The sequence below is a fragment of the Puma concolor genome, chromosome E2 (assembly GCF_028749965.1).
Source record: "Puma concolor isolate L17-30 chromosome E2, mPumCon1.1.hap2, whole genome shotgun sequence".
NCBI lineage: Eukaryota > Metazoa > Chordata > Mammalia > Carnivora > Felidae > Puma > Puma concolor.
Genome location: NC_141681.1, coordinates 47,937,286 through 47,990,111, shown reverse-complemented (window position 1 = coordinate 47,990,111; position 52,826 = coordinate 47,937,286). Strand labels below are relative to the sequence as shown.

General features: G+C 49.2%; 3 protein-coding genes and 1 pseudogene across 3 annotated transcripts in view; all 4 read left to right on the top strand.

Annotated features, from left to right (window-relative positions):
* Positions 1-18,408: 18,408 nt before the first annotated feature.
* On the top strand, positions 18,409-19,819 carry LOC147573597 (interferon lambda-4-like). Its single transcript, XM_086688643.1, has 5 exons — positions 18,409-18,576; positions 18,966-19,037; positions 19,113-19,256; positions 19,484-19,582; positions 19,721-19,819. The coding sequence occupies exons 1-5, from the start codon at positions 18,409-18,411 to the stop codon at positions 19,817-19,819; spliced, it is 582 nt and encodes a 193-aa protein (XP_086544769.1).
* A 2,151-nt stretch (positions 19,820-21,970) lies between these two features.
* LOC112851301 (interferon lambda-3-like) lies at positions 21,971-24,064 on the top strand. Its single transcript, XM_086688642.1, has 7 exons — positions 21,971-21,977; positions 22,383-22,559; positions 22,780-23,031; positions 23,166-23,248; positions 23,373-23,523; positions 23,602-23,678; positions 23,758-24,064. The coding sequence occupies exons 1-7, from the start codon at positions 21,971-21,973 to the stop codon at positions 23,851-23,853; spliced, it is 843 nt and encodes a 280-aa protein (XP_086544768.1). The 3' UTR covers positions 23,854-24,064.
* Positions 24,065-32,926: 8,862 nt separating this feature from the next.
* Positions 32,927-39,113, top strand: LOC112851300 (interferon lambda-3-like; annotated as a pseudogene).
* A 13,712-nt stretch (positions 39,114-52,825) lies between these two features.
* SYCN (syncollin) overlaps position 52,826 on the top strand; it is a 1,387-nt gene continuing 1,386 nt past the window's right edge. The window contains exon 1 of the mRNA XM_086689725.1: position 52,826. This exon is cut by the window's right edge and continues 409 nt beyond it. The gene's annotated coding sequence lies outside the window, so the exon portion shown is untranslated.

The following is a 52,826-nucleotide window of genomic DNA, read 5'->3' as shown; positions in this document are numbered from 1 at the left end:
GAGAGAATCCCAAGCAGGCTCTGAGCCACCATCACAGAGCCCAATTCGGGGCTTGAACCCATGAGCGGTGAGATCATGACCTGAGCCGAAATCAAGAGTCAGATGCTGAACCGACGGAGCCACCCAGGCACCCTGATCTAGTTAGACTTTAATGGATGAAAAGGGAAATCCAAAGCTCCACAAGGACAAGGTCTATCAACACTGTCTCCAGTGACTAACACATGCAAACTGCTAAATATTTACATAAAAGAACTGTGCTCTTCTAGAAGGCCCTTCTCTTTCCAGACAGAAAGTTTGCCTGTATCAGGTCACCAGGCTGCAAATAAGTGAAAACCCTGTTTCATGGGCTTAAGCATTAAGGACAATGTATTTTGTCACAATTAAGGAGCCTAAATGTAGGTGGCTGGGGGTGGGGGTGGGAGGTGGATAGTGCATTTTAGAAGGTCAAGGAAGTATGGAGGGAGGAGGTGGGGGGGATGGGTGACATAGATAAAGGGGATTAAGAGTACACTTATCTTGATGAACACTGAGAAATGTATAGCATTGTTGAATCACTACGTTGTACACTTGAAACTAATATAATGCTGTATGTTAATTATGCTTGAATTTAAAAATAATAAAAAATTTTAAAGTTTACTTATTTATTTGGGAGGGAAGGGGCAGAGAGAGAGGGAGAGAGAGAATGTGAAGCAGGCTCTGTGCTCTCATTGCAGAGCCTGATGCGGGGCTTGATCTCATGAACGATGAGATCATGACCTGAGATGAAACCAAGGGTTAGACACTCAACCAAATGAGACACCCAGATGCTCCCAAAATAAGAATAAATTAAAAAAAATTTTTTTTTAATGTTTATTTATTTTTGAGAGAGATGGAGACAGAGCATGAGCGGGGGAGGGACAGAGAAAGGTAGACAGAATCCGAAGCAGCTCCAGGCTCTGAGCTTCAGCACAGAGCCCAAAGTGGGGCTCAAACCCATGAACCGTGAGATCTTGACCTGAGCTGAAGTCGGATGCTCAACTGACTGAGCCACCTACGCGCCCCTAAATTTTTAAAAAAGAAGTATGTAGGGGCTCCTGGGTGGCTCAGTTGGGTAAGTGACTGACTCTTGGTTTTGGCTCAGGTCATGATCTCACAGTTTCATGAGTTCAAGCCCTGTGTTGGGCTCTGCACTGGCAGTGCAAAGCCTGCTTGGGATTCTCGCTCTCCCTCTCTCTCTCCTTCTCTCTCTGCCCCTCCCCAGCTTGCACTGTCTCTGTTTCTCTCAAAATAAATAAATAACTTAAAAAAAAGGAAGTATGGAGGACTTAGATTCTTTCCATCTTTCTGATCTGCTTTTTTTTTGAGGGAATTAGCTTGTTCTCAGACCCTCATGGTCTCAAGATGGCTGCTGAAGTTCCAGGCATCTTATAAAGACACAGAGACATTCAGGGTAAGAAGGGGAAGAAGGGATCTCCTTGTATTTCCTGGTAATTGCTGGGAAACCTGTCTTGGATGTGGTGGGTTGGTGCTGAACATCCATTTCAACTTCCCTCTTGTATGCCTTGATGCTTGCAGAGGCTAGAAAGTTTAAAAACTACATTTCCCAGATACCCCTGCAGCCAGCGTCTGCCTTCTTCCATTTGAGTTTGTCCAGTCAGATGCCCTCATACAAGATCTGAATGGTGGACATGAGCTAGAAACCACTCACCCGCTGACTCCACCATCATGAAAGGCTATGCCGTTCTGTGATTGTCTTTTTAAAAAAAATTTTTTTCAACGTTTTTATTTATTTTTGGGACAGAGAGAGACAGAGCATGAACGGGGGAGGGGCAGAGAGAGAGGGAGACACAGAATCGGAAACAGGCTCCAGGCTCTGAGCCATCAGCCCAGAGCCCAACGCGGGGTGGCTCGAACTCACGGAGCGCGAGATCGTGACCTGGCGAGAGATCGTGACCTGGCTGAAGTCGGACGCTTAACCGACTGCGCCACCCAGGCGCCCCTGTGATTGTCTTTCTAATCACAGGCATTTCCTGATGGCAGCTGATGATCTGTCCCACTGGGACAGATTTCTGGTTGTGCTGTCTTCCTGAACACACCAGTGGAAGCCAATTCCCAATGAAGCAGTCCAGGTCCTGATCATAGAAAAGAAGCAGGCCCTTGAGAAGCCCAATCTATGGTTTGGCTCTTGAAGGGGTACCAGAATGGTCCATACAGAATCTATTTGTTCAACCTTCCTGACATTTCTGTCAGCCATTTAACATCCTGTAATAAAACCCTTTTTGCAAAAATTAACGAGACTAGGTTCTAGTCTCTATAATGAATGCTGTGAATTTGCCATGGCTACCGTAACAAATTACCACAAACTTTGTGGTGTCAGACAGAAATTCAATCTCTCACAGTTCTGGAAACCAGAAGCTCGAAATCAGTATCACTGGGCCAAAATCAAGGTATCAGTAGGGCCATGCTCCCTCTGGAGGCTCTAGGGGAAAATCTTCCTTGCCTCTTCCAGCTTCTGGTGGCTGCCAGTCTCCTTGGCTTGTGGCCACATCCCTTGATTCCAACCTCTGCCTCTGTGGTCACATTGCCTCTTCCTCTTTTTTTTTTTTTTTTTAAGATTTTTTTTTTTATTTTTTTTTTCAACGTTTATTTTTGGGACAGAGAAAGACAGAGCATGAACGGGGGAGGGGCAGAGAGAGAGGGACACAGAATCGGAAACAGGCTCCAGGCTCTGAGCCATCAGCCCAGAGCCCGACGCGGGGCTCAAACTCACGGACCGCGAGATCGTGACCTGGCTGAAGTCGGACGCTTAACCGACTGCGCCACCCAGGCGCCCCTTTTTAAGATTTTTAAAAAACTAATCTCTACACCCAATATGGGGCTCAAACTCACAACCCTGAGACCAAGAGTCGCACGCCCCACCCACCGAGCCAGCCAGGCACCCTGCCTCCTCCCCTTTCGTGTGTGTAATCTCCCACTGTCTTGCTCTTCTAAGACACTTGCCATGGCATTTAGCGCCTCCCCCCCATCATCTGGGATAGTCTCACCTCACGTCTTCCTTAATTCAATCACATTTGCAGAGACCATTTTTCTCCCCAGATGAGGTCACATTTACAGGTTCCTGGGATTAGTTTTAGGGTGTGGATATCTTTTGGAGAACCATTTTTCAGCCTGCCACATGAAACAATACAAGCACCTGTCTCCCCTCAAGCCACATCGCCCCCATCATCTGCCGGAACGGGATCACCACGCAACACGTCCTCTCTCATCTAGATTCACTGTCTGCTCTGTTCTAGGTCTCGGAATCTGGATTACCTCAACTGTAACCTAGTCGCTTGCCTCCTGTCTTCCAGCCGGGTTTAGCCCATGGGAGGTGTCAGTAGAGAGTTGTGGGGGCTAGGGAGAGCAGTTGGGTGTTTACTCCCCTGTCCACATCCCTGCTGGGCTGTGTGCTGGCAGAAGTAGGTTTCCAGATTCTCTGTCAAGGGACTGATAATCACTCCCTCCCATGTCCTTTCTGATTTAGGAATGGTAATAGCTTCTGGCCATTGGCTGGGCCTGGGATATTTCTCTTTGTTGGTTTCCTTTAACCATGAACATCGCTGCTTAAATAAATGTCTCATTCAACCATGACACTGGTGTGCTGCAGAGAACCTGGTTGATATACATAGGCACATAGTCATGCCTATGCTAATCCCTAGAGGAATGGGAATCCCATGATTGGTTTTAGGTCAATCAAGATTCACCCAAGAATAACATGGGGGAGGAAATCTGCCAAAAAGACATGAGAAATTTGTGGGGGGCTGGGAACAGCTATGTCTCCTTTATCCATTTTACAGATAAGACCCTAGGATAATACTTCCTCTCTTGTTCGACAGTTTACATGTTAAAGCTTTTTAAAAAGTAACGTTAAATTGACTTGATGTTGAGTCCTTACTTTGTGCCGGGGACTATGCCTTAGCAGTTGATACGATTGGACGCTTTTGATTCCCACAACCACCTGTTGAGGAAAGATATCATAACTCTTTTATCAACTGGAAATGAAGAGTTGAAGTAATCTGCCCAAGATCACGCGGTAACTAAGTAGGCGGAGTTGAGCTTCTAGGATCTCTCTGACTTCGGAGTTCACGTTTTTAACCACTACAACCATTCTGTCTCCTTTATCATGCTGGAGATATTTCCACCTCTTGGGTCAGGTGCTAATTGCTTTGTATATATTATTTCAAATCCACAGAAGTTATGAATACATATCACCATCTTCCCTGCCCTGCTGAGGTCTAACTCACCATCATATCCCCCCTAGACTCCCTCAACCACTCTTAGGCAAGCCAGTCCCCTCTCCTTTGATGAGGCCAGAACTTTTAGAAACATACATTGGAGCAGTGGCTTCCTGGCTTAAAACGCTGCAAGGCCTCCCTCTGTATCCTCCCGGAAATCCAAGCACTTCAAAGACACCATAAGACCTGGCCCTTGTCCAACCTGTCTAACCTCACTCCCAGCCGCCCTTCTGTGGAGCTCTGGACTCCAGCACATTGGCCTCCTCTCTGCTGCTCAAACTTTTAGGATCAGCTCCTTCGGCAGTCTGAAGCTCCCTGAGAACATGGCTGTGGCTCTATATCCCCAATACCTAGTAAATAACTAGCAACCAACAAATACCATCCATATAGAACGAGTGGATGATGGAATGGATGGATGGATGACAAATGAACCTTTCAAAGGGAAATATCACCAGGTCATTTTCAGATGAGGATATCTAAAACCCCAGGGGCGCCTGGGTGGCTCAGTAGGTTAAGCGACGGACTTCGGCTCAGATCACGATCTCACGGTTGGTGGGTTCCAGCCCCGCATCCGGCTCTCTGCTGTCAGCACAGAGCCTGTTTTGGATTCTCTGTTCCCCCCACCCCCTCCTTCCACCCCACCTATCTCTGCCCCCCCCATTCTCTCTCTCTCTCCCTCAAAAATAAACATTAAAAAAAAAAAAACACCTAAAAGCCAGAAAAGGCTAGTATATTACTAAAAGTCATTGGGCAAATACGCGTCCCATCTGGGTATCAAATTCAGGTCTGAGTCCAAAGTCTGGTTTCCTCTGCTTCACACTATCTCCAAATGATTGCTTGCACTAGTAAGTGTAACACCATTTAATAAGTGAAAGTGAACAGCAGGAGAAACTGAATAACCACCACAGGCACACAGCGCTTACAAGCAGAAGGACACATGAATAGGAGGATCCAAAAATATCACAATACCTGGGAGCTCTGACATCTGCGATCCCCAAATCCCTCAAGAAATGAGACCAGCTCCGGTGGGGGAGATACAAGACACAGATTCATAGAATCTCAGAGGAGATGTTGAAGGTTCAAATCAGAGGCTCGGCCCTGTTCCGGTCAGAGTAACCCAGGCAATGACAAAAGTAAGTCTGCCTCTAGGTGCTTGGGGGGGGGGGGGGGGGGGAGACAGTGCCCAAAGTAGCCCAAGGTTTGAAGTTTCTTCTTCAACAAACTTGGAAGATTATAGAGCAATGCGTCCCACGGAAATATCGCTGCATCCCGGGGAACTCGTTCTGGCCTTGGGAACAGCACCCGCACCTCTGGCACCCAGTGCCGGTGGGTCGAGGTCCCGCCAACCGAGGCTGAGGATCTCCGGAGCTGGCTGAGAGACCCGCCTGCTGCAAAGGGCCCCCCAGAGGGCGGGGCCCGAAGCCTCCCGCCCGCAGAGCTTCGCGTCCCAGACCCCGCCGAGCCCAGGCAGGACCACAGACAAGGCCCCGAGTCTGCCACCAGCCTCAGGTCCCACGTGAGCAGGCGCAGGAGGTTGAAGATGACGCTGGCTTCGTGGCACCCAGGCGAGTCCTGGAACCCGGGAAGGAGGCGGAGGCGGGCTGAGCCAGGAGTCCGAGCTCCCATCCCGTCTCAGCCTCGCACGGCTCCCTCCCTGCAGACTCACCGCCTCCCCGCCGCTGCACTCGCAGCTCTGCGTGTTTGGGGACGCGTCCTCGGTGGCCTGAGGGACTTCCTCCAGGAGCCTGGCCGGACCAGCTCGAGCTGCAAGGGGAACAGGAGGGACGTGAAGACGGCGAAGAACCCAGTGTCCCTGGGACTCTGCCCGTGAGTGACTCTCCCACCGCAGACCAAAGCCCGGATAAAGGGACACCGAGACGACGCGAATCGTGTCTGGGCCGGCTTTTCGGTTCAGGGGACAGATTGGCCTCGCGGGGAGGCCCGGGGGCGCAGATCGAGCGGGAGGGGCCGGGGGCGCGGGCGGTACTCACGCAGGTCCCCACGTCCCGCCGCGCGGCCGCCAGCAGCTCCAGGGTCGCGCAGGTGCCCGGGAAATTCGGGGATCGGGCGCCCCCGACGGCTCGCCAACCTCACCCAGGGCCGCCGAGGATCCCTCCCTGCGCGAAAGGAGCAGTTGCGCGGCCTCCAGCTCAGGGTCTCCTCCTGTGGGACAAGGGTCGGGGTGAGGCTGAGCCTCCTCGCTGCGCTCCCCAAGCGCTGGGAAGGCGGGGATTCCTACACGTGGGACGCTCCCGGCCGGGGACGGTTGTGCGGATGGTGCACTGAACCCCGTAGCTCTCGGAAGGCCTGGACGGTGGGCCGAAGGCACCCCGCGGTCGCCTTGCGAAGCCCGGCGCCCCGACGTGGAACCGAGTCGGCCTGGAGGGGGCGCCCTTTGGGGCCTGGCACTGAGGCAGAGCGTGTGCTGACCGCACGGGCGCCCCGCAAGACGCCGCGGTCTGAATTCTGCCCCGAGATCCGAGGCGCGCCTGCTGGGCGCTGGGACGCAGGGGGCCCTCGGGGACGGGTGGAGAGGTCTGGGCGTCACTCACGTAGCGGTCCCTCAGCGCCTTGACCGCCGCCAGCGCCCTGGGCTCCAGCGAGCGGTAGTGTGACAGCAGGCAGCGCCGGGGTGTCGTCACGCCAGGGTCCGCCGCCTCGCCCGCCGTCACCAAGACCCACAGCCCCACGGCCACCGCGGCTGCGCCTCTCGGCCCCATCTCTGCTCCTGCGCAAGGCGAGGCGCCAAGAGTCCAAGCCCCTGCCTCTGCTTGGCGTCGCGCCGGGACCGATGCTCAGGGCGCGGGCCCGAGACACGCCGCGAGCCCGCAGCCCCCTGGTGCCCTCGGCCCGTCTCCGCTCGCCGCTCACCTGCACGCTGTCCTCGGTGCCCCCTCGTGCTGCTGCAGCGCCCGCCTTCCGCTGTCCCCAGGCTGGAGCCCACCTTCGACAGCGGCGCCTGCAGGGTCCATGCGGCTTTTATGTGCGGGGCTGGGAGACGGTGAGCAACCGGACTTCCCCGTCCGGAGCCGGCTAAGCTTTCCGAACGTCAGCGCTGGGGCGCCTGCCCGGGGCTGAGGACTTTACCCGCCTGCGGGCCGGTGCCAGCCGTGGCTCGGCCCCACGATCTGCCACCAGTTCTGGTCTCTGTCCCGCCTGAATCCTCTCCTCTTGTCATCAGCCTGGGTGTCCTTATCTCCATTCTAGTATACTAAGCGGCCTTTATATGGCGCTTACTGGGTACTAGACCCTGTTCTAAGTCATCGATATGCAGGTGTCACATTTAATGCTCCAATGGGTCTGCAAGGGCTGTCCTACTATTGCCTCCACTTTGTAGATGGGAAAACTGAGGCACAGTAAAGTGAAGGAACTTTCCCAAGATGCACGGTAAGTGGACAGAGGCTGGATTTGAACCTACCCAGAGTCCAGCCCCAGGGCTTTCTCTCTAAGCCATAATTGCTGCCACCCCCCACTCCACCCCCCCCCCCCCCCCGCCCCGCAGTATCTGATTCAGTCCCCTCCTTTCTCTCCATCTCTGTTCATCTCATTCCATTTCTCTTTACCCCGTCTGGAGAGGCCTCCCTTGTCTCTCCTTCCTGTCTGTGTCTCTGACTTCGTCTAACTCCATATGCCTCTGATTCCTTTTGCTGACAAACATCCAGCCTAGGATTTCGCTGTCTGTCTCAATCTCCTTATTTTAGTTTAAAATCTACTACTTTGTTTTCTGATAAAATTAGCAATGCAGATTCATGGGAGAAAGCTTGGAAAATACAGAAGTGCACAAAGGAGAAAAAAATTCCCGCCTCTAACTTCACTACCTACCTCTCCCCCTCAGCCGGGCTCTGGAACCGTGTTTCCAGTGGGTGAAAAGTGTATGCTTATTTGTTTGCGCATACGTTTTCGGATTCCCAAAGTAACACATTCAAAGATTCGATCACTACAAACACATACGACTTGGAGAGTTAAAGGAAGTCTTTAATCCCACTTCTTGGAGGTAATTCTTTTTATCAATTAGTAGCAATTCTGCGAAGGGCTCTCTCTCCTTCCTTTCCCCCCCTCGTTTTTTTTTTTTTTTTCTTCTTCTTTCTTTCTAGGAGTAATTTCTCCTAAATTGAAACCAGGCTGTGTACAGTTTGGTAGCCTGCTTTTTATGTCTTCCGAGTATCTGTCATTTGCATTTCTCTGCATCTTTAATTATACTGTATCAGGGCCCCAGCAGGAAACAGATGGCCCAATCAATTTAGGATAATTTGAGGTGGGCTTAATACCAGGAGTATCTACAAAGGGTTTGGGGAGTGAAAGTAAGGGGCTAAGGGTAGTGAACGGCTTTGGGGCCCTGGATGGGGGAGAGATCTGTTATCCTTAGCCCTGAAGGGACGGGGGACAGGAGGGAGTGGCTGCCTGGCCTGGGAAGGAGAATCTTGTTCACAGGATGGACAGATAGACAAATCGTAGTGGCCCTGCAGGGAGGAAGCCTGGGGATAAAATATACTCTCACCTCACAGAGGATGAATAGTCTCCTTTCCTCGCCGGCCTTACCGCGAGGCTTCCAATTGGCTGAACCCAACTGAGGCCAAAGGTCAGCCTCCTGGGGTCTGGCACAGGTTGGAAAGGTGGGAAGAGTGAGGCTGGAGTGGCAAAACATCCCACACAGACCACTATTCAGGCTTCCAGTCTAAGGGGATCATTTAATAACCGATCCCCTCTTGGTGGGCACTGATGTTATTTCCAGGTTTTGTTAAAGCCGTGGTTCTCAAGGCTGGTGGAGAAGGGAGGGAGCAATTTTTTCATTCTCTTCCCAGCTGAAGTTTTCGAGTTGACTAAAGATGAACTCATCAGTTTTTTTCTCTCATGGGTTGTGCTTGCCGAGTACCTAGAAAGTCATCACCAAATCCAAGGTCCCCTAGATTTTCTCCTGTGCGGTGTCCTGGGAGTTTCATAGTTTTACACTTTATTATTTAGCTCTATGACACATATTGAGTTAACTTTGTGAAACACATAAGGTCTGTGTGTAGATCCGTGTTTTTTTTTTGCACGCGACGTCCACTTGTTTCAATACCCCGTGTTGAAAAGACTCTCTTGTCTCCATTGATTTGCCTTTGAGTATTTCTCAAAGATCATCGCCTGTATTTGTGTGGGTCCATTCCTGGGCTCTCCACTCTGTTCCACTGATTTGCCCAGCCCTTCACCAACACCACACTGTCTTCATTACTGAAGCTCTATAGGGAGCCTTGAGGTCAGGGAGTGTCAGTCTTCCCACTCTGTTCTTTTCCTTTAACGTTGCGTTAGCTGTTCTGGGTCTTCTGAATCTCTGTATGGATTTTCAGTTTGTCAATATCCACAAATGACTTGCTGTGATTTTTGTTTGGATTGTGTTGAAGCTAGAGATTAATTTGGGAAGAGCTGACATCTTGGCAATATCGAGTCTTCTTATCCATGTACATGGAATATCTCTGTAGATCTCCTCCGATTTCTTTCATTAGAGTTCTGTGGTTTTCCTCACCTAGATTTTGTTCATATTTCACTAAGATTTGTAGCTAAGGGGTGCCTGGGTGACTCAATCAGTTAAGTGTCTGACTGTTGATCGTGGCTCAGGTCATGATCTCACGGTTTGTGAGATCGAGCCCCATGTCAGGCTCTATGCTGACAGCGTGGAGCCTGCTTGGGATTCTCTCTCTCTCCTTCTCTCTCTCTCTCTCTCTCTCTATGCCCCTCCTTCAAGTCCTCTCGCTCTTTGTCTCTTTCTCAAAAAATAAATAAACCTAACAAATTATTTAAAAAATAATATGAAAGGGCTGCATGCTTTATTCAAAAAGATTCGTAGCTAAGTATTTCATTTTTGGGGGGGTGGGTGTTAACATAAATGGTGTTTTAAATTTCAAATTCAAATTGTTCATTGCTTTTATACAAGAAAACCAGAGACTTTCGTATATTAATCTTGTGTCCTGCAACCTTGCTATAATCACGCCTTGGTTCACAAATGTGTTTTTAATGCATAACATTAAATACACAGGACTAGAATAAATAAGTAAATAAATAAGTACACAGGACTATGAAGAACACTATTATATTGAAACACAGTTACCAAAACTTAAAACAAGTTTGCAATAATACACATGCCTCTTTATTAATGCATTAAGTAATAAGATATTGCAATAGGTTTCAGGACTACTATACTTGGGAGGTAGTAATGAGAGGATGTGATAGTTAAGATATGTGCCCCGTCTGTAATGTGCCATGAAAATATTTGCAGTTTCTTTTAGCAACAAAGTCACAGGTTCTGCTAATCCAATTGTATTTTGTTGCTTACATTCCTTTTATTCCCCCCTCCTCCTTGTTCCTAATGGAAATAAATACTCTCAGAGGTTAGTGAAGATGAAAATGCATCTTTTTCTCATGCAAGTTCACTCTCCTTTGAGTCTTACTGTGGTGGGGGGGGAGGGGTCCATGAACTCCAGGGTAAGCGAGGCCTGCAGCAGTTAAATAGAATAGAGTAGATCAATATGTGTTGACGTGGAAGAATCTTCACCCTATATTATAGAGTGAAAAAAGTACACCACTGGGGTGCCTGGGTGGCTCAGTTGGCTGAGCGTCGAACTCTGTACTGGCTCAGGTCATGATCTCAGGGTTCATGAGATCAAGCCCTGCGTGGGGCTCTGCGCTGACAGCGAGGAACCTGCTTGGGATTCTCTCTCTGCCCTTGCCCCACTCACATGCGCACATGCTCACACTCTCTCTCTCAAAATAAATAAAAACTCGAAAGAGAGAGAGCGACAGAGAGAGAGGGAAGAGCTTTCCTAAGATCACACAGCCAAGTGGAAGCAGAGCTGAGATTTTAAAAAAAAGTACACTGCTGAACAATACACTACTGTGTTCAGAAGTACTTGCGGGTGCAAAAGTGGTTCAGTGGAGAAAAGTAGCCTTTCCCACCAACAGTGCTGGAGCAGTTGGACATCCATAAGCCAAAACGTGAACCTTGCTCTAAACTTCAGACCTAAAATAAAAAATTAACTCAAAATGAATCATGGACTTATATGTAAACTATGAAGCTATAAGACTTTTAGTGAAAAAAAAAATTTACAAAGAACATCTTTGGGATCCAGAGGTAGGCAAAGAGTTTTTAGACTTGACACAGACTCAGTCTGTAAGAGGAAAATTCATCAACTGCAGGTGATCGAAAACTTTTCCTCTGGGAAAGACCATGCTAAGAGCATGGAAAGATGAGCTAAAGACTGGAAGAAAATATTTGCAAACCACGTATTTGATCAAGGACTGGTATCTAGGATATACAAAGAACTCTCAAAACTCAGCAGTAAGAAATTAAACAGTCCAGGGGCACCTGGCTGGCTCAGTCAGTGGAGCACGCACCTCTTGATTTCCGGGTCGTGTGTTCGAGCCCCATGTTGGGTGTAGAGATTACTTAAATAAAGCTTAACAAAACGTAAACAGTCTACATGGGCAAAAGACACAAAGAGACATTTCACCAAAGAGGATACACAGATGGGAACTCAGCACTTGAAAAGACACACTATTAGCCATTAGAGAGATACGAATGAAAACCACAATGAGCACTCATTACACAGCTATCAGAATGGCTAAGCCAGAAAATAATGACAACATCAAATGCTGGTGAGGATGTAGGAGAGACTGATCACTCATTGTTGGCGGGAATGGAGAAATGGTACAGCCACTCTGGAAGAAAGGTTGGCAGTTTCTTAAAAAACCAGACATGCACCCACCACATGACCTAGCAATTGTATTCCTGGGCATTTATCCCAGAGAAATGAAGACTTATGTTCCTACAACATCTTGCATGTGAACGTTTATAGCAGTTTTATTTGTAACAGCCCCAAACTGGAAACAATCCAGATGTCCTTGAACAGTTAAACAGTTAAACAAACTATAGTACATGCGTACCATGGAATAACATTCAGGAATAAAAAGGAACAAACTCTTGATATGCAACTATCTGTGGAAAGCTCCAGAGAATTATGCCGAGTGCAAAAAGCCCATCCCCCCGAATTATATACGACATGACTCAATTTACATAACATTCTTAAAATGACAGAAATGTTGAAACGGGGAGCAGATAGGGGCGTCTGGGTGGCAGAGTCAGTTGAGCATCTGACTCTTGATTTCAGCTCAGGTCACGATCCCAGGGTGGTGGGATCGAGCCCGGCACTGGGCTTTGTGCTGAGTGTGGAGCCTTCTTTGGGGATTTTTGAGATTCTCTGCTCCTCTCCCTGCTTGTTCTCTCTCTGGAAGAAAGAAAGAAAGAAAGAAAGAAAGAAAGAAAGAAAGAAAGAAAGAAAGAAAGAAGTGGAGAGCAGACTAGTGTTTACAAGAGCTTCAGGAGTGGATGGAGGGGTTTGAATGTGACTGTTGAAAAGCCAACAGGAAGGACCTTTGTGGTGATGGAATTTTCTGTGTCTTAACTGTATCAATGTGATACTGTATTATACTTTTGCAAGATGTTACCATCAGGAGGAAACGGGGTAAAGGGCCCACAGGATCTTTGTATTATTTCTTACAACTGCATGCAAATCTGAAATTATGTGAAAATAAAAAGGATCAACACAATCACACACAAATATTACATATTGCCTTGTGAGCTATTTCACGTACCTCAAAATGTGTAAAAAGGTATTCAAGCACTTGTGTCCCAAATAGATTAATAGGTAGTGGGGTATCTCTGGGGAAGGCATGGGAACTGAGGAGATAATCCTTGGAATATTTAACCTTATCAGTAACATTTTAATTCCTTACAAGGAGAAGGAAATCTACCTGAGTAATTAAAAATTAAAACCAACTCGGAGCACCTGGCTGGCTCAGTCAGTGGAGCATGAAACTCTTGATCCTGGTGTCATGAGTTCTAGCCCCAGGCTGGGTGTAGAGATTGCTTAAAGATAAAATTAAAAAAAAAAAAACTAAAATCAATTCATTGGATATGGGGGAAATGCTAGCTCATCCATTATTTAACTCCTGGTAGGATGAAAAAAAATTTGAGAGCTTTCTAAGAGTTAGAGCTTGTTGATCTGACCTCTAGACTTGCTGATATGGCTGAGTAAAATGCTGGGCTGGCCCTCCAACCTTCTGCTACTGTGCCACTGACCAGATCTATTTTCAGCCTGTACTGAGCCCTGAGACACGGCATCGGTGAGCTCTGGCTCATGGTTGGGTTCAGCTCAGGAGGGTTGGGTTCAGCAGGAGACTGAAGGGGGGAGGTGAACAAGGTTGGGGTATCTATTCTCCATTCTCCTGGTTCCCTCCGTGCAGGACGGATGTCTGACAGTGGCTGTGTTACTGTTCCTCTGTCCCAGCCTCGCCCCTCAATGGATAGACGAGCTCTCCATGTTGCTAGCCTCTGGGTGCAACACCACCCCTTGGTGCTGGTTCCCTTAACCTGCCCACTTTTGCCCAGATTGCACATGTGAGCAGGTCACCTGCTTCAGATAATTTTCATTTTTATCCGGCGTATTTTTTCATTGAAATTGTTATTGAGATCATTGTAGCTTGGCATACTATTGTAAGAAATGATACGAGAGAGCCTATGCGCTCTTTCCCCTCCCCCGCCAAGTGAAAACATCTTACAAAATTATAGTACAATATGACAACCAGGCAAATGACATTGATGCAATTCACGCATCTTATTGAGAGATCCTGGGGCCACCTGGGTGGCTCAGTTGGTTGAGTGTCCAACTCTTGATTTCGGCTCGGGTCATGATTGGGGTTGTGGGATAGAGCCCTGTGTCGGGGTCCATGCTGACAGCGCAGAGACTGCTTGGATCCTCTCTCTCCCTCTCTCTCTGACCCTCCTGTGCTCTCCCTCTCTCTCAACCTCAGTTTTACTCATATACAGTGTGTGTGTGTGTGTGTGTGTGTGTGTGTGTGTGTGCATTTAGTTCCACACAATTTTATCACATGTGTAGCTTCATGTATCCACCACTAGTCAAGACAAAACAACTCAGTCACAAGGATCCCCAAGTTGCTTTTATTTTTTATAACCACACCCACCTGTCCCTGTCCACAACCCACCTTGTCCCTAACCCCTGGCAACCACTAATCTAGCCTCCAGTTCTAAAATATTGCCATTTCAGAAATATTCTATAAGTAAGATCATGCAGTGTGTAGCCGTTTGGGATGGCTCTTTTCACGGAGTGTAATTCCCTGGAGATTCATCCAGGTTTCTTTTCGTGTATCAATTATTCCTCCCTGCTTCCTGGTATCTATGTAGCAGAAGTTGTTTTACTCTTTGAGGGACACCTTGGCTGTTTCTAGTTTGGGGCTCTTCCTAATGTCGCTATGGACATTTGCATGCAGCTTATTGGGTGGACATACGTTTTCATTTCCCCGGAGTGACGGTCCAGGAGAGCAGTTGCTGGCTGGACCTATCAGTTGCATGTTTTATGGGAAACCGCCAGGCTGTTTTTCAGAGTGGTTCTACCATTTTTACGGACTGACCCGATTTCCCAATCATGTTTGAGTTGGACTCACAAACAGCTTTTTTGGTTTTTGTTCCTAAGATGCCTGAAGCGTTTTTTAAAAATATTTTTTAATGTTTATTTATTTTTGAGAAACAGAGTGAGACAAAGCGTGAGCGGGGGAGGGGCAGAGAGAGAGAGACACAGAATCGGAAGCAGGCTCCAGGCTCTGAGCTCTCAGCACAGAGCCCGACGTGGGGATCGAACTCACAAACGGTGAGATCATGACCTGAGCTGAAGTCTGACGCTTAACCAATTGAGCCACCCAGGCGCCCCTTGAAGCATTTTTTTTTTTTTTTTTTTTTTTTAGCAGAGTATGGGTCACACACAGTGAGTGGGTCACAAGAAAGCTATTAGATTGGTATTTGTCTTAGTCCGGTTGGCTGCTGTCACAAAACAGACTGGGTGGTTTATAAACAACAGATTTTTTTTAAGTTTTCTTTCTTTTTTTTCTTCAGATTTTCTTTATTGAAGTAATCTCTACACCCAACGTGGGACTCAAACTCACACCCCCCAAGATCAAGAGTTGCATGCTCTTCTGACTGAGCCAACCAGGTGCCCCCAGAATTTCTTTTTCACAGTGCTGGAGGCTGGGAAGTCCAAGAGCAGGTGCCTGGTCAGGTGAGGGCCCTCTTCTGGGAGGCAAAGTTCTCACGTGCTAGAAGGGAGCTGGGGAGCTCCGTAGGGTCTCTCTCACAAGAGGACTAACTCCATTCATGACTTACTCACCTCCCAAAGGTGCCATCAACCAATACCATCATCTTTGCTGATTAGGATTTCAACACAGAAATGTTGAGGGGACAAATGTACAAGAGTATTAAATGTTATTTTCTACCGCACGTAACTCCAGCTCAATAGCGTGCCTGGTGGGGCTCATAGCTGGATTCCTGATTGTCCAGAATCTGAGTCTGCTTCCCTGAGTCTGTCCCAGCCCTCCACTCCTCCCGCTGTTACCAATCTTGTACTTCTTTGGTCCTTGGAGACATGTGGTTGCTGTTCAGCCCCACAGTGGATGTTGGTCAAGGATGAATAACCTTAACCAATAAGGTGGCAAACAACCAAAACCCCAGCTCAAGCCACCTTGGACAGCGGACAGTTTACAGACTTATAAAACCAGAATGCGGGAGTTAAGGGAAGGCTTCGGGTAAGGTGTGATCCTGTAGGACATCATGAACCTCCCAGTTCTGTTTGTTTTATGTTTCGGGTTACCTTCCACAGGTGGGGAAGCTGTTCCCCCTTACACATTCCAAGATGGGTGCTAAGAGCTCCCCGGCTTTATACTCGGACTTCTTCAGTAGAGGTCGAAGACAGCCTCTCTCCCAAGATGTCTGATTTTGATTGGACTAGCTTAGGTCATGTATCCACGACAAACCCAGTCACTGGAGCCAGGGGCACAACTGTGGTAAAGGGCTGCAGCCAGGTCACATATCCCATCCCAGGTATGGGGGAGGGGGAAAAGTCTCCTTCTGGAACTATCCAAATCTCCAACTGAAATGGGGGATGTGGGGATGGGTGGGGGAGAGGTAATGGAAGCTTGGAAAACAGGCTGCATGGACACTTTGGGGGATCCTTTCTAACATTTCCATAGAATTTCTCTCATGATTTTTCTGAGTTCTTATCTTTCTTGTTTTTTTTTTTTTAGTATTTATTTATTTTAAGAGAAAGTGTGTGTGTGTGTGTGTGCGCGCGTGCTCGTGCGCGTGCACATGCATGTGTGGGTGGGGAGAGCCAGAGAGAGAGAGAGAGAGAGAGAGAATCCCAAGAATCCCAAGCAGCAAGCTCCTAGCTAATGGGTGGGGGGAGGTTTGATTCCATGAACTTGAGATCATGACCTTTGCTGAAATCAAGTCAGATGCCTAACCACCCAGAGTTCTTACATATCAACCATGTAGACGTTTCTTAAAACCTTTACACCTTTGAATAAGAAAATAAACACTGAAAAAAACAAAACAATTTTCTCATTGATGCTGAGGAAGACCTACATCTGAAAGAGTCACAACTTGCCTGTAATTATCAATATTTATTAATGAACATAATTATAATAAATTAGAGGTGGTCTCATGAAGGAAGCTTGGTTGAACTTGGCCAAAACATACCTAAGCTATTCTGCACACAGACCAGTCTATATAGATTGTAGAGCATCACCGATAATAACACCGGCAGTCCCAAAGTCACATCTCCAAGCTATGCGAGCTCGGGCAGGACTCGGTCTCTCCGTCCCTCAGCTTCCTCCCTGATAAAGTGTCAGCAAATAAGAGGACCTTTGTGGCAACGCTGCTGGGGAGAATAAAGCATTAAATACAAGAGAAGAGCTTGGGGCCCAGCAGAGGGAGAGTGTTTAGTATAAATTAGCTCCGATTATTATGAACAATGAGAAAAATGTAATTTCACTTTTCTTTTTTTTTTTAAGTCCTTTAAAAAATTTTTAACGTTTATTTTATTTTTGAAAGAGACAGAGCATGAGCCAGGGAGAGGCAGAGAGACAGAGAGGGAGACCCAGAATCTGAAGCAGGCTCCAGGCTCTGAACTGTCAGCACAGGGCCCGCCGCGGGGCTTGAACTCATGAACTGTGAAATCATGACCTGAGTCGAGGGACTGAGCCACCCAGGTGCCCCGTGATTCCACTTTTCAACAGCAAACACACATTTATAATTGGCAAAGGAATACATATCATTTAAGAACAGGCCAAGGAAGCCAGAGAGAGTTTGTCAAAGACGGATAAGGAAAACCCAAGAGAACCCAGGGGGAATATTCAGGGCGAGACAAGAAAGATAAACAGAGAAAGACAAGGGGCGCCTGGGTGGCTCAACAGTCAAGTGCGGACTCTTGATTTCGGCTCAGGTCATGATCTCAGCTTTGTCTACTGCAGCCCCACGTGGGACTCTGCGCTGACAGCTCAGAGCCTGCTTGGGATTCTCTCTCTCTCTCTCTCTCTCTCTCTCCTTCTCTCCCTACCCCTCCCCTCCCCTGCTCTTTCTCCTCCCTCAAAATAAATAAATAAATTTTTTCTTGGAAAAAAAGAAAGAAACAGAGGAAGACAAGACTGCGAAGCCAGGAAGCTGCTGCCCACAGGGCACTACAAACCTGCCCCAGGAGCTCCCTGAGGGCAGGCACTGGTGTGGGGACACCTGCCACTCTTGTCCCTCGGAAGGGAAGGAAAAGCTATGTTTTCGGTTCCTTCCTAGAGTGCAGAAGAAAGGCAAGCGAGGGCGCGCAAGACAAACAGCTGTCCAGAAAACAGACCCAAGCGGTTGGCTCAGGACAGAGGGTTGGGGCCGAGCCACGGCTGGCACCGGCCCGCAGGCGGGTAAAGTCCTCAGCCCCGGGCAGGCGCCCCAGCGCTGACGTTCGGAAAGCTTAGCCGGCTCCGGACGGGGAAGTCCGGTTGCTCACCGTCTCCCAGCCCCGCACATAAAAGCCGCATGGACCCTGCAGGCGCCGCTGTCGAAGGTGGGCTCCAGCCTGGGGACAGCGGAAGGCGGGCGCTGCAGCAGCACGAGGGGGCACCGAGGACAGCGTGCAGGTGAGCGGCGAGCGGAGACGGGCCGAGGGCACCAGGGGGCTGCGGGCTCGCGGCGTGTCTCGGGCCCGCGCCCTGAGCATCGGTCCCGGCGCGACGCCAAGCAGAGGCAGGGGCTTGGACTCTTGGCGCCTCGCCTTGCGCAGGAGCAGAGATGGGGCCGAGAGGCGCAGCCGCGGTGGCCGTGGGGCTGTGGGTCTTGGTGACGGCGGGCGAGGCGGCGGACCCTGGCGTGACGACACCCCGGCGCTGCCTGCTGTCACACTACCGCTCGCTGGAGCCCAGGGCGCTGGCGGCGGTCAAGGCGCTGAGGGACCGCTACGTGAGTGACGCCCAGACCTCTCCACCCGTCCCCGAGGGCCCCCTGCGTCCCAGCGCCCAGCAGGCGCGCCTCGGATCTCGGGGCAGAATTCAGACCGCGGCGTCTTGCGGGGCGCCCGTGCGGTCAGCACACGCTCTGCCTCAGTGCCAGGCCCCAAAGGGCGCCCCCTCCAGGCCGACTCGGTTCCACGTCGGGGCGCCGGGCTTCGCAAGGCGACCGCGGGGTGCCTTCGGCCCACCGTCCAGGCCTTCCGAGAGCTACGGGGTTCAGTGCACCATCCGCACAACCGTCCCCGGCCGGGAGCGTCCCACGTGTAGGAATCCCCGCCTTCCCAGCGCTTGGGGAGCGCAGCGAGGAGGCTCAGCCTCACCCCGACCCTTGTCCCACAGGAGGAGGAGACCCTGAGCTGGAGGCCGCGCAACTGCTCCTTTCGCCCAAGGAGGGACCCTCCGCGTCCCTGGGTGAGGCGGGCGAGCCGTCGGGGGGCGGCGCGGGCGGTGGGCGCGGCCTCTCTAACTCCCGCCTGCTCCCCACAGTCGTGCGCGCGGCTTCGCCTGGTGGCCCGGGGCCTCGAGGACGCCCAGGCCGTGCTGAGCCGCTTGCGGAGCCCGGAGCGGTTCCCCGGCACCGGCCCGATCCTGGAGCTGCTGGCGGCCGCAAGGCGGGACGTGGGGGCCTGCGTGAGTACCGCCCGCGCCCCCGGCCCCTCCGGCTCGCTCTGCGCCCCCGGGCCTCCCCGCGAGGCCAATCTGTCCCCCGAACCGAAAAGCCGGCCCAGACACGATTCGCGTCGTCTCGGTGTCCCCCTATCCGGGCTTTGGTCTGCGGTGGGAGAGTCACTCACGGGCAGAGTCCCAGGGACACTGGGTTCTTCGCCGTCTTCACGTCCCTCCTGTTCCCCTTGCAGCTCGAGCTGGTCCGGCCAGGCTCCTGGAAGAAGTCCCTCAGGCCACCGAGGACGCGTCCCCAAACACGCAGAGCTGCGAGTGCCGCGGGCGGGGAGGCGGTGAGTCTACATGGGGGGAGCCGTGCGAGGCTGAGACGGGATGGGAGCTCGGACTCGGAGCGCTGAGCACCGGCAGGGGAGTTGGTCCGCAAGCGAATTCCTGGCTCAGCCCGCCTCCGCCTCCTTCCCGGGTTCCAGGACTCGCCTGGGTGCCACGAAGCCAGCGTCATCTTCAACCTCCTGCGCCTGCTCACGTGGGACCTGAGGCTGGTGGCAGACTCGGGGCCTTGTCTGTGATCCGGCCTGGGCTCGGCGGGGCCTGGGACGCGAAGCTCTGCGGGCGGGAGGCTTCGGGCCCCGCCCTCTGGGGGGTCCTTTGCAGCAGGCGGGTCTCTCAGCCAGCTCCGGAGATCCTCAGCCTCGGTTGGCGGGACCTCGACCCACCGGCACTGGGTGCCAGAGGTGCGGGTGCTTTTCCCAAGGCCAGAACGAGTTCCCTGGGATGCAGCGATACTTCCGTGGGACGCATGATCTTCCAGGCGCCTGGTGTGGCAGGAAGAGACTTGGGTCTGGAGTCTGCCTTGACTCCCACGCGCCGTGTACCAGTTTCTACTTCTGTGGTTCCCAGAATCCCAGCGGCCCTCTCCCAGGGCAGGTCCCAGGCCCTGATTTGAACCTTCAACGCCCACTTCGGGATTGTCTGAATCTGTGATTCTTGAATCTCCCCAATGGGGAGGCGGCATATCTTCCCTGAGGGATTTGGTAGTGGAAAGGCCTAAAGTCCTTAAATTATTGTAGTTTTTTCACTTCTGTTACTTACGCATGTTTTGTATTTGCAAAATTCCTGTGTGTATCTGCAATTCTGTCTGCGGGTGTTAATTTATGGCCAATTATTAAATATTATTGCATTTGCATTGGTTGTTTCCTTGTGACCATTTTGGGGTGCACTGTCCAGTAAAAAAAAATGCTGAACCAGGGAGGTCAGGTGACTTGAATTTCAGTTCTGACCCTGCCATTTAATTATGGAGTAACTCTGGGCAAATTGCTTCTCTCTGAGCCTCGGTTTTCTCATCTATGCAATGACATTATGATACTGTCCTTGCAAATGAGTAATGTATTTTGAAATAGTGTTTATAAAGCTTCCAGGTGAGGTCATAGTGTGGTCTTAATAAATGGTCTCCATTAAATAACCACACACAGAGAAGTACACAATTGTGCTTTTTAAACTTGTCCAGATTTGTGGGCTGGCGATATTTGTTGCTAACTGTGATCCTCATTCTCAAGGTCACACAGCTAGTGAAAGTCAGAGCCAGGTCTGAACCCCAGACCCTTTGGTTTCAGAACCTATGCTCTTAATCACCCCCACTGAACTTCCTTTCTAAGAAAAACAAGCCTGAAGTTTAGGAATTTTGAGATACTGTATCCACTTTCAGAATTCACTGTTGATCCAATGTCTTCTCCCCTGAATTAAGGCCCTTGCAATTGACAGAAATTGACAATGCCCTGGTAGGTGACTGGGGTACATCCCTGCTTTTGGCTTTGAAACATTTTTCTGTATCAGAGCTCAAAGATTTTCCCAACTGAGGATTTCTGTTTACCCTTTCTCTGGAATTATCAATGAGGGAATTATCAATGCAGGTGGGGATCACGTGTCAGAAAGGACCCAACACTTTCTCTCCAAAAAATTCATCCCTTCTGGGTCCAGAAGTTCCAGCTACACAAAGGCCAGAGACAGCAGTGGTTACTGTCCAGGTGTCAGACCAAGTTCATTAAATCCCTGCCCTCACCACTTATGTGCTGTGTGACCTTGGGCAGGTCTCTTAACCTCTCTGAGTCCCCGCAGGTTACTACCTATTTACAAGGCAGGCGAAGCACAAATGCAGTTGGTGTTCTCACGGGCATTCAATACTGCCTTGTGGCAAAGCTTCCGTGACCTGGTGAGACACAGAAGTGCTTGACAAAAGGGGGGGGGGTGTCTCTGTTTTCCGTTTGCACTGGCTGCTGCCTTTCCCCAGAAGGCTCCACCCTCAGATGTTCACATAGCTCCCTCCCTCCCTTCCTTTAGGCTTTTGCTCACATGTCACTTTCTCAGGCCGCCTCATTAATCCCGCACTCTGCTCTCATCTCGGCATTATTCCCCCCCATTTTCTGTTACGTAATACATACGCCACGCTCCCCACCCCCACCCCCAACCCCGGACACTGTCTCTTACTCCTCTCTAGTAACAAGCTCTGTGAAGGGTCGTTTTGTGTTTGTTTGTTTTCGGTGCTCAATTCCTGGCACCTTGAGCAGTGCCTGACAAAATGGGGACCGAATAAGCACCCGGTGAATCAATGAAGGCGTTTGTCACCACTGGTGACCAGCTGGTTCTTTTGAAGTCCTTGGGCACACTCCACCCCCCATTCTTTAGCAGAGCGTCAGATCCCTGGGTCTTTCTGTGCCTGGACGATGGAAGGTGTGCATGCGGGCTCTCTGTCAATGAATGGCAGGTGAGGACAGGTGGGGAAGGGTTGGTGTCCTCTCTGTTCTTGGATGTTTAGCTTTTCGACTCTCTCTGCCTGCGTCCAGCCAGCCTTCTCCCTGGGATTTCTCCCAGCCCCTGAACCGCCTCCCTCTTGGAAGTCTCAAGTTCCCTGTGGCACCACCCACCAAGGGTGCCTTACCCCTCCCCTCCCTATATTAGGGAGTCCCGTAGAAAGGCAAGTCCCTCTGTCCCCTCCCACCCCAGTCCTGAAGCTAGTCCCTTCAGGGCACCGCCACCCCTCCCGGTGGGGCCGGCGCTGCCCCAGCCCTGAGGATTCACCTTCGGAACTCACCTTCGCGTAGGCGAACACTGAATCCGGTTTCTCTTTCGCTCCAGATGCTCGGCTGGCTCTGGGCTTCCCCGGCCTGGGGGCCTCCCCTGGCAGCGAAAGTTTTCACTTTTCCTACATCAGCCGGAATTGCCCATCTGTCCAGGTTAAAAGCTGCACCATGGGGCTCGGGCAGGAACGACACGTCTCAGAGCTGCACGTTCTTCGGGGACGCAGACAGAACAGTCAGCTGGGACCCGGGAGAGGACGCCCGACAAGACTGAGGACCCCGGGGGACAGCCTCTTTGACATTTGGAGTCCCCCGTCTGCTGAGGAAGACCAGAGTCCAGGAATGAAGCCGAGCGAGCCCCACAGCACCGTCCACGACCCTCCCCTCCCCAGAGCCCTCGCTCTCGGCCCCTGCTGCTGCCCTAGCCCTTGGCTTTCTGTCCTTCCGTATCACAGATCCGGCTGTGGGACGCACGCTGGCGCTCATTGCTATGGTCCAGACCGGGACGGGAGCAGTGTCCGGCCCCCAGCCCCTCGGGGCCCTCCTGGATGCCGGGGGCTGCCACTTGGCCCAGTTCAAGTCTCTGTCCCCACGAGAGCTGCGGGCTAACCTCCTCCCCTCCCTCTGTGGGTTACCTTTCCGCAATCCCCCAGCGGGGGACCTGCACCCTTCCCTCCCTGGGCTAACCCCCCCGCATCAGCCCTGCAGTGGGCAGACTCTGAAGGACTCTGCCAGTCGTTTTGCAACTTAACCTCCTGTTGTTAGCACCATCCAGTCCTACTGGGGTGGTCTCCTCGCCGTGCCTCAGGCTGACAGGCCGACCTCTGCCTCTGCTCTCCAGGAAGAGTCACTCGCCCTGCAGGCCCGGACCTGACGCCCCGCCCCCGCCTCTTCCCCAGGACCTGGGAGCTGCGGCAGCTGCAGGTAAGGGGACAGTCAGGCCCACCCCCACCCTCACCCTGCCCCCTCCCCTTCTCCTTCTCACCGCCCCTCTCTCCTCGCCCTCCCAACCTGTTCTCTCTCACCTGCCTTTGTCTCCCGTCCCCAGGTGTGGGAGCGCCCCGTGGCCTTGGAGGCTGAGTTGGCCCTGACGCTGAAGGTCCTGGGGACCGTGGCCGACGGATCCCAGGGGGGCATCCTGGACCAGCCCCTTCACACGCTGCGCCACATGCACTCCGAGCTCCAGGCCGTGTCTGCGCTCTGACCACCCACCCTAATGTCTCTCTCTGTCCCCGGCCCTGCCTCACACGCCACCCTCCTCTGCCCCCGGGTCTCGGCTCAGTCTGAAGCAGGCCCCCGGCCCCAAGGCCGCCTCCATCACAGGGTGCAGTGTCTCCACGAGGCCCCGAAGAAGGTGAGTGACCGGTGTCTGAGCACAACCGGAAGTCCGGATGACAGGCAGTCACTGACCCATCGCTTCTTCCCCACCGGAGTCCCTCGGCTGCCTGGAGGCCTCTGTCCTATTCAACCTCTTCCGCCTCCTCACCCGGGACCTGAAATGTGTCACCAGCGGAGACCTGTGTGTGTGACCCCTGACAGCCACCTGCACCCTGTCCCAACACCTTAGGTGTTACTTATGCATCCACCACTTTTCTTAATTCATTGCCACCAAATCATGATTTATGAATTCATGTGCGTGAATTCTCAAACTTGGACCTGATAAAATGTTTATTTTTCTACTTTTTGTAAACATTGTGCAAATAAAAAATGAGGAAAAAAACGCTCCTCGTGGTGTGGGACTGTGTGTGTTTGTATGGATTAAGTTTGTGAGGGTTTTTTTATGTTTATTTTTGGGAGAGTGCATGGTGGGTGGTGCACACGAGCAGGGGAGGGGCAGAGAGAGGGGGACAGAGGTTCCAAAGCGGGCTCCATGTTGACAGCAGAGAGCCCCATGTGGGGCTTGAACTCACGACCAATGAGATCATGACCTGAGCAGAAGTCAGATGCTTACCAGACTAAGCCACTCAGGCGCCCCTTTTTAATTTTTATTTAAAAAAAAATTTTTTTTTTGCAACTACGTGGATGGAACTGGAGGGTATTATGCTAAGTGAAATTAGTCAGTCAGAGAAAGACAAATATCATATGACTTCACTCATAAGAGGAATTTAAGGTACAAAACAGATGAACATAAGGGAAGGGAAACAAAAATAATATAAAAACAGGGAGGGGGACAAAACATAAGCGACTCTTTTTTTTTAAGTTGGTTTTTTTTGTTTTCTTTTTTTTTTTTTTTTTTTTTTGTGTTTATTTATCATTGAGAGACAGAGAGAGACAGAGCATGAGTATGGGAGGGGTAGAGAGAGGAGGAGACACAGAATCCGAAGCAGGCTCCAGGCTCTGAACAAGGGGTCAGCACAGAGCCTGATGTGGGGCTCGAACTCACGACCCGTGAGATCATGACCTGAGCCGGAGTCGGACGCTTAACCAACTGAGCCACCCGGGCTCCCCAAAACATAAGCGATTCTTAAATGCAGAGGACAAACTGAGGGCTGCTGGAGGGGTTGTGGGTGGGGGGGGGTGGGCTAAATGGGGAAGGGGCATTAGGGAGGACACTTGTTGGGATGAGCACTGGGTGTCATACATAGGGGATGAATCACTGACCTCTACTCCTGAAACCATTATTGCACTATATGCTAGCTAACTTGGATGTCAATTTTAAAATTAATAATTACATAAAAAATTTTAAGGAAAAAAAACATTAAAAAAATTTAAGAAAAATATTTTTTCTTCTGCCATAACAAATTATCACACATTTAGCCTCTCAAAACAAGACAGATTTGCTAGCTCACGGTTCTGCGGGTCAGAAATCCACGTGGGCTCGGTAGTTTCTCCGCCGTGGGTCTCACGAGGCCGGACAAAGTGCGGCTGGCTGGGTTCTTATCCGGGACCCTGGGAAGAATCTGTCTCCGAGCTCATTCAAGTTATTGGCAGGATCGGCTCCGGGCAGTTGTAAGACTGAGATCCCTGCTCCCTCGTGGGGCTGTGAACACCCATCCACCCTTAGCTCTTGGTGGCCTCTTTGTGGTCTTTGCTCACGGGACCCTACATGTCAGAGCCAGCAGCAGCGTGTGGCAAGTCCTTCTCATGCTTCGAATCCCTCTGACTTCCCCTTCGGCCACGTTTCGTCCGACTCCTGATTTCAGCTCAGGTCATAATCCCAGGGTCGTGGGACTGAGCCCTGCTGAGTTTAAGAGGCTCTTAAGATTTTCTCTTAAGAGATTAAGATTCTGTCTCTTAAGATCAGGATTCTTTTTTTTTTCTAATTAATATTTATTTTTAAGAGAGAGAAAGAGAGCACGAGTGGGGGAGGCGCAGAGAGAGAGGAAGACCCAGAATCCAAAACAGGCTCCAAGCTGTTGGCACAGAGCCCGACGCAGAGCTCGAACTCACAAACCGTGAGATCATGACCTGAGCCGAAGCCGGATGCTCAACCGACTGAGCCACACAGGCGCCCCTCTTTCATCGTATTTAATGAGAAGTCTGGAACAGCAGGGTTCGTGTGAAGCTGTGTTGACCCGGGTGGTCCACAGGCTACATACACCTAGCTAGTCAGCACTTGAAATGTAGCTGGTACAAGCTGAGCTGTGCTCTAAGTATAGAACATTCTGCAGAAATTGAGGAATTTTTATTAAAAAAAATTTTTTTTTTTCACATTGGGCCTGCCAAGTTTCCCCACTGTAAAGCTACTCTTTTTCTCTTTGTAACAAGTAAGTGAGGAGACTTTGAGACTAGGTAAATGCGTATTCCTTCCCTACCTCTGACCCGTCCATGTTGGCATCCATTGACGGTGGTCATTTGACGGCTACTGTTAGGACAGTTACCGACGAGTGATTCTCTTTTTACATGTATTCGCTGGCATTCTACTCTTGGGAAGAGCTTTTCTCTCCTCCCTCACTTATGTATTTACTGATGGATTTCCATCAGCACAGACTCATGACTCCTTATTTTATTCAGTGGATTGTAATTCTTTGCTATCCTTTATCTTGGTATTTCAGTTGTTCTGGATTAGGTCAGTAGGGTTCAAGAGGGCGCCTGTGTCAGTGTGTTCCCGTCATTCTTTGAGCACCGCCTTGCTTTCTGGAATACAATTTTTAGTAATCCCCCCGCCCCTTCCAGGTCTGTAAAGAGCCGCTTCTCCAAGGAGATCTGGTTATTTTTTTCAGTGGAGCACAGTGTTTGGAGACGGAGATCTGGGTGCGAGGTGGGTTGATTGTTTCAGGAACACCATTGCTTCTACTCTCTCTGAGGACAGAGGGACAGAGCCAGGGAATAGATAGATGTACGTACAGAATTTTGGCTCAGCGTAAAAGGCTAAAATCTTAACAACTTTTACACTGGAGGCACCTGGGTGGCTCAGGCAGTTAAGCGATTGACTCTTGCTTTTGGTTCGGGTCGTGATTTCACTGTTCATGAGATCGAGCCCTGCATCAGGTGCTGTGCTGACAGCAAGGAACCTGCTTGGGATTCTCTTTCTCCCTCTTTCTCTGCTCCTCCCCCACTCATGTGCATGCTCTATCTCTCTCAAATAAATAAACTTAAAACAATTTTTTACACAGATTATCTGTTGAAATTATATATTTTTAATATTATAAATATATTTGCAGATATGATATATTTAAATATATGATATTTAATGAATATTTCTATTATTTTCTTTTTCTTTCATATATCTATTGGTCACATGTTATTTCATATATTTCTTTTTACTTTTTAAATGTGGCTACTAGGAAATTTAAAATTACATATGTGTCTCACATAATACTTATATTGAACAGTGCTGGTCTAGAGGGCATGATGTCTTACTGGTTCTAGACTCCACCCGGTTGCTCCTCCTTCCTCAGTGTATCAGTACTGTCTCTCATCATGATCATAAAATGGCTGCCACAGATCCAGCCATCACACAATCACATAACGGACCAAAAAACCCAACTAAACAAAAAAACCAGAAGTGGCAAAGATTAGAGCTAACTGTATCTATACTTATTCTCTCTTTCTCCCTTTACTGAGACAAACTAAGTTTTAAGTGGATCCAAGAGCGCTCTACTAAAGACATTTTCCAGCCTTCCCTGCAACTACAGCAGCGGGTATTGCCCAATGCATGTGAGTGAAAGTGATCTGAGCACCTCATGAGTCATTCCTTTGAAGGAAATGGCAATGCCCGTCTCTTTCTCCTTTCTCCTTTCTTGCCGAACGACAAGAATGAGAACAGTCATTTTATTTTGCCTTCAGTTTCCCAGGGTATTTTCAGTGGCTATAGAATTCTGTGTTGACAGCCTTTTTTTCTTTCAGCACATTGACAATTCAGGGTAAGTTATATATAGACCGAGGTCCTTTCTTTCTGGAGCTCCCTCCATATTGAGATTTCTTCTCTCAATTTCTACCTGCTCTGGAAGCCCCAAACTCTGGCATCTGACATCTCAAATGAATGATTACGATTTTCTGCTTGAGTTCTAGCTGCCTCTTCCCGCACAGACAGAGATGCGTCTCTAGGGGAAAAGCCATGTAAACTTAGATCTCATACAGTGCCTTCTTGTCTTTAAAAGGTTGAATCCTCTCCAAGTTTCTGCCTGCCTCTAGTTTCTCTCCAGTGCTTGTAAATAGTTATTTAAAAAAAAATTTTTTTTTTTGGTCCAGAATTGGTAATTGCTGTGTGTGGGGAAGGTAGTCGGGGCCTTCTCACCTGTCCTTGTCCTATCCTTCTCCCTCTCTGGTTCCCTCTCAAGTGAGTGATTCCACTCAGGGTCTCTCCTGTGGTTGCAGACCACATGTCAGCTGGGATTTGATTGATCTGAAGTTTTGACTGGGCTGGATGCCATTGATGGCTCACTCATATGGCTGGCTGTGAGCTCGGCAGGGAGAGTTACCAGAGCACCTGTAAGTGGCTTCTCCATGCGATTCAGACTTCTCCCAGCACTGCACTCCCTGGGCTGTTGAACTTCTTACAATGGGGTTGGCTGACCTCCAAACGGTGTTTAAAGGACAAGATGTGAATGCTAGAGGCCAGTTAAGGGCCATGTCCAGAAATGACACTAAATTCTATTGGTCCCAGCAGTCTCGGGCCCTGCCCAGATTTGAGGGACTGGTGAAAAGTAAAACTCAGTCTTGATGGTGGAGTGGAAGTGCCACACTGCAGCAGAGCATATAATAGAGATTGCTGGAAAATACAGTTTGACCACAATAGACACAATTTCCCTCCACGCAATACTCTAAGTGTGTACGATGCTGTGTGAATGAATGTGAATGTCTGCCCAGGGTCCATGGCTTCCAGTGCCCTGGAGAGTAAAAAAATTGGCACACCTCCAGAGGTTTTGTCTAACACTAGTATTAGGGGATAGAAGACCAATTAGTACCACTCTCCGTGGTCCTGAATCTGTGTGATTTCTCCCTGCCCAAAGCCATGCAGGAGAATGGTCCAACTTTACCAACACACACACACACACACACACACACACACACACACACACACACACTGCATGTTCTTTCCTTGTCAATATTGGCAAAAATTGACATGAAATATAATAATAGAAAAAAGAGAACCATTCTGTTTTATAACAATAGCAAGAAGTTGGTGACAGGTCACAATGGATCTGGTCATATTCTAAGCACTATCCCAAGGTGAAGTCCTTAAATTCATACAATAATCCTATGTTGTAGGTACTATTATCCACATACATTTTGAGGCCAGGAATAGTGAGGAACAGAGAGGTAAATTTCCCACTCAATGTTACACAGCTAATAAGTTAGGATTTGAAACAAATTATTGTGGGTTTTTTTTTTTTTTTTGAGAGAGAGACAGAGACAGTGTGACTGGGAGAGGGCAGAGAGAAAGGGAGACAGAATCCCAAGCAGGCTCCACACTGTCAGTACAGAGCCCAACACAGGGCTCAAACTCATGAAACTGTGAGATCATTACCTCAGCCGAAACCAAGAGTCGGACACTTAATCATCTGAACCACCCAGGCACCCCAAAACAAATTATTGTTGACAGATTCCATGCTCTTAACCACTATAATATATGGACTCTAAAAGAAAATGGGCAACAAAAGTAAATGTGAAAAGTAAAACTTTTTTTACTGAGACCATCCTTATTTCTGGTTCTTCAACATTATTGCACGACAGAACCCAGTGGTTTTCTTTACACCCCTGTACAGACTCTCCCTGAAATTATGAATGAGGGTAGACAGGAACACAGATGGGGGTCAATGAAGTAGAGGAGGAGAGAGATGCCATATGGAAATAAAAAGACAGAGGTTAGTTTAAAATAGCATTTTCAAAAGTAACAAATGCTCATAGTTTTTTGTTTTCCTTGCTTTCTTGATGAAAAATTGGTAAAATAAATAAAGCTACCACTTTTATATTTCATTTACATCATTCATGTACTAATGGTAGTTTTATAGTTACAAACATTTTTGCTTTATGATTTTTGTGGTTTACTAGGCAAGGTGGCTCTGTTCTTACCTCATCAAGAAGTTTCTGATATTCAACCATTCCCACAAAGGCCACTTCCAGGCTGGTGATAATGTGGAGGACAGAAAGAAGGGAGAGACCAGGAGAAAAGAAATGGAAGGGGAGATTCCAGGGGGCTGAACCAGATTTGCCATAAAGCTAACAAAGTTCACCTTTGGTTGGGTTTCCTGGAAACAGATTATGAGATGAGAGCCTCCTAGCCCAAGCTTTACTGGGGAGGATTCTTAGGAGATAGACATACAAGGGAGTGTGCAGAGCAGGACTGGGTAGAGGGGGAAGCTAAACCACCATACACTTGAAAACGAGGTCCTACAGGGAGCTCTGGAGCTGGGAAGGCCCTTTGGAATTGTTCCAAATTGACACAAGGAGTTCAGGCCTTTCTGTTTCTATATCAGTCAGTTAGTGGTTGTGGGACAACCCCCCCCAAGAACTGGAGTATAAACATAGTCCCAGCTGGTTTCCAGTGGATGATGGAAATTTCCATGGAGGGACCTGGTTGTGCACTGTCGGCAGCTTGGCTCTGACCACCACAGTGTCCACTACAGTCCACCCCTTGTCTTAGTCGAGCCGCTTGCTCCATATACTCACCTTGTCCCATCTGGGAACAGTTTTTCCAAGATTCTGGCTGGTCCAGTCTTCTGGAGGAACTTGAGAAAGAAGGTTTAGTAGGATGATCTACATCCTGCTTCTGCAGCTGGTCACAAGCAAGTTACTGATACTTATTATTCCCTCCTGCACCATACATTGTAGATTCCCTTCATCTTCAACTAGAACTTATACTGGCTTGGATGGGTAACCCAGACCCTTATCCCAGAGTGGTGTGAGGCCCTTGCTACCATGACCTTCTCAATCTATGGCTGCAGTCTACCTATGCATTTTTTTCCCCATCAAAGCTGGCCAACAGATTAACTGAACTGAAGATCCAGTGGATCACTTGAGTGCTAAACATATGCTTCCCCATCTCCACTGTACAACAGGGTCAATTTCCCCTGCCAAAATGTTGCTCATTGGTGTCTTCGCAGAAGAGCAGTGGCTGGGTAACAATCAGAACTTAAGGTTCAATGGGATTCTTGCTGAGTTTCAGGTGGAAGACACCCTTGACTGGGAACCAGGATCTCTCATTCTGCAGAACCTAAATTTTTCTGGTAGGAAGCATGACTTTCTAAGGTGGGTCAGTGGAAATGATGGTAAGCAATGCCATTTTTGCATTCGCTCTTTGGTTCCCGGACTCATTTTTTCTACTCGCTGGGGGCCCAATACCATATGGTGATGGTTGATTTGTGGTATATGCTGCATACTCAGTAATTTCCATTGCAGAATTTCCATTGCAGGCGGAAGCCTCAGTTACATCTTTAAGAGGCTATTTCACAGCTTTATTAGGCCAAATCTTCTGGGTAGTGAGGTATGAAATGGGACCAGTGGATCCCATGGTTGCATGCCTACTGCTGGGCTTCCTTTGTTATGAAGTCTTTTTGATTCATGGTGGTGTTATGCAGGATCCTATGTTGGTGGATCTGAGTTCTGACATCCCTCAGATGGTAGTTCTTGCTGAGGCCTTGAGGTAAGGAGAGGCAAACCCTTGGCTGGGTTATCCCGATCAGGATGAATTAGCGTCTTATTCAGGGTGGAAGGGATCCAATGTCATCAACTTATCACCCAGTGGCAGGTTGGTCTTCTTAGTTCACGGTGCTTCTGGCTAGCAGGCTTGACATTCAGCAGTGGCATTATCCGGATGAGTTTTTGTGAGCAGCAGCTCAGGCTGTTGGGCCCCATCCATGGTCTTCATCTTGCCACCATGGCTCCCCCATTCATGTGCGCACGGTAGCAGATCTGGGGAGGCTGATGACGGAGGCGGCTGATGTCAGCTGGCCAAATCATTACTTCCCCTTGGTTGATTAGTGTCACTTCTGTAGTAGATGCTTTCCGGTGGCGTTGACATGCAAAACCAAAATACGCTGTGTGTCCATTCCCCTGGGTCCATCCATATACCTCTATCCCAAATGTCCCCATCTGAGGTCATCTCGTCTTTTTCAGGCTAATTTCAAGCTGCTGACCAAGCGTCAGGGCCATTTTCTAGTGCTTATAAATTCTTGCATAGTCACCTTGGGCTACTTCTGTTTCCACATACTGGATGATCAGCTTTACCACCTGGAGCTCTGCCTATTGACAAGGTTTCCTCTCAAAGCTGTCTTTCGGGGTCACCCTTGAATGGGCTGTCATGAGACATAAGTCTATTTTCATCTTAGACCCAAGTACTGAGCCAATCCATCCATGGGCCAAACTTAGCCTCTTTCATTCTTATGGGCCAGTCACAAAGAACCCCCTGCCGTGTGGCCATACATGTGAACAGAGGAATAGGCAGCCATATAACAGCAATAGATGACATGGAAGCTTGGGCCACTTGTTCATGAAGCAGACTTGTCCTCTGGCCCTGCCTGTGTCTCATCTTAGATCTTAGATCTTACGATGAATGGCTGCTTAGATCACCTAGCCTTATGATTTGGTGGGTCAGACAGCTCATAATTGGTCATTTGATGTCTCGAGACATTGAACTTCCTGTCCACTGTGACCCAGCAGCACGCCAGGCACTGCTTTATGAATGGAGTGTACTTTGTTGTAGATGCCCTGACCTTGCTCCAGAACCCTAGTGGGCTCCATTGTGATTTTCCCATTGAGGTTTTGTGTAAATGCCACAAGTGGTCTTTTCTTACCACAGATACCTCAAGTTCCATAGGGTGTGTTGGATCATATGCTTCAAGTGACAGAGAGGACTCACATCACAGTCTGGACCTGCTGCAGAGTGCTTTTCTTCTCTGCACCCCACTCAAAGCTGACGCTGTTTCACATTTATGGCTTGGAGCATTATTCCCATATGCTGTCTGCTGAGTCCAAACATGCCTAACTGGCATTGGGCCTTTTTCTTAGCAGGAAGAGGTGTGAGTTGCAATAGTTTATTTTGAAGTGGGCATCCTGACATACCCTGCGCCACTGGACCCCTAAAGACTTGACTCATGGAGCAGGTGCCCAGACCTTTGAAGAGTTTCCCTCCTACCCCTGGGAGGATATCTTCCACATACTTGTCACTTCTCCCTCTTACAATCTGATTAGCATGTCGCTGTCAAAGAGTGGGCCAACATGACGTTCCGTGTCCAGATGGTCTAGGTCCTTGCAGTTAATGTTATGGCAGAGGACAGGATGGGCTAACATATCCCTGGGGCCAGATTAAGTATGCATCTTGGCCATCCTGAGTAAATGCGACCGGCTTCTGATTCTCCTTTCCATAAGGGACAGAAAGACTGCATTTGTCAGGGCAATGGCCACATATCACACCGTGAGGCTGTGTTCATTCTCGCTGGCAAAGATACCCTGTCCAGCACAGCAGCTGCAGTTTGGGCTACTGCCTGATTGAACGTGCACATCCACTGTCATCCACGATGATCCAGACGGGCTTCAAAGGGAGCAGGCAAGTGAACTAAATGAGGGTATGATGGGATCACCACTCTTGCCTTCTTCGTGTCTGAGGGCACTGATCTCTGCCATGCCCTCGGGGGGTGTGATGATTGTTTCTTAGTTATGATGATCAGGATGGGAAGGGGCCACCTGCAGATATTTCTATTATAAGAAGCCCTTCCCCATTGTAACAGCTCTGTGAGGGAGACCTGGGTCAGGATGCCATGTATCACCTGCCTCCATATGCCCCCCACTCGAACGGAAGGGCCAGAATGGCATCGATATTCATTCAGATTCTGTGTTCCACGATCATCAAAAGGTCTGAGTTGTCACCTGTAACCAGTGCCCTGTTAACCAAGGTAACGGCCATGGGTAGTGGCTTCCCGTAAATGTTTACCGACTGGTTCTCAGAGAAGAAAAGCTCTAATTTGTAGCATTTTCCAGTTTCGATGGTGTAAATACAGAGGCTGCCAACATGGTATCGCTGAGCACGGAGTTTGGAAGACATGTCCGGCAGGACGTCATGATCTAGTATTTCTACGTAGAAATAATAGACATAATATTTTACTTGCCTGGGGCTCTCATAACAGAGCACCACGAACCGAGTGACTTAAAAATGGCAGAAGTGTGCGGTCTCACAGTTCTGAAGGTTGGAAGTCCAAAGTCAGGGTGTCAGCAGGGCCATTCAGGTTTTCGTCTGCAAACCTGTGCAGGAGAATTTCCTCATCTTTTCCAGCTGCCGGCATTTGCCAACAATCCTTGGCATTCCTGGGGTGCGTCACTGCCATCTCGGCCTCCATTGTCACATGGCCGCCTTCTTCCTCTGTGTCTCTTCTCCCTCTTTTTATAAGCACACCAGTTGTGTTGGATTAGGGCCAAACCTAATGACCTCATCTTAAAAAAATTTTTAATGTATATTTATGAGAGACAGACCATGAGCGGGGGAGGGGCAGAGAGAGAGACACAGAATCCGAAGCAGGCTCCAGGTCCCAAGCTGTCAGCACAGAGCCGGATGCGGGGCTTAAACCCACGAAGACTGGGATCATGACCTGGGCCGAAGTCAGACGCTCAACCGACTGAGCCACCCAGGGACCCCTGGACAGAAGGCTTTTAGGGGAGGGCTCTTGGGAGGTGCACCTATAAGAATATGAGGAAGGCAGGATTGTGGGGGGCAAGGCAGTTCCACAAGACGTTAGCCCATCCTACAGAGAGCTCTGCAGCCGAAATGGCCCCTCAGACTTGTCCCAAATTGAAGCCAGGGACTCAGGCTTTGGTATCTCTATGTCAGCCAACCATTGGCCACGCCCAGTTCCCTGGGAGGGGGACTAATTTTGAGGCAAGGCAGTTCCCTGGAGCTGACAGCTCTCCCCTCTGGGGGGAGGGGGGTGCAGCCGGGAGCCATCAGCAGCTATGTTCCCAACCGCTCGCTCGGCCCTAAGCCTCCTGGTCTTGAAGAAGGGATGTGGGCGGAGCATCACCAGGCACTCTATTCGCAACACAGCCCAAGCTTCAGGGCCTTGCCTTTGTCTGGCCCTTCCCAGTCTGGGGTGGGGCCTTCTCCGCAGGTTCACCAGGTCACACGTTTGTGTAAAATAAGCAAAATAAAACCTTTTCCCCTGGTGGCTCAGTTGATTAAGCATCCGACTGTTGATTTCAGTTCAGGTCAGGGGCTCAGGGTTTGTGAGTTCAAGCCCCACGTTGGGCTCTGCGCTGACAGCACGGAGCCTGCTAGGGATTCTCTGTTTCCCTCTCTCTCTGTCCCTCCCCCTTTCACTCTCTCTCAAAAATAAAGAAACGTTAAAAAAAATTTTCCCTTTCTGTTTCCTTTTTTTTTAATTGAGATAAAATTGATGTATAGCATTATATTAACTTCAGGTGTCCAACTTAATGATTCAATATTTGTATACATTATGAAATGATCACCTCAATTCATCCCCATATATACTTATAACTTTCTGTCTTGAGATGAGAACTTTTAAGACTTACTCTCTTAGCAATGTTCAAAGATTCAATACAGTATTATTAGCTACAATCACTGTAAATCACACCCTCAATAGCTGTTTATTTTATAACTGGAAGTTTGTGCCTTTAAAAATTTTTTTTTAATGTTTCTTTATTTTTGAGAGAGAGACAGAGCACGAGTGGGGATGGGGCAGAGAGAGAGGGAGACACGGAATCTGAAGCAGGCTCCAGGCTCCATGCTGACAGCACAGCGCCCCACTCAGGGCTCAAACTCGCAAACCGCGAGATCGTGACCTGAGCCGAAGCCGGACGCTCGACTGACTGAGCCACCCAGGCACCCCGGAAGTTTGTACCTTTTGAACACCTTCACCCATCTTGGCCACCTTCATCCCCCTCACCACCTCTGGCAACCATCAGTCTGTTCTCTGTGTCTATGAGTTTTTTGTTTTTTGTTTATATATAGAAGCTAGATATACAGATATAGATGATATAGATATAGATGATATAGATATAGATATAGATATAGATATAGATATAGATATAGATATAGATATAGATACAGATATAGATATACATGGCTTCTATATATAAGTGAGATCATATGGGGTTTGCTTTTCTCCGACTTGTTTCACTAAGCTCAATGCCCTCAAACTCCATCCATGTTATCACAAATGGCAAGATTTCCTTCGTTTTTGTAGCTGAATGATACTCCCTTGTTATATACAGTCCACACCTTCTTTATCCATTCATCCATTGATGGACACTTAAGTTGTTTCCATATCTTGGTTATTGCAAATGATGCTGCAGTAAATACAGAGGCGTGTATATCTTTTGAGTTAGTGTCTTCTTATCCTTGGGGTAAATACCCAAAGTGCAGTTAGTGGGTCATATGGTAGTTCTATTTTTAATTTTTTGAGGACACCCCCCCCCATACTGTTTTCCCTAGTGGCTGCATCCATTCGGTTTTTCAAAAGGAGCCCCTGAATGGTGTAAGCTTCAAGCCCCACTTAATCCTGGATATGCCCCCACGAGTGAGAACAACTCTAGACAATTCATACTAAAGAGTTTGCATAAAGGGTGAGCTGCTGTAACAAAGAGACTCTCAAAACCAGTGGATGAGAAAACCCCACGGAAGTATAATTCTCTTCCACCCTACAGCCCTGAGGGCCGTGGTCCAGTTGACAGAACATCTCTACCCAGTTTTCCAGAGACCCAGTTTTTCACTCCCTGCCCCCCTCTATAGGCTCCATGCCCAGGGGGCTTGAACTCATGACCCTGAGATCAAGACCTGAGCTGAGATCAAGAATCAGATGCTCAGGACACCTGGGTGGCTCAGCCGGTTAAGCAACCGACTCAGCTCAGATCATGATCCCACAGCTTGTAAGTTCGAGGCCCGCATCGGGTTCTGTGCTGGCGGTGCAGAGCCTCCTGGGATTCTGTCTCTTTCTTTGCCTGTCCCCTGCTTGCTTTCTCTCTCTCAAGATAAACAAATAAACTCAAAAAAAAAAAAAAAAAGAGTCGGATGCTTAACCAACTGAGCCACTCAGGCAGAGGGCAGGCATTCTTAAACGTTTTCACGCATTGGACCTCATGACAGCCTTGCAAAGCTTCTCGAAATAAAGGAAAAGACACAGGACAAAGAAATCCAATTTTTATTGTAACACGGCTATCAAAATATTTTTTAAACCCGTGATATAGTAATTTATGTGCTTCTTCACTAATGCATTAAATAGAAAGCCACTCGTGGCAGCTTTAATAGCTACTTTAACTTGAAAGTAGAGATGAGCATAAATAATATTGCAAGATGCCTGTTGGAAAATAACATAATAAGAAAACATCTGTGATTTCTTTTGGTGATAAAGTCACAAGCTCTGCCAACACTTGTAGTCTGTTGTCTCCATTCGCAACAGACGAGCGGTGGACTGAATAGTGGCCCCCCCAGGTGTTTCCAGTCCCTGGAACCTGTGACTATTTTTAATTTAGCTTATTTTATTTTTAATTTTTTTAACATTTATCTATTTTTGAGAGACAGAGCATGAGCGGGGGAGGGGCAGAGAGAGAGGGAGACACAGAATCTGAAGCAGCCTCCAGGCTCTGAGCTGTCAGCACAGAGCCCGACCCGGGACTCGAACCCACGAACTGTGAGATCATGACCTGAGCGGAAGTCAGGCACTCAACCGACTGAACCACCCAGGCGCCCCCCCCCTTTTTTTATTTTAGAGAGAGAGAGAGCAGGAGCAAAGAAGAGGGTCAGAGGAAGAGAGAGAGAGAGAGAGAGAGAGAGAGAGAGAGAATCCTAAGCAGGCTCTGCGTTGAGCCTCGATCCCACACTTAACCCACTGAGCCACCCAGGCGCCCCATGAATACATTCTTGAATCAATGATCGGCTGAATGACTGAACAAAGAAATAAAGGAATGAGTTCCTTTATCCCACAATGGGTTGGGTCCTTTGACGTCCTCAGCCGCACCTGAAGTCCTTAGCAGACGCTCATTCCCATCTCATATTGGTATCACGTGAAGGGGGGCCCAAGCGAAGCTTTCCTCTTCTGTCTCTGCCTTACTGACTCTTCCCCCTGCGTGGCTCCCTGGGTCATCCCTCTGCTGTAAGCAGCCTCCCTCCAGAAGCCTCCAGCCCCTTCGTGGAGATGCTTTCTGGGTATCCCCTCCCTGTCTCCTGTCCACGTTTGGGCAGCCTGCAGAGATGAGCTCCCCACCCCACCCAGACACCTGTAACCCCTGACTGTGGGGCTGAGGCCGCCCCAGCCCTGAGGAGTGTCCAGCTCAGGAGATCACTTTCCCGTGTCCGTTTCCCCTCCCCAGGCTCCCCTGACCCCGCCCTGCCCCCCAGCTTCCCCAGCCTGGGGCTTCCCCTGGCTCCCCAGACAACCTCGGGCTGTGTTCTGCCATGTCAGCCCAGACGGCCCATCTGTCCGGGCCACATGGTGTGACATGGAGCTGAGGCAAGAATGAGCTCCCAGGAGGACGTGGAAATTTAGGCACTGTCATTGTCATCGGGGACAGAGCTGCAGCTGGCACCCGGAAGGGGAGACTGAGGCCCCAGGGCAACAGATCCCAGGGCAGCAGCCTCCTCCTCCTCTTGGTGAAAGAGGCTCAGGAGCCAGGAATGCAGCCAGGTGCGGGGCCCTAGAGGGAGGACACCATTGTGAGTGTCCCTTTCATTGCTCCTGCCGGGGTCCACCTCTGCCTCTGCTCTCCAGAAAGAGTCAGTCGCCCCACAGGCCTGGACCTGCCGCCCCTGCCTCTTCCCCAAGACCCGGGAGCTGCGACAGCTGCAGGTGAGGGGACAGTCAGGCCCACCCCTGCCCTCACCTGTCCCCTTGCCCTTCTCCTTCTCACCGCCCCTCTCTCCTCACCCTCCCAACCTGTCCTCTCTCACCTGCCTCTGTCTCCTGTCCCCAGGTGTGGGAGCGCCCCGTGGCCTTGGAGGCTGAGCTGGCCCTGAGGCTGAAGGTCCTGGGGACCGTGGCTGACGCGTCCCAGGGGGACATCCTGGATCAGCCCCTTCACATGCTGCGCCACATCCATTCCGAGCTCCGGGCCTGTGTGAGCACTCAGGGCACCCAGGCCGTGTCTGCGCTCTGACCACCTGAACGTCCCCTTCTGTCCTGGGCCCTGCCTCACATGTCACCCTCCTCTGCCCCAGCAGGCCCCCAGACCCAAGGCCGCCTCCACCACTGGCGTTCCCGGCTCCACGAGGCCCGAAGAAGGTGAGTGACCAGGGAGTGACTGGTATCTGGGGACAGCTGGGAGCCCAGATGATAGTCACTGACCCATCCCTTCCTCCCCACTGAAGTCCCTCAGCTACCTGGAGGCCTCTGTAATGTTCAACCTCTTCTACCTCCTCATCCAGGACCTGAAAGGTGTCACTAGTGAAGACTCTTGTGTCTGATCACTGAGACCCACCTGTAGCGTGTCCCTTAGATATTATTGCCACACCAACAATCTCCCCTAGATTATTGCTTCCAGATCCCTATTTGTTTATGAAGCCCCCAAAAGATGTTTGTCTCATGCTTTTCATAAAATGTCTGAAAACAAACTATTTGTGACATTGATCCTGTTTGTATGTGACTGCGTAAATGACTGCACGATTGCACAAGTGACTGTGGCCCTCTGAGTGTGTGTGTGGGGAGGGGGCAGCAAAGGAAGGGGGGAGAGGGTGATAGAGAGAGTTCATGAAAGAATGAATGAGGAGGGACAGGCTCACTAAGGACGCTTTCACCTGCAAGTAGCGGAAGATTTCATCGCAAGCTACTTAAACAAGCAGTTGTGATACCAAGTCATAACATGTCTGGATGGAGGCTGTGGCTGTCAGATCAGTGGGACAAGGGCTTTATCATGGACCTAGGGTCTGTATCTGAGTATTTCTAAGGATATGTGTCAATCTTGTGTTTGTGGTTCCTCCCCTAAACCTACTGTGGTTCCCATTCCAGAGTGATAATTGTCATGGTGGAAATCTCTTGGGAGGGATGTCAGAGTTGTCACCAAGAAGTCATTTACGTTACACCGTGGACATCATTCTATGCAGACAGTTGTGTCCTTTGCAAACAGTTTTATTTATTCTTTCCCACCCTTTACACTTTTATTTCCTTTTCTTGCCTTATTGCACTGGACGGAACTGTAGTACTACATTGAATAAGAATGGCCTGAGAAGGCACATTTTCTCTCTTCTACAGGGAAAGCCTTCAGTCTTTCACCATTAAGTGTAATGTTAACTCTTTATCAACTTGTAGATACTCTTTGTAGACACTCTTTATCAACTTGAGGAAATTCTTATCTGTCCCTATTTTTATAAGAGGTGTTTAAAAATTATGAGTGAGTGTTGAAGTTTGGCAAATGTATTTTCTGCATTGATTGATATGATCACATGAGTTTTCTTCTTTAGCCTGTTTTGGTGGATTATACTGATTAGTTTTCAAATACTGACCAGTCTTGCATCCTTGGACGAACCCCATTGGATCATGGTGTATAATTCTTTGATCTATTGCTGAATTCTATGTGCGAATATTTTGTTAAAGAGTTTTGTGTCTATATTCATTACTTTTGTGTGTGTGTGAGATAACAAATTCACCTCACTTTTTAAGCTAGTTGAGGTAGTACTTTCTGTTATTTGTAGCCAAAACATCCTTAATGATACACGTGGAAGTGAAAGGTGAGTTTCCCTCAAAGCTGAAGAGTTCTGGCTGCATGGGATTATTTGTCACCATCATTCCCTGGGACTGCAGTCGGTATGAAGTGTACAAAGTATCCTTGTATTCAGTACCCATGGAGGAGAGTCAGGAATATGGATAATCTGGGGCTGCAGTCTGGGGAACCAGGCTCTTCTGCCCACTCCCATCTCTGTGACACCCCTCTCTTTAAATCTGTTTCTGGAACGTTTCACTCCATCTCTTTCAAATCTCTTCTTTCTCGTATTCACTACTCCATCACTTCCTCTCTCTTTCCATACAGATTACCTTTCCCTCTACCTTCCAGAAGCTGCAAGGTAGAAATTCCTCATCATCTACACCACTCTCCTACCTTGCTCCTCTATCCCCATGGATGAAGTGTCTTTCAGCCTGACTTGGGCCAGTGCCTGATCCTGGCCCCTCTTAATTCACTCCCCCATAAAATACCCTTCTCTTGTCCTCTATTTTTCAAAACCTTCTTTACAAGTATTTGCCCATCATCAGGCTCACCTTTCTTAGTCCATAGGCTTCTTTCCAACTATTTCTCCATATCTTTTTTCCATTGGCTCCACTTCCTTACCTACCCCACTCTCCAGAGCCCCTACAGTTGGCTTCTTCCCCAAGAGCTCCACTCAACACCAACAATCTCTTCACAGCTAAATCCTGTGATTGATTCTCTAGTTCTCACCCCAGATGGCCTCCCAGCAGCATAGAACCCATTCTTCATCCATTCCTTCTTGTAACTCTCTCCCATTTTGATATTTGTGATATTATACTTTTCTTATCTTCCTTCAAATTCTGGCTTCTACTTCTCAGTCACATTTTCTGGTTCTCTTTCTTCTTCCTACCTCTTAAATACTAGAGCTTCTCAGAGTCCTGTCCCTTTTCTTGCTTCCCTCTTTATGGTCTCTCTGGACTTATACATTTCTATATACATGATATACATTCATACATACATGAATTCACCAACAACCTTCTTGCTGATTACTCTTGTATCAGTCAACGTAGGCCAGGTTATGCTATCATAACAAATAGTTCTCAAATTTCAGTGGCTAGTAACAACAAATGTTTATTGCTCATTCAATATGACCATCATGGGTAGGCTGACTCCCAGCTCCTCACTGGGATCCAGGATAAAGGTGTAGCCCTAACTGGGATATTGCTGGTCTTAGAGTAGAGAGATTAGAGTACATGATGGTCTATGTACTCATTCTTAGAGCATCTGCTCCAAAATGGTACACATACTTTCATTGGAAAAAACAAATGACATAACCAAGACTGAGGTCAATAGGGCAGAGATTTGTAATTCCCTCCCAATAAGTGGATTCCTCACTTTAAAAAGTAAGAACAGGGGCACCTGGGTGGGTGGCTCAGTCAGTTGAGCGCCTGACTCTTGATTTCAGCTCAGGTCATGATCACAGGGTTGTGGGATCGAGCCCCACATTGGGCTCCATGGTGAACGTGGAGTCTGCTTGGGATTCTCTCTCCCTCCCTCCCTCTGCCCCTCTTCTCTCCTTGTGTGCTCTCTCTCTCTCTCTTTCTCAACAAACAAACAAACAAACAAACAAACAAACAAATAAATGTAAGAACATAATTTGAATGATAAGGCAGTCTAATACATTCTAAAGTCATATCTCCAACTCTAATTTCAAGGACAGGGACAAATTAGCTTTGTTCTTGTGCATAGAAAACAGCTCAAGTTCAGATCCACACTGGACCACTTCATAAGCCAATAGCAACAAAAACTCTAATTCTAAAGGTCCCCTTGCCATCTTCTGAATAATGATCCATAGAAAGGGATTGGCCCGTGGAAACCCCTCTAAGAGCCAGTCTACTGCACCCAGAAGGCAGCACCAGTGGCTGCTCTCCATGGTTCTGAACACCGCTATCTGCCAGAGCAGGGTGGTTTCTTCCATCCCTTGGATCTTGATGAATGCCTGTTAACATCTTCAGCACTTAGAGGTAATGGTGGTGGTGGTGGCTTTTATTTTTGAGAGAGAGCGCGCGAGAGAGTGTGTGCCAGTGGGGGAGGGACGGAGAGACAGAGGGCGGGGCGGGGGGGCAGGGAGAATCTCAAGCAGGCTTCATGCTCAGAGGGGAGCACAACATGGGGCTCGATTCCACAACCATGAGATCATGACCTGAGCTGAAATCAAGAGCCAGATGCTTAACCGACTGTGCCACCCAGGTGTCCCGGTTGTTTTTTAAACGAAATACTGTAACATCACATATAGTTGTAGAACAAAAAGAACCATACCATTGTGTATTAAATGCAAATATGTTTATCAGGACTTTTTTTTTTTTCTTAAATAATAGAAAACCCCAACTCAAAACAATCAGGAATTTGTAATCTCATATAACCAGAGGTCTAAGGGTAAAATAGGCCAAGAGTTGGCTAATTCAGGAACTCACAGTAATGTTATCAATAATCCAGATTCTTCCTATCTCTCAGCCTTGCCATTCTCAGCATTTTAGCTTCACCCTTAAGTTAGGCCAACTTATGGTCACACGGGAGCTACTACAGTTCCAGACATTACATCCTCTTGGCAATATCCAGAGGAAGAAAAGGGACAGCATCCTACCACTCCACAGATTCAGCTCTTCTCCAGCCCACCAATCATCTCCATATTGCTAAACTCAGTGGTTGATTCTCAGTCCAATCCTCATGATCTATTCATAGTTGTTGATATAGGGGATCATTCTTTGTTCTGTGAAGCATACTCTTCGCTAGTTCCCACTTGCCTGATTTTCCTTCTACCTGTCTGGCGGCTCCTGCTCAGTCTTATTTTCTGATTATTCTCCTCCTCTCCCACTTATAGACATTGGAATATACCAGGGCTCATCCTGGTCTTTATCTTTCCTCAATCTGTGATGCATTCGTCTATTCTCATGGCTTTAGAACATAACCAGCCTCTACAGTCATAGCTCCTGGGACAGATTGAATTCTTGCTGCAAATTCTCCCCCACACCCCCAAATCCACATCATTGGCATGGCCTCACTGAAGACAGAGTTTACTTCCCTGCCTCTCGATTTTGGACCAAGTCATGTGGATTTTTAAAGCCAATGATGTATGTCTAAAAGTGATGATGTGTCGTTCTCAAGCTAAGCCAAGCCTCATGGGTTTCTACTTGCCTGGGCTTTGGCCATGGCAATGAGAAGAGCTCCCCTGGCTTGCTGCTGTCCTTCAGGCTGGCCTCGGCTCTGAACCAGCCAGACCCACAGCTTGAAGCAGAGCCACCCATCTGAACCTGGCCGGAATCTGCCAGAGATTATCAGAGCCACCCCCAGCTGATCTGCAGATGCTGGGCTCGGTAAGTGGTTATTGTGGTTTTGAGATATTTGTGATTATTTATTACACAGCACAAAGTGACTGATACCCCTCCCAAATTTTGATCTTCAGACCTCACCCCTGAACTCCAAGCTTATACATCAAAGTGACTACCGAACAACTTCATTTAGATGTCCAATGGGCTTCTCAAACTTATCATGCCCCAAACGTAACTCCCGCTCTTCTCATGTTAACCCTGTTGTTTCTATAATCTTTCTCAGCCCAGTAAGTGGCAGCTCATCTTTCCAGACCCACAGGCAAAAGACCGTGGAATCATCCTCTCTTTTCTGTCATTTCTCACATCTGGTTAGTACACCACCCAGTTGGCTCTAATTGTAAGTATATGCTGAATCTGACGATTTCTCACTCTCTCCACTGCCCCCTCCTAGTCTTGTCCACCCTCTTCCCCCTGGACCGTGGCAGCAGCCTCCTCCCTGGGCTCCCAGTCTATTCCCCAAACACAGCCAGAGGGACCCTGTGAACACCTGAGTCAGGCCAGGACCCCCCTTGCTCTCTCCTGGCTCCATTTGGCTCAGAGTAAAAGACAAAGTCCTCATATAAGGCCCCACATGACCTGCTCCCCTGACCTCCTTGATCTCATCTACTCCTCTCTCTTCCCACCTCTCTCCATTCTGGCCACACGAATTCCTTACCATTTCTTAAATATTCTTTTGCTCTGGCAGTTCCATCTGCCTGGAATGCTCCCCCAACCCCCCCCCCCCCAGCATTGCCATAGCTCCCTCCTTGCCCTCCTCAAGTCTTTGCTAGAGTGCTTCCTCCTGAGGCTTCCCTGACCACTCATTCAAAATTGTTCCTACTCTGTTCCATGCCCGCTGCTTGATTAACTTTTCTCCGTAGCATGTACACCATGTGGCATTCAATCATTTCATTTATTTTCTTTTGCTTATTGCCAGTCTCCCCACGTGGAATGCAATCTCCCCAAGGGCACTGTCTTTTTGTCTCATTAGTAAAGCCAATTACCCACCCACCCCCAGCCCCTAAATGTGACCGGTATGACATGTCGTTTCTGAGCCGGTGCACACTTTACCTGCTTTCTCCTATGACCAGAGACTGGCAAGGATCCGGGGTATTGTCTGAGTAAGTCGCCAAAGTGACTCGGATGAGCATGTGGTGTGAGCAAGAACCTTTGCAGACGTCAGCCCCTGAGGGTTGCTTGTTCCCGCGGCAAAATGCAGCGTGTCTTAACTTACAGGCTCGTCGTCACCAACTCACTGAGTGTCTATGAAGAGTAAATGAGAACATGTATTAGTACCACTTTTATCATTGCTACTGTCACTATTTTTTTTTTTTAATTTACTACTACTCCTACTTTGGGGTGTATTGGCACCAGTCAATCGAATTCATCCCTTGCCTTCTGGAAGTCCCCTTGCTCCCCACGATCACTTTTTCAAGACTTGAGGTATAATAGACATAGAATATTATATTAGTTCCAGCCATACAACATAATGATTCGACGTCGGTACGTACGAATAATCACCAACTAAGCCTAGTTAACATCCGTCCCCGTACATTACTACGATGTTTTTTCCTGTGATGAGACTTTTTCAGATCTATCTTAGCCATGTTCAAATACGGGCTGCAGCATTATTAACTGTGGCCATCATGCTGTGGTTACGATCCCGTGACATTTATTTCATAACGAAGAGTCAGTGCCTTTGCCCCTTTCCACCCAGTTTTGTCCACATTCTACCTCTGCCCTGCCTCTGGCAGCCTCCAATTCTCTATTTCTGTGAGTTCGGTTTTGCTTGTGTGTGTGTGTGTGTGTGTGTGTGTGTGTGGTGTGTGTTGTTTTCATGCGCCACACATAAGTGAGATCCTACACTATTTGTCTTTTTCTGTCTGACTTATTTCACTCAGCATGATGCTCTCAAGGTCCACCTGGGTTGTCGCAAACGGCAAGATTTCCCTTTTTCTTTTTTTTTAATTTTTTTTTTAACATTTATTTATTTTTGAGACAGAGAGAGAGAGAGCATGAACAGGGGAGGGTCAGAGGAAGAGGGAGACATAGAATCTGAAACAGGCTCCAGGCTCCGAGCCGTCAGCACAGAGCCCGACGCGGGGCTCGAACCCACGGACCGCGAGATCGTGACCTGAGCCGAAGTCGGCCGCTCAACTGACGGAGCCCCCCGGGCGCCCCAAGATTTCCGTTTTTCATGGCCAAATAACATCCCATTGTGTACCTATACCACATTTCCCTTATCCTTCCTTCCACTGGTGGTCACTTAGGGTGCTTCCATGACCTGGCTATCGTAGATAGGGCTGCGATGAACATGGGGGCATAGATACCTTTTTGAATTCGTGTTTTGTTTTCTTCAGGTAAATACCCAGAAGTGGAGCTGCTGGGCCCACAATCACTGTGGTTCCCTGGAAGACTTTAGCCAACACCCAATTCCTCAGGGGATCTCCTGCCCCAGTTAGCTCTCCTAGGGGACATGAGACATTTTAGGGCAGAGTCACCACATTCATTTCCTAAGGCTGGTGTAACAAACTGCCACAAGCTCAGTAGTCCGCAACAACAGCATTCACTCTCCGATAGTTCTAGAAGTCAGAAGGTAAGGACGAGACCTCAAAGACTAAAATCAAGGTGTCAGCAGGGTTGATTCCTCAGGGGGGATCCGGGGAAGAATTCATTTCATTTTTCAACTTCCGCTGGTGGCCTGCATTCCTGGGCTTCGGGCCCCTTCCTCATCCTCGAAGCACATCGCCCCAATCTCTGCTTCGGCTGTCACACCTTTTCCTCTGTGGTCAAGTCTCCCTCGACTGCCCGCTTACAAAGACATGTGTTTGCGATTGGAGTTCACCCAGATAATCCTGGACAATCTCCCCATCTGAAGATCTGTAATGCATTCACATCTGCGAAGTCTCTTTTACCAAATAAGGTCACATTCACAGCTTCCAGGATTGGTACCAGAGTATCTCTGGAGGCCGTTCATCAGCCCACCGCAGTCAGCCTTCTCTCTACCACACCCAGGCTGTGGACAGGCTGGATCGCCTTTTCTCTTCTCCTGGATATCTGTCCCCTATCCGCCTCTCGTGCCATCCCTCGACCTGCCTCTTACCCAAGCTTTGTGACAATCCTTCAACGTCTGTTCTTTCTTTAGGAACAGGAAACTTGGTCTGTCAGCAGGCAAATGGCTAACCCGAGTCAAGACTCATCTTCGTGTGGCATCATGTGCTCCCCCGGAGCTAAATTCAGTGTCATGTGGCACTTCTGGGAAAGACCTAAAGTAAGGCATTCACTCTTCCCTCCCTCCCTCCCGTTGTCCACGTGTTGTCTGGGATTGTGGGTGTGAAGGATGGAGCGCAAGCAGCCATCTTGGACCATGAAGAGGAACCCACATATTGACGATGGAGCCACAGTATAAAAGGAGGTTGGGTCCTGACACTGGAGCCCCAGACAGCTTGGGCGACTGCCTCTCTTCATACAAGAGAGACTACTCCTCCTTTATAGTAAAACTCAATACTGATCTGCGATAGGCAGAGTAACTGTCCCCCCAAGATGTCCATGCTCTAATCTCTAGTCCCCATGCAAGTGTAATGGTGGCGACGCCTGGGTGGCTCAGTCGGTTAAGCTACCAACACTTGCTTTAGGCTCAGGTGATAAACCCAGGGTCGTGGAATCCAGCGCCGCCTGGGGCTCTGTGCTGAGCATGAAGCCTGCTTAAGATTCTCTCTGAAAAAAAAAAAAAAAAAAAAAAAAAAAAAAAAAAAAAAAGATTCTCTGCCCCTCCCCCTCCCAAAAAAATATACCAATGACGAATATAAGCAATAAAAAGGAAACGTCCCATGCAAGCCTCAAAGCTAAGAAGCTACAACTAACTTTTGTGTCTTAGCCCCACTTCACACACGGAGAAGCTGAAGCCTACAGAGGTTGTTCAACGTGCCCAAGTGCACGGAGCTCGTGAAGGGCAGAGTCGGGATTTGAACCTGGACGCCGGCACGCCCAGGCTGCCTGGTGAATCTCCGCGCTCTGGCGCCACCTCGCGAGGGCTCCCAGCCTCCCGTAACCCGTCCCGAAGCCGCCGAAGCCCCGCCCCGCTTCGGGCTCCGCCCAGGGTTTCACCCGCACCCGCACCGCACCCGCACCGCACCCGCACCGCACCCGCACCGCACCCGCACCCGCACCCGCACCCGCACCCGCACCCGCGGCTGCAGGGACTCTTGAGCCAAAGCTGTTCCAGCCCCGAGGAGTCTCGGACTTCGCTTCCTCCACAGCCTTCCTCCTGAAATTTCGTTGGAGTTTCTCTTTCTAACCGCTGCCCGGGCGTCCACTTGGCCTTGCCCACCTCCCAAATCCTGCCACGACCTCCTGGTGACAGGTTCCATATTTGGAGCTGCATTCTCGCTACACCTGTCTCGGCTGGGGAGAGACGCTTCTTCAGTGGCCCCCAGCAGCCTGGCGGCACCCGGGAGCTCGCGGGAAATGCAGAGCCTAGATCCTTCACCCAGACCTGTTGGATCGGTTTCTTAAGACCCTCCCCCCTCCCTCCCCAAGCGATTTGCGGCGCAGTGAAGGTTGAGTAGCCTTGACCTAGACCGCAAGGGGGCCGTGGGATCCAAGGGAGGCTTGGAAACAAGGAGCCTCACCTGGGGCCGGTGTATCTGAGAATACGGTCTTCAGCCACGTCCTGAAGTTGGATGATGACTGACCTTTTGTCTGTGTTGGAGAAGATTCAAGTTCATGTGAGGCATTAGGTTCCAGGCATGGCCTTACGAGGCTCCCCCTGGGACTCCCAGGACCTGTCCCTTTTTCTATGGCTAACGTGTTTTTTTTTAATCAGGAAAATTCTGTGAAATACGTCTTATAGAAGCTGAAAAACTTGAGGTGTCAATACAGAAAATTCTAGATGTAATAAAGTCAGTGACCTGCGGAGACTTAGACCAAAACCCTACCCAGCGTTTTTCAAACTCCAGGAGGCATCAAATTACCAGGAGGGCATTTAACACTCAGACTGTGGGGCTCCACCCCTAGAGTTTCTGATTCATCCAACTTGGGTGAGGCTGAGAATTTGCACTGACTTCTAACAAGTCCCCGGGGGATGCTGATGCCATTGATCCGGGGACCACACTTCTGAGAATCCCTATTTCCAAACCATAGGATTATGGCTGCTTGGGGGGAGGGGGGGGCATATTAGCCCTTAAGGATTATACAAAAATAATCCCACCAGTGACATATCATTGCAGAAGCGTAGTGAGTTCCCCTGATCCAGTGTGAACTTGAGTACCGATCTGAATATTTTCCTGTACTTATGCAACAGACAGCATTTTCATTTCAAGGGTGTGTCACCTATAATATTGTCTGTGTTCAGGCACCACCTTGATTGAGACAAGTACTTCCTTTTTCTACTAGTGGCAATTTCACGTGCACACCAATCTCCTTTTTTAGGGGCTTGTGAAAAAATGTGGCATTCAGGTTGTGAGCTCTGAAAAGATTTTTTCCTGATGATACAAATCAAAATATACCAGTGGACATTAAGGGGGAAACTGGCTATTCTTTGCACTGTATTCCCAGAGTCCTTTGCAATGCCCCGTTTTAACTCTCTTCACATTGTGTTCAAGTTATTGATCTACTTTCTCAAGGGCTCATGGGTTCCTCAAGGGCAGGGCATTCTTCCATTTTTTTTTTTTTTTTGGAAAAAAAAAAGGAAAAAAGGAGATGTTTACTTTTCTACTATTTGCCCAGTTTGTGTTAATAAACAGCAAGGAAGTTGTTTTTGGGTGAAGATGGCTGTGGGTGCTCACTCTGGGACATCAGAGATGTGCATGGACTTTTGTGCTTTGGAGATTTCATGGGCTGTAGAGCGGGAGTGGTTGAGGGCTGGGGGCTTGTTGTTGATGGTGGGTGTGCTTCTGTCCGGGGGCGGGGACAGAGTTTCTCCCCCACTGTGTCCAAGCATGTGTCTGCGCTCAGTGCGTGCTGTTCTCTAGAACTCACCAGTGAGTCTCAGTGACCGTCAATGGTCGACTGTGTCACAGCATGTCCCTCCCCTCCCCTGCCCGTGTATGTGTCCCCGGACTGGGGATGCCGTGCCCTCGCGCTGGGTCTCCGTGGGTTCTCTCTGATGCTGGCTGTATACTGTGGTCCACAGCCAGGGGTCCTGTCGCTGGGTCCGTCTCCCCATCAGGGTATCCTTGCTGTCCCGTGTCGCTACAGTGTCTGATGTTCGTGGCCCTCTCCAATAGCACTATGCTTTCCTGTCTGCATCCCTGAGTCCAGGGACCCATGCAGAGCTGGGAGGGTGGGGGCTCTGTGTCCCCGAGGTCAAGGAGGCCGGCTGGGAAGTTAGCGGCTGGAGATTAGATTTCATGGGCTCACAGGAGGAAAGGAGGGAGAAGGATCCAGGTTCTGGTTTGGGGCAGGGCCAGGCCAGGATCCAGGGTCTCAAAATCATCATTATAAGACAGTCATAACTGCTCCCGTCTCTGGAGCTTGTTCCCTGTGCTGGGCACTGTACTTTGTGCTTTATATATTTATATTGATAATGTTTTTGTTCAGTATTACAGATTAAGTATTTATATTATATGTATAAATAAAAATTATGTGGATTGTTCCTAATGTTTATGAATAAGATTTAATTATGTCAGTTATAGATTTCTTTATATAGTTATTTTCTTTTTTTAAATGTTTAGGGGTGCCTGGGTGGCTCAGCCGGTTAAATGTCTGACTTCGGCTCAGGTCATGATCTCACGGTTCGGTTCGTGGGTTCGAGCCCCACGTCCGCTCTGTGCTGACAGCTCAGAGCCTGGAGCCTGCTTCCCATTCTGTGTCTCCCTTTCTCTGCCCCTCCCCCATTGCGCTCTGTCTCTTTCTCTCAAAAATAAATAAACATTTTTTTAACATTTATTTTTGAGAGAGTGAGAGAAAGCGAAAGAGAGAGAGAGAGAGAGAGAGGGTGCGAGCACACAAGGGGGGGAGGGGCAGAGAGAGAGGGGGAGACACAGAATCCGAAGCAGGCTCCAGGCTCTGAGCTCTCAGCACCGAGCCCGACGCGGGGCTCAAACCCACGAATCACGAGATCATGACCTGAGCTGAACTCTCAACCCACTGAGCCACCCGGGCGCCGCATAGTAAATTTCTATTGTCCTTTTCTATCATCCCATTGAAGGTAGGAGGAAACCAAAGCTCAGAGAGGTGAGTTCACTTGTCCAAGGTCACTCAACAGAGTGACAACAGTCAAAACTTTGAACCTACTTCCAAGTGTTTCTAGCCTTTGGCTCCTCACCCCTGCATGACCCTGGCCAAAGCGGGGAGACAGCATCTGGGGGCCCCGGGGGTGGGGGCAGGGCGAGCTGGTCGGGGAGAAGAGCAGACTGTCGTTGATGTCGCCTTGTGCTGCTTTGTGTTTATTGAGCTCTTACTGTGTGCCAGGCACCGTGCTCAGGGCTGACGTAGTAACAGTGATGGCAAATGCCCACAGGACACTTGGCAAGGGCCCTACTGTTAGTGCTGTCACGGGGACTAACTCACTGACCCCTTATGCCAGCATCCTGAGGTGGATATCATCATTGTCCCCCTGGGGCCCTGCTCAAAGAGGAGCTGGGATTTGGCCCCAGGCAGCCTGGCTCCATAGGCCGTTCACTTACCCCCTCCCTCTGTACTTTCTGTCACCCTTTGTAATCTTCATAACAATCATCCATTAAAAATTTTTTCATGTTTATTTATTTTGAGAGAAAGAGGGAGAGAGAGGGAGAGAGAGAGAGAGAGAGAGAGAGAGAGAGAGAGAGAATCCAAGCAGGCTCCACACTGTCAGCACAGAGCCCGACAGGGGGCTCAATCTCACCAACTGTGATCGTGACCTGAGCCGAAATCAAGAGTCAGACACTCAGTCGGCCACCCAGGTGCCCCGGATTATCACCCATTTTACAGATGAGGAAACCAAGGCCAGACTTGGCCTTACCCACAGAGCCACAGACTTGAAACACTGATTGTTGATGGGTTCATCCACTCTTCACTCTGTGCTCGCCTGGCAGGCAGCCAGGAACTCCAAAGTCTCTGAAGGGTCTTGGCCAGGCTCCCAGATGCCCAGCTCCCTGTCCCCCTGTGAGGTCCCAGCCTACCCACCCTTCCTTTGCTGCTCCTTAAGTTTCCCTTAGGCTTGTGTCATTTCTGCTTGCTGATTGGTCACCGCTTACTGTATGTTACAAGAATTGTCTACTTTTTCCCAGGTTAAAAGGTTTTCGTTTAGGCTGTGTTTGTTGCTATACAAAAGGTTTACATGTTATACAGCTCACTAGGTCCTCTGTTTATCTTATAAATTCAAGATTTCCAGTCTTCTTAAGCAAATCTTCTGGCTCCTGGGAAATGGGGAGGAGGTTGTGGCAGCCTCCTGTTCCTCCCTTCTCCCCTTCCAAGGCTTGCCTTTCTTGGGGAGGGGGGTTGTTTGATATCTTCTTGTCCATTTGTAAGCACTCTTTATATATTATAGCTATCATTGATACACTGTCCCAAGTGTTGCGATCTCCCACCCCCCACCCCCACCCCAAACCTTTTTATACGTTGCCTTGAGGTGGTAAAAACCAAGCGTTGTCCTGATATGTCTAATTCACAGATTCTGGGTTTCCATCCTTGGTTGGGAATCTCTCCTGTTCTGGGGGAAGTGGGGTCTTTCTCCTCCTCTCCTCCCCTCCTCTCCCTTCCCTCCAGGGCCTCTCTCTCCTTACCTCCAGCTTTTCCTTTCCCAAGGTCCTGTGTCCTGATAAGGGGACTTGCCCAGCCTGGAAACCCAGCCCCCCACCCCCACCCCGCCCTCCGTTGATCTCTCTTTATTTGGAAGTGGGCGGGGGGGAGGTGGGTTCCAATCCCTGTCGGTTTTCTAGAGCTCTTCGTACCTATACCTATAAGGCTATGCTGCCCTCCTGTTACAAGAGACTCGTCCTCAAGTCCCGTTAATCGACTTTTTAAAAATAACGTTTGCCACGTGAAAGTTACTAGGTTGTTTACAAATCTGCCCATCTCGTGTTCAGCGGCTGTGGGTTTCCGGCCTCGGTTAGGAAGGCCTCCCCGCGGGGGAGGCGAGGGAGGGCGTCCTTATCTCGCAGCTTCTCCCTTCCCACGGGTCAGGCGCATAAAAGCTCGAGGGGACGCGG

Bases quoted from the DNA above. Each gene is read 5' to 3' on its own strand.
- LOC147573597 (XM_086688643.1), top strand. From the start codon at position 18,409: ATGGGGCCGAGAGGCGCAGCCGCGGTGGCCGTGGGGCTGTGGGTCTTG. The intron at 19,038-19,112 runs GTGAGGCGGGCG...TGCTCCCCACAG, and splicing joins GGGACCCTCCGCGTCCCTGG to TCGTGCGCGCGGCTTCGCCT. The intron at 19,583-19,720 runs GTGAGTCTACAT...CCCGGGTTCCAG, and splicing joins GTGCCGCGGGCGGGGAGGCG to GACTCGCCTGGGTGCCACGA.
- LOC112851301 (XM_086688642.1), top strand. The intron at 23,032-23,165 runs GTGGGCAGACTC...TCTGCTCTCCAG, and splicing joins CCCCCCGCATCAGCCCTGCA to GAAGAGTCACTCGCCCTGCA. The intron at 23,249-23,372 runs GTAAGGGGACAG...TCCCGTCCCCAG, and splicing joins GGGAGCTGCGGCAGCTGCAG to GTGTGGGAGCGCCCCGTGGC.